This window comes from Rhinichthys klamathensis, unplaced genomic scaffold (assembly GCF_029890125.1).
Source record: "Rhinichthys klamathensis goyatoka isolate OS25496 unplaced genomic scaffold, OSU_Roscu_1.1 h1tg000009l_1, whole genome shotgun sequence".
Taxonomy (NCBI): domain Eukaryota; kingdom Metazoa; phylum Chordata; class Actinopteri; order Cypriniformes; family Leuciscidae; genus Rhinichthys; species Rhinichthys klamathensis.
This window is the reverse complement of record NW_026606562.1, coordinates 1,076,206-1,148,294: the sequence shown is the minus strand read 5'-3', so window position 1 is coordinate 1,148,294 and position 72,089 is coordinate 1,076,206.

Genomic DNA, 72,089 nt, shown 5'->3' with positions numbered 1-72,089 from the left:
CCAAAGTTGGGAATAGCGCCACCTACGGGTCATGAGATATGACAAATTGCTATTTTGGCCAATAACTTTTCAACAGTTTGTCAGAAATTCATAATTGTGGTATCTATGGATTCCTTGCGTCATGCCGAATCCGTGGATATCGATTTTGCCATGATGGGATGTACCACGTGTCCGCCATTTTGAATTTTGTCATAAATTGCAATATCTTTTAAACTATTTGACATATCAGCACACAATTTGGTAGGGATGACCGACACCATGTCCTAAAGCGACATGAGAAGTTTGATCACAGCGCCACCTAGTGTTCCAGATATATCATTGTTTTTTGAAAAAACGCTTATAACATTTGAAAATATTGTTCAAATTTTGAGTTCTTTATGACATTATGTTCCTTGGTTTATGCCGATTTAGACGATATCTCATTTGTCATTTTCCAACAATGTGACTGGCCGCCATATTGGAGCGAATGTAAAACAGTTTTTTCGCTACTCCTCCTTCAAAATTTGTCCAAAATTGTCCAAAATTTGCTCAAATGATCTTCGGACCGAGCCGCATAAAAGTACTGTTCCCGATTTTTTTGCTATACTGTAATAAAAAAGTTATGATGTCACAAATTTAACAAGGTCAACCCAAAATTGGCTAAGAGGCTGTAACTTGTGAACAATTTGTCACAAAATCATAAAATTGGTGTCTATCGATTCCTTGCATCATGTCGAATCCGACGATATCTATTTTGCCAGGATTGGATGTACCACGTTATAAGCTAAATTAGCATTAAGCTAGCTTAGCATGCTTATCTGGTTAACATGTCATGGAACTTTTTGTGAACTCATTCTCACACTGAAACCTCTACTCAGCAGGCTGGTGAACGTGCATGAGTGATTAGCTCAACGTGTTACACCACGGATCCCGATGTTCAGCGTCGTGGGTTCGCCACTCAGTGTGACATGTGCCCAGACCGCATGAGGTACTGTGGCAGGAAAAGATGCAGAAGTTGCATCTGTTCCAGGCATTGTGCATAAGAATGATCTCATCTGAAGCTGCCACACACAACATGCAGTGCTTTTACGTCCAATTCATTGTTGTTCTTCTTCCAGAAGGGTAGTCAATGGCAGCCCTATGAACCACAAGTTAGAAAATTGGCACACTTGTAGTGATGGTAATGAGTAGTAATCTGACCAATTTTGGATGATTTAATCTAAACTTTTTAAATACAAAATGTTCTCCATTTACTTCAAAATTCTTAATTTTGACTTGATTCTCTCTTGAAAATATTGAATTTCGGCAGCTGTGTGGATGCATGTCTGGCAAGTGGCTCAACGAGATGAGTGACAGGCATCTAACCCATAGATAGTGGGTTCGAGTCCCGTGTGGGACAACTTTAAAATTGTGTATTATGAAATTAATTGATTATGAAACACTTGTAGTGAGTAGTCCAACGTGTGATCAGATGATCTTTGGACCGAGCTGCACAGAAATGATGAACAGGTTTTTGATAGTAGCCCCCATACCAAAGATCTTCCTCTCTGCAGTTGATCTAGCCTGTGTTTGTTGCCTTATCTTAGTTAGCTTAGCATACTAATTGGTTAGCATGCTAGCCAGATGCCATTCTTTCTAATGTGGCTCTTCAGTTATCAGGCTAAACCATAAGGCTTTAAGTGGTGGACAAGTTGCTTCTGTTCCAGGTGAAGGAGCTAGTAGAATAGAACACACAGATAATTTATTTAAAAATTCTTCATTTTGAGTTGCTTCTCACTTGAACTATGGATCTTCTGCATCTTGGCCAAAACACAACTTCCAAGTGGTGCAATGAGATGAGTGACAGATATCTGACCCAGAGATAGTGGGTTCAAGCCCCATGTGGGACAACTTTAATTTAAAAAAAAAATGTGTTAAGTTGTCATTTCAATTCCTTTATTATCCAGATAAGCATTGTTGTAATCTTTCTTTTGGGATTAGAAATGTGTTTTTGTTCATTCTATGTTGATTCTTACCTGAAGTCTTAAATATCCAGAAAGGTTTGTGAACAAATGAGCAGTCATTGACTTTCAACTATTCTAATTGCATTGTAAGCAGTTACATAAATTGGTTGTTTTCTTCCTATGTATAGTCGTATCCTCTTTTTTTTTTTGCCTCCATGTGTTAATTCTCAACTTCATATATGTGTTTGTGCATTGTGTGTAAAGTAGTGAACTGGAGAGCAGAAGGGTATGATAAGATGTTTGTGGTGGTCTAGGTAAACCTCTATTTTTTTAAATTGTGCTGCCTTTTTTACATTTCAAGTTAAATACATAAAGCTTCAAACAGAACACAAATGCCTATTCAATTGATCAACCACTGGCAACATTTTATTGCAAAGTATATAGTAAAGAATACTTTCAATTCCATACAAGAAATGGTTTGACCAACTCCACAATATTAACTGATCTGACATTAAACATTTGAATGTGTACATATGCATATCTTTTAATTATTTTAAGTCCCATAAACATTAGACTTACTTAGTGACTTGAATATCAGTTTTTCCTTCTCGTCATGTGGACAATAAATAAAAGTAATTTTATCATAATAGTAAACCATAAAATCACATTAAAATACATGAACATTTTTGTATTATCTAACATTAAGAATTGTTTTAAAAAATAAATTGTAATTGTAAATAGAAGTTAATTAGTTACTACATGAATGTTAAATTACAAATAGTTACTATTCTAACAGTACATTATTTGGATCAACATCAATTAGTTGAGGTATATTGCCAAAAAGACTAGTAAAAGCTAACCTAAAGAATTTACATAATGTATACAATTATTTATTCTCAAATAAGCAACAAAATATCATTACACATCAAACAATACACTATCATTATACACAGAGCTGCACTCCAGGTTTATTGCTGCTCCTGATGCTTTGAATATTTTCCCAAAACAATCAGAGTAAAGCTTAATTAAGTTCAAGAGGCTTCATTTCTCCATCCCTAAAAGGCATTATACAAGTAAATTTACCTTTCAATTATTTCCAGCAGACTTTCAGATCCATTTCTTGCCTCCACTAAACCAAGCTTCCCAATTCTAAAATGATTAACTCAGCAATTTGATGAATGTATTACTAATTCCTGCAATCACCCTAATTGAATCGTTTGTTAATTGCATACCAAGCATTGTCAATTTCTGTTCTAGTAGGCCTAATCTACTATAAATCACACCACTTGCAAACCTCTTTTTTCATGCAACAGCAAAAATGAACAAATATTTAAATAGACCAGAGACCAGTGAATCTGACAACTGCATTTATGTTTACATTCATGCAGTTTCCAGAGTGCAACTGTCTAGAACAAACTCAAAGTTTTTTAATGCAACTTTGCAAACAGGTCGCAGTGAATATCACCAAGCTGTCATCTTTGCGCACGAAAAACATCAAACTTGGACAACATTAGCATTAAATCGGACAGCGGTTAAACTGTCAAACATAACAAAAAAGCCAAGTAAGTGGTAGTCTAGCTATTTAATCCTGTTTTCTATCTGATAAACTTTCAGTAATCGTATTCCTTTCAAATTCATTGTACAAACAAGCCCATATCAATTCTCACTTTTTTCATTCTTTAGGCCTCAATAATTCTGAATATTTCATTCAGTGTGATCGGAGTACTGCTGTGGAAGTCGCAACATCTACATTTCCCCACAAACCACCAAAAGAGATAGAAAAACTCACTGTAGAAGAAGCAAAAACTCTGGGATCACGACAATTGGTAAGCTGTTTTTTTTTCAACCTTCTCACTGTGTAAATAGCCTACAGGGTTGTTTACTTGTTGTAGTAATGCTCTGGAGAGTAGTACAATCACATATATTAGCCCTCTGTAGATTGTGCAAAATCGTTTTTATGGGGAGAAAAACATTTTAAAGTAGCCTGACGTTCAAAAAAATGCTAAAATGTGAAAGATTTTTCAGATGCACAGGCAAAGATTACTCTGCTTCTCAGTTATCTTTGCTAGATGCTTTACAAACATGATTAATGCGTTTCAAATTGGTTAATGTGTGGAAAAGTTTGGCTATTTCCTCTTCTTATGACCACAACAGCAGTTGTATACATTTCCCTTGTAATCATGTTTATTGATGTATATTTTTGATTGTACATGTACGATTTTCTTTAAATTTTCAGATCACTAAAATATCTGCAACAGTATGCAAGCTAAACAACGCAACTACTGTAAAGGCCTGGGGTACAGACTGTGAGATCCAAGAATGTTCCTTGCAAGATCCATCTGGAGAAATTCAACTTACTCTTTGGGAAAACCAAGTTTCAAAACTGCAACTAGGTAACTCCTACACCTTTACCAATCTTAAAACTAGACTGTACAACAGCCTTAAGAGCCTCACAACAACCATGGAACCTATTGCACAGGACCAAGTTTTCCCACCTGGTCAAGGCCCTAAAATCAGTAAAGAACCCTCTCTACCTAATACAGTGGTGAAACAAAAGCCAATAGGGGTGCAAATAAACATTAAAAAACAATGTCCAAAATGCCACAAATCACAAGAACAATTCAACATCAAACAGCAATTTCACCGTTGCCCGACTTGCAAAATTCTACGGAACACAAAAAGCTATATAACAAAATGCAATGGAATAATTGAGATAAATCAAGACAGTCAAATAACTTCTCTTACGGTTTCGAACTCAACTTTGTCAAAATTCATAGCACCAGAACTTGAACTGTCAACTTGTGATTCACAAGATATAGAAGAACTCTTTCTATCCTCCGATGAACTGACTTTAACATATAATAACTGTTTGGAAGTCACCAATATTGAAAACGCTTCATCCGCTCATCCCAGTGATGAGGATTTATTTGAAGTGAATATCGATGAAATCAACCCTGTCCTCTGTGTCACAGAGACACAAAGCACTCCAGAACCCAAGTCTCCAGTTAAAAGACCATCTGAGCCAACAACGCCTCCTATTACACCAGCTAAAAAACCTTTGACTAAGAAGAGTGCTGTAAAAATAATACAAAAATGACTTTGTATTGAAATGCACAACTAAGATGGTTGTGTGTGTGTGTGTATATATATTGAAATGATGGTATTGGTGTTTTTTTTTTTTGTTTTTTTTTTAATGAATGGCAAATATTGATTTAAGTCATGTTTTCTATTGAAATTAGGTTAATTTTGTCCATTATGTTCTGAAATGCTACTGATTGATTTTTATTTCATTTTTATGGCAAAGCTTTGTTAAATGTTGTTTAATGTGTTTTTTTTTTATTAAAACAAATGTGTGTCAATTCTTGGAATATGTGACCTTTATTGCATGGGCTTATCTTGCATTTGGAAAGTTGCGTGCATTCTTCTAGCCATTCTTAACTAGGCACTAAGTTTAGTTTCACAAACCATACTGGGAAAAGCAAGTAGTGTAACCATAAGTGTCATTGTGAATAACTAAAGAAACGGTTGGTATTCTGTTCTGTAAAGATTTAAATATGCAACAATGGTGCTTTAAAATCACTTCAAAGGCCCCCTCTAATTTGCTTACTTTATCCAATGTGCTAAATGGTATTTAAACTAAAAATAATCGTTATTTTTAATTCACATTTTTATCACCTCTCACAATATTGTTTCTAGGCAGCATAAAAAAAAAAACTTAATTGTACAAGACATTATCAAAGATGACTGTCAAAGTAATGTACTTGTAGCAAAAATATAGGTTACAGTTGCATATGGCAGTTAACCCATGTAATTCCAATTTCTTTTCCCTGAGATAACATGTATGAATACATAAGGATATTAAACAATCTTTAACAATTACGTCAAAAATATATATCAAAATCCATACAAAAAACTTGATTATTCGTCAGGTCACAATTGTGACCATTAGTAGAACAAAGGGAGGCTAGGTATATGGTGTTAATGGATTTATAAACTGACAAACTTCTACAGTTTAAAGACCAGGTTCAATAATTGTTTTAAGCTTTAGTTAATAGTGTTGTATTACATCAAAGACACACCATGCAAAATTTCCATTTGTCAAACAGTGACCCCTAGAGTCGCTGTGGAGTACTTGTATTTTTTCTGAATATTAACTTAATGACCTAATATCTAATATGCCCATGACAATTTAGAAACTGAAAATAGAACATAAAAATATGTATTAGATCTAATATAACAAAATTACAAGATTATAAAATGCATTGCGTGAATTCTTGTTTAAAGAGAAGTGTTTAATCTACAATTAAACTAGGAATGTTTGACAGAATAGTGAATATTATCAGGAAACCTGCTCCAGACTTTAGGACCCACATGCAAAAACAAAACATTCTCTCCTTTAGTGCAGTTCAATATCCTAAGTAGTACCAAAAGTCCAGAATTGTAAGATTCTTACAAGAACCTGTTAATCTTAATGTTGTAAAATAATATTTTATTGATCTATATACTGCATCTTGGACTAACTTTATTTGTTAAAGGTGCAGGACAACCACCTAACAGTGAATCACAATAATATCAACTAAACTCATTAAACGTAACATGCTGTCCATTTAAATACTAAATCTTCATTTTGAGTTGATTCTCATTTGAACTATGGAACTTCTACATCTATGGAAACACATGACTTCCCAGGGGCTCAATGAGTGACAGGCATATGACCCAGAGATTGTGGGTTCAAGTCCTTTGTCTTACAACTTTATAAAGTTGTGTCATTTCAATTTCTTTATCATACTGAAAAGCATTGTACTATTCTTTCTTCCTATTAAATACAACGTGTGTTTCATTTATATGCAAAGTCTTTATTTTGAGTTCATTCTCTTTTTTACTACTGAACCTCGGCAGCTGGATGATCTCATTTCTTTTGTGAGGTAAGAAGTTAATGAGTAAGAACACTTTGGTTATTAAAGTTTCTTTTAAAGTTTTGAAAGCAAAGTATTTTTAAGTACCTTTTGAACCCATGGAACCATTGAAGGCTTGGCCCCGTAAGGCTGCTTGCAGCTTTAATTAGGGGCCAAGCACCGAAGGTGCAGAGGCACCTATTGTATCTGTTAGTTTTCTTATTATTATTCTTCTTCTTCTTCTTCCGCAAATGGAAGTCTATGGCAGCCCTATGAACCGTACATAGGAAAATGATGAAATTTGGCACACTTGTAGTGATGCTAATGAATAGTAATTGGACCAATTTTTGACCCTCTAGGACCAACTCTATAGCGCCACCATCAGTTCAAAAATTCAACATTGAAATGGTTATAACTTTTGAACCCTTTGATCTAGAGACATGAAACTTAGTACACCTGATTCCACTCATCATGCTGATCACAACCAATACCTTACATTAAGACCCCGCCCATTACAGTAGTGGCCATTTTGAAATGTACAGTATTCAGTTATTTCGCTACTCCTCCTTCAAATTTTCTCCAATTTTCTCCAAACATGCACTCAAATGATCTTCAGACTGAGCCGCATAAAAGTACTGTTCCCGATTTTTTTGTTATACTGGAAAAAAAAAGTTATAATGTCGCAAACTTAACGAGGTCCACCCAAAATTGGTTAAGAGGCTGTATCTCGGCCAAAGTTTGATCAATCGAAACGAAAATTGGTACACTTCATCGGAAGTATGTTCTGAGGTCCCATGCCAAAGTTGGGAACAGCGCCACCTACGGGTCATGAGATATGACAAATTGCTATTTTGGCCAATAACTTTTGAACAGTTTGTCAGAAAATCATAATTGTGGTATCTATGGATTCCTTGCATCACGCCGAATCCGTGGATATCGATTTTGCCATGATGGGATGTACCACGTGTCCGCCATTTTGAATTTTGTCATAAATTGCAATATCTTTTAAACTATTTGACATATCAGCACACAATTTGGTAGGGATGGCCGACACCATGTCCTAAAGCGACATGAGAAGTTTGATCACAGCGCCACCTAGTGTTCCAGATATATCATTGTTTTTTGAAAAAACGCTTATAACATTTGAAACTATTGTTCAAATTTTGAGTTCTTTATGACATTATGTTCCTTGGTTTATGCCGATTTAGACGATATCTCATTTGTCATTTTCCAACAATGTGACTGGCCGCCATATTGGAGCGAATGTAAAACAGTTTTTTCGCTACTCCTCCTTCAAAATTTGTCCAAAATTGTCCAAAATTTGCTCAAATGATCTTCGGACCGAGCCGCATAAAAGTACTGTTCCCGATTTTTTTGCTATACTGTAATAAAAAAGTTATGATGTCACAAATTTAACAAGGTCAACCCAAAATTGGCTAAGAGGCTGTAACTTGTGAACAGTTTGTCACAAAATCATAAAATTGGTGTCTATCGATTCCTTGCATCATGTCGAATCCGATGATATCTATTTTGCCAGGATTGGATGTACCACATCATAAGCTAAATTAGCATTAAGCTAGCTTAGCATGCTAATCTGGTTAACATGTCACTCATTCTCACACTGAACCCTCTCCTCTGCTGTTTTGAAATTCACGTCCTCTGAGTGGCGCAATCAGCTAAACCATGCATCTCGAATCCCGAACCATTCTGGTCGTGGGTTCGAGTCCCATTTGGGACGACTTTAAAATTGTGTATAAAGTTGTCATTTCAATTCCTTCCGGTTCTGCTCTGCTGTTGGTGCTTAAATGCTAGCTGTGCTTCATTTACATGTATATTCAATTTGTGCTGTTTTTGTTCTTGCGGCTCTGCACTGCTATTGGTGCTTAAATGCTTGATGCGCTGCTGTACTTGCAGTACTTGCTGTACTTGCTGTGCTTGCTGTACTTGCTGTACTTGTTGTACTTGCTGTACTTGCTGTACTTGCTGTGCTTGCTGTACTTGCTGTGCTTGCTGTACTTGCAGCTTGCTGTACTTGCAGTTTGCAGTACTTGTTCTGCTTGAGGTGCCAAGCCTTTCAACTTTGCTGTACTTGTTCTAATTGCGGTGCCAAGCCTTTGAACTTTGCTGTACTTGTTCTAATTGCGGTGCCAAGCCTTTGAACTTTGCTGTAATTGTTCTAATTGCGGTGCCTTGCAGGGCTTGGCCCCGTGTTGCTGCTTGCAGCTATATTAGCAATTGTTATTGTCAGAATAACAATTTTCTTCTTCTTCCGCAAATGGAAGTCTATGGCAGCCCTATTAACCGTAAATAGGAAAATGATGAAATTTGGCACACTTGTAGTGATGCTAATGAATAGTAATTGGACCAATTTTTGACCCTCTAGGACCAACTCTATAGCGCCACCAGCAGTTCAAAAATTTAACATTGAAATGGTTATAACTTTTGAACCCTTTGATCTAGAGACATGAAACTTAGTACACCTGATTCCACTCATCATGCTGATCACAACCAATACCTTACATTAAGACCCCGCCCATTACAGTAGTGGCCATTTTGAAATGTACAGTATTCAGTTATTTCGCTACTCCTCCTTCAAATTTTGTCCAATTTTCTCCAACCATGTGCTCAAATGATCTTCGGACTGAGCCGCATAAAAGTACTGTTCCCGATTTTTTTGTTATACTGGAAAAAAAAAGTTGTACTGTCGCAAACTTAACGAGGTCCACCCAAAATTGGCTAAGAGGCTGTATCTCGGCCAAAGTTTGATCAATCGATACGAAAATTGGTACGCTTAATCGGAAGCATGATCTGAGGGACCCTGCCAAAGTCGGGAACAGCGCCACCTACGGTTCATGAGATATGGAAAATTGCTATTTTGGCCAATAACTTTTGAACACTTTGTCAGAAAATCATAATTGTGGTATCTATGGATTCCTTGCATCATGCCGAATCCGTGGATATCGATTTTGCCATGATGGGATGTACCCCGTGTCCGCCATTTTGAATTTTGTCATAATTTGCAATATCTTTTAAACTATTTGAAATTTCTTCACCAAAATTGGTATGGATCACCATTAGCATGGCCCGGAGGTACCTGAGAAGTTTGATCACAGCGCCACCTAGTGTTCCAGAGATATCATTGTTTTTTGAAAAAACGCTTATAACTTTTGCTAACATTGCTTGAAATATGATTTCTTTATGTCAATATATTCCTTGGCTTATGCCGATTTCAACGATATCTCATATGCTATTTTCCAACAATGTGACTGGCCGCCATATTGGACCGAATGTAAAACAGTTTTTTCGCTACTCCTCCTTCAAAATTTGTCCAAAATTGTCCAAAATTTGATCAAATGATCTTCGGACCGAGCCGCACAGAAGTACTGTTCCCGATTTTTTTGCTATACTGGAAAAAAAAAAGTTATGATGTCGCAAATTTAACAGGGTCGACCCAACATTGGTTCAGAGGCTGTAACTTGTGAACAGTTTGTCACAAAATCATAAAATTGGTGTCTATCGATTCCTTGCATCATGTCAAATCCGATGATATCTATTTTGCCAGGATTGGATGTACCACGTCATAAGCATGCTAATCTGGTTAACATGTCATGGAACTTTTTTGTGAACTCATTCTCACACTGAACCCTCTCCTCTGCTGTTTTGAAACTCATGTCCTCTGAGTGGCGCAATCAGCTAAACCATGCATCTCGAATCCCGAACCATTCTGGTCGTGGGTTCGAGTCCCATGTGGGTCGACTTTAAAATTCTGTATAAAGTTGTCATTTAAATTCCTTCCGTCTCTGCTCTGCTGTTGGTGCTTAAATGCTCGCTGTGCTTCATTTACATGTATATTCAATTTGTGCTGTTTTTGTTCTTGCGGCTCTGCACTGCTATTGGTGCTTAAATGCTTGATGCGCTGCTGTACTTGCAGTACTTGCTGTACTTGCTGTGCTTGCTGTACTTGCTGTACTTGCTGTACTTGCTGTAATTGCTGTGCTTGCTTTACTTGCTGTACTTGTTGTACTTGCTGTACTTGCTGTGCTTGCTGTACTTGCTGTGCTTGCTGTACTTGCAGCTTGCTGTACTTGCAGTTTGCAGTACTTGTTCTGCTTGCAGTGCCAAGCCTTTGAACTTTGCTGTACTTGTTCTAATTGCGGTGCCAAGCCTTTGAACTTTGCTGTAATTGCGGTGCCATGCAGGGCTTGGCCCCGTGTTGCTGCTTGCAGCTATATTTAGGGGCCAAGCACCGAAGGTGCAGAGGCACCTATTGTATCTGTTGGTTTTCTTATTATTATTCTTCTTCTTCTTCTTCCGCAAATGGAAGTCTATGGCAGCCCTATGAACCGTACATAGGAAAATGATGAAATTTGGCACACTTGTAGTGATGCTAGTGAATAGTAATTGGACCAATTTTTGACCCTCTAGGACCAACTCTATAGCGCCACCACCAGTTCAAAAATTCAACATTGAAATGGTTATAACTTTTGAACCCTTTGATCTAGAGACATGAAACTTAGTACACCTGATTCCACTCATCATGCTGATCACAACCAATACCTTACATTAAGACCCCGCCCATTACAGTAGTGGCCATTTTGAAATGTACAGTATTCAGTTTTTTCGCTACTCCTCCTTCAAATTTTGTCCAATTTTCTCCAAACATGCACTCAAATGATCTTCAGACTGAGCCGCATAAAAGTACTGTTCCCGATTTTTTTGTTATACTGGAAAAAAAAAGTTATAATGTCGCAAACTTAACGAGGTCCACCCAAAATAGGCTAAGAGGCTGTATCTCGGCCAAAGTTTGATCAATCAAAACGAAAATTGGTACACTTCATCAGAAGCATGTGTTGAGGTTCCAATGCAAAGTTGGGAATAGCGCCACCTATGGGTCATGAGATATGAACAATTGCTATTTTGACCAATAACTTTTGAACAGTTTGTCAGAAAATCATAATTGTGGTATCTATGGATTCCTTGCATCATGCCGAATCCGTGGATATCGATTTTGCCATGATGGGATGTACCACGTGTCCGCCATTTTGAATTTTGTCATAAATTGCAATATCTTTTAAACTATTTGACATATCAGCACACAATTTGGTAGGGATGACCGACACCATGTCCTAAAGCGACATGAGAAGTTTGATCACAGCGCCACCTAGTGTTCCAGATATATCATTGTTTTTTGAAAAAACGCTTATAACATTTGAAAATATTGTTCAAATTTTGAGTTCTTTATGACAGTATGTTCCTTGGTTTATGCCGATTTAGACGATATCTCATTTGTCATTTTCCAACAATGTGACTGGCCGCCATATTGGAGCGAATGTAAAACAGTTTTTTCGCTACTCCTCCTTCAAAATTTGTCCAAAATTGTCCAAAATTTGCTCAAATGATCTTCGGACCGAGCCGCATAAAAGTACTGTTCCCGATTTTTTTGCTATACTGTAATAAAAAAGTTATGATGTCACAAATTTAACAAGGTCAACCCAAAATTGGCTAAGAGGCTGTAACTTGTGAACAGTTTATCACAAAATCATAAAATTGGTGTCTACCGATTCCTTGCATCATGTCGAATCCGATGATATCTATTTTGCCAGGATTGGATGTACCACGTCATAAGCTAAATTAGCAATAAGCTAGCTTAGCATGCTAATCTGGTTAACATGTCATGGAACTTTTTTGTGAACTCATTCTCACACTGAACCCTCTCCTCTGCTGGTTTGAAATTCACGTCCTCTGAGTGGCGCAATCGGCTAAACCATGCTTCTCGAATCCCAAACCATTGTGGTTGTGGGTTCGAGTCCCATGTGAGACGACTTTAAAATTGTGTATAAAGTTGTCATTTCAATTCCTTCCGGCTCTGCTCTGCTGTTGGTGCTTAAATGCTCGCTGTGCTTCATTTACATGTATATTCAATTTGTTCTCTTTTTGTTCTTGCGGCTCTGCACTGCTATTGGTGCTTAAATGCTTGATGCGCTGCTGTACTTGCAGTACTTGCTGTGCTTGCTGTGCTTGCAGTACTTGCTGTACTTGCTGTGTTTGCAGTACTTGCTGTACTTGCTGTGTTTGCTGTACTTGCAGTACTTGCTGTACTTGCAGCTTGCTGTACTTGCAGTTTGCAGTACTTGTTCTGCTAAGCCTTTGAACTTTGCTGTACTTGTTCTAATTGCGGTGCCTTGCAGGGCTTGGCCCCGTGTTGCTGCTTGCAGCTATATTTAGGGGCCAAGCACCGAAGGTGCAGAGGCACCTATTGTATCTGTTGGTTTTCTTATTATTATTATTATTATTATTCTTCTTCTTCTTCTTCCGCAAATGGAAGTCTATGGCAGCCCTATGAACCGTACATAGGAAAATGATGAAATTTGGCACACTTGTAGTGATGCTAATGAATAGTAATTGGACCAATTTTTGACCCTCTAGGACCAACTCTATAGCGCCACCACCAGTTCAAAAATTCAACATTGAAATGGTTATAACTTTTGAACCCTTTGATCTAGAGACATGAAACTTAGTACACCTGATTCCACTCATCATGCTGATCACAACCAATACCTTACATTAAGACCCCGCCCATTACAGTAGTGGCCATTTTGAAATGTACAGTATTCAGTTATTTCGCTACTCCTCCTTCAAATTTTGTCCAATTTTCTCCAAACATGCACTCAAATGATCTTCAGACTGAGCCGCATAAAAGTACTGTTCCCGATTTTTTTGTTATACTGGAAAAAAAAAGTTATAATGTCGCAAACTTAACGAGGTCCACCCAAAATTGGCTAAGAGGCTGTATCTCGGCCAAAGTTTGATCAATCGAAACGAAAATTGGTACACTTCATCGGAAGCATGTTCTGAGGTCTCATGCCAAAGTTGGGAATAGCGCCACCTACGGGTCATGAGATATGACAAATTGCTATTTTGGCCAATAACTTTTGAACAGTTTGTCAGAAAATCATAATTGTGGTATCTATGGATTCCTTGCATCATGCCGAATCCGTGGATATCGATTTTGCCATGATGGGATGTACCACGTGTCCGCCATTTTGAATTTTGTCATAAATTGCAATATCTTTTAAACTATTTGACATATCAGCACACAATTTGGTAGGGATGACCGACACCATGTCCTAAAGCGACATGAGAAGTTTGATCACAGCGCCACCTAGTGTTCCAGATATATCATTGTTTTTTGAAAAAACGCTTATAACATTTGAAAATATTGTTCAAATTTTGAGTTCTTTATGACATTATGTTCCTTGGTTTATGCCGATTTAGACGATATCTCATTTGTCATTTTCCAACAATGTGACTGGCCGCCATATTGGAGCGAATGTAAAACAGTTTTTTCGCTACTCCTCCTTCAAAATTTGTCCAAAATTGTCCAAAATTTGCTCAAATGATCTTCGGACCGAGCCGCATAAAAGTACTGTTCCCGATTTTTTTGCTATACTGTAATAAAAAAGTTATGATGTCACAAATGTAACAAGGTCAACCCAAAATTGGCTAAGAGGCTGTAACTTGTGAACAGTTTGTCACAAAATCATAAAATTGGTGTCTATCGATTCCTTGCATCATGTCGAATCCGATGATATCTATTTTGCCAGGATTGGATGTACCACGTCATAAGCTAAATTAGCATTAAGCTAGCTTAGCATGCTAATCTGGTTAACATGTCACTCATTCTCACACTGAACCCTCTCCTCTGCCGTTTTGAAATTCACGTCCTCTGAGTGGCGCAATCAGCTAAACCATGCATCTCGAATCCCGAACCATTCTGGTCGTGGGTTCGAGTCCCATGTGGGACGACTTTAAAATTGTTTATAAAGTTGTCATTTCAATTCCTTCCGGCTCTGCTCTGCTGTTGGTGCTTAAATGCTAGCTGTGCTTCATTTACATGTATATTCAATTTGTGCTGTTTTTGTTCTTGCGGCTCTGCAGTGCTATTGGTGCTTAAATGCTTGATGCGCTGCTGTACTTGCAGTACTTGCTGTGCTTGCAGTACTTGCTGTACTTGCTGTGTTTGCAGTACTTGCTGTACTTGCTGTGTTTGCTGTACTTGCAGTACTTGCTGTACTTGCAGCTTGCTGTACTTGCAGTTTGCAGTACTTGTTCTGCTTGCGGTGCCAAGCCTTTGAACTTTGCTGTACTTGTTCTAAATTGCGGTGCCAAGCCTTTGAACTTTGCTGTACTTGTTCTAATTGTGGTGCCAAGCCTTTTAACTTTGCTTTAATTGTTCTAATTGCGGTGCCAAGCCTTTGAACTTTGCTGTAATTGTTCTAATTGCGGTGCCTTGCAGGGCTTGGCCCCGTGTTGCTGCTTGCAGCTATATTAGCAATTGTTATTGTCAGAATAATAGTTTTCTTCTTCTTCCGCAAATGGAAGTCTATGGCAGCCCTATGAACCGTACATAGGAAAATGATGAAATTTGGCACACTTGTAGTGATGCTAATGAATAGTAATTGGACCAATTTTTGACCCTCTAGGACCAACTCTATAGCGCCACCACCAGTTCAAAAATTCAACATTGAAATGGTTATAACTTTTGAACCCTTTGATCTAGAGACATGAAACTTAGTACACCTGATTCCACTCATCATGCTGATCACAACCAATACCTTACATTAAGACCCCGCCCATTACAGTAGTGGCCATTTTGAAATGTACAGTATTCAGTTTTTTCGCTACTCCTCCTTCAAATTTTGTCCAATTTTCTCCAAACATGCACTCAAATGATCTTCAGACTAAGCCGCATAAAAGTACTGTTCCCGATTTTTTTGTTATACTGGAAAAAAAAAAGTTATAATGTCGCAAACTTAACGAGGTCCACCCAAAATTGGCTAAGAGGCTGTATCTCGGCCAAAGTTTGATCAATCGAAACGAAAATTGGTACACTTCATCGGAAGCATGTTCTGAGGTCCCATGCCAAAGTTGGGAATAGCGCCACCTACGGGTCATGAGATATTACAAATTGCCATTTTGGCCAATAACTTTTCAACAGTTTGTCAGAAATTCATAATTGTGGTATCTATGGATTCCTTGCGTCATGCCGAATCCGTGGATATCAATTTTGCCATGATGGGATGTACCACGTGTCCGCCATTTTGAATTTTGTCATAAATTGCTATATCTTTTAAACTATTTGACATATCAGCACACAATTTGGTAGGGATGACCGACACCATGTCCTAAAGCGACATGAGAAGTTTGATCACAGTGCCACCTAGTGTTCCAGATATATCATTGTTTTTTGAAAAAACGCTTATAACATTTGAAAATATTGTTCAAATTTTGAGTTCTTTATGACATTATGTTCCTTGGTTTATGCCGATTTAGACGATATCTCATTTGTCATTTTCCAACAATGTGACTGGCCGCCATATTGGAGCGAATGTAAAACAGTTTTTTCGCTACTCCTCCTTCAAAATTTGTCCAAAATTGTCCAAAATTTGCTCAAATGATCTTCGGACCGAGCCGCATAAAAGTACTGTTCCCGATTTTTTTGCTATACTGTAATAAAAAAGTTATGATGTCACAAATTTAACAAGGTCAACCCAAAATTGGCTAAGAGGCTGTAACTTGTGAACAGTTTGTCACAAAATCATAAAATTGGTGTCTATCGATTCCTTGCATCATGTCGAATCCGATGATATCTATTTTGCCAGGATTGGATGTACCACGTCATAAGCATGCTAATCTGGTTAACATGTCATGGAACTTTTTTGTGAACTCATTCTCACACTGAACCCTCTCCTCTGCTGTTTTGAAATTCATGTCCTCTGAGTGGCGCAATCAGCTAAACCATGCATCTCGAATCCCGAATCATTCTGGTTGTGGGTTCGAGTCCCATGTGGGACGACTTTAAAATTGTGTATAAAGTTGTCATTTCAATTCCTTCCGGCTCTGCTCTGCTGTTGGTGCTTAAATGCTCGCTGAGCTTCATTTACATGTATATTCAATTTGTGCTGTTTTTGTTCTTGCGGCTCTGCACTGCTATTGGTGCTTAAATGCTTGATGCGCTGCTGTACTTGCAGTACTTGCTGTACTTGCTGTGCTTGCTGTACTTGCTGTACTTGTTGTACTTGCTGTACTTGCTGTGCTTGCTGTAGTTGCAGCTTGCTGTACTTGCAGTTTGCAGTACTTGTTCTGCTTGCGGTGCCAAGCCTTTGAACTTTGCTGTACTTGTTCTAATTGCGGTGCCAAGCCTTTGAACTTTGCTGTAATTGTTCTAATTGCGGTGCCTTGCAGGGCTTGGCCCCGTGTTGCTGCTTGCAGCTATATTTAGGGGCCAAGCACCGAAGGTGCAGAGGCACCTATTGTATCTGTTGGTTTTCTTATTATTAGGGGCCAAGCACCGAAGGTGCAGAGGCACCTATTGTATCTGTTGGTTTTCTTATTATTATTATTCCGTGAATGGGAGTCTATGGCAGCCCTATGAACAGTAAGTAGGAAAATGATGAAATTTGGCACACTTGTAGTGATGCTAATGAATAGTAATTGGACCAATTTTTGACCCTCTAGGACCAACTCTATAGCGCCACCACCAGTTCATAAATTCAACATTGAAATGGTTATAACTTTTAAACCCTTTGATCTAGAGACATCAAACTTGGTACACCTGATTCCACTCATCATGCTGATCACAACCAATACCTTACATTAAGACCCCGCCCATTACAGTAGTGGCCATTTTGAAATGTACAGTATTCCGTTTTTTCGCTACTCCTCCATCAAATTTTGTCCAATTTTCTCCAAACATGGGCTCAAATGATCGTCAGACTGAGCCGCATAAAAGTACTGTTCCCGATTTTTTTTACTCATCTTTGTTCAAAAGTTATGGTGTCGCAAACTTAACGAGGTCCACCCAAAATTGGCTAAGAGGCTTTATCTCGGCCAAAGTTTGATCAATTGAAATGAAAATTGGTACACTTCATCAGAAGCATGTTCTGAGGTCCCAGGCCAAAGTTGGGAATGGCGCCACCTACGGGTCATGAGATATGACAAATTGCTATTTTGGCCAATAACTTTTGAACAGTTTGTCAGAAATTCATAATTGTGGTATCTATGGATTCCTTGCATCATGCCGAATCCGTGGATATCGATTTTGCCATGATGGGATGTACCACGTGTCCGCCATTTTGAATTTTGTCATAATTTGCAATATCTTTTAAACTATTTGAAATTTCCTCACCACATTTGGTATGGATCATCATTAGCATGCCCCGAAGGTACATTAGAAGTTTGATCACAGCGCCACCTAGTGTTCCAGAGATGTCATTGTTTTTTTTAAAAACGCTTATAACTTTTGCTATCATTGCTTGAAATTTGATTTCTTTATGTCAATATATTCCTTGGCTTATGCCGATTTCAACGATATCTCATATGCTATTTTCCAACAATGTGACTGGCCGCCATATTGGAGCGAATGTAAAACAGTTTTTTCGCTACTCCTCCTTCAAAATTTGTCCAAAATTGTCCAAAATTTGCTCAAATGATCTTCGGACCGAGCCGCACAGAAGTACTGTTCCCGATTTTTTTGCTATACTGGAAAAAAAAAAGTTATGATGTCGCAAATTTAACAAGGTCGACCCAACATTGGTTCAGAGGCTGTAACTTGTGAACAGTTTGTCACAAAATCATAAAATTGGTGTCTATCGATTCCTTGCATCATGTCAAATCCGACGATATCTATTTTGCCAGGATTGGATGTACCACGTTATAAGCTAAATTAGCATTAAGCTAGCTTAGCATGCTTATCTGGTTAACATGTCATGGAACTTTTTGTGAACTCATTCTCACACTGAAACCTCTACTCAGCAGGCTGGTGAACGTGCATGAGTGATTAGCTCAACGTGTTACACCACGGATCCCGATGTTCAGCGTCGTGGGTTCGCCACTCAGTGTGACATGTGCCCAGACCGCATGAGGTACTGTGGCAGGAAAAGATGCAGAAGTTGCATCTGTTCCAGGCATTGTGCATAAGAATGATCTCATCTGAAGCTGCCACACACAACATGCAGTGCTTTTACGTCCAATTCATTGTTGTTCTTCTTCCAGAAGGGTAGTCAATGGCAGCCCTATGAACCACAAGTTAGAAAATTGGCACACTTGTAGTGATGGTAATGAGTAGTAATCTGACCAATTTTGGATGATTTAATCTAAACTTTTTAAATACAAAATGTTCTCCATTTACTTCAAAATTCTTAATTTTGACTTGATTCTCTCTTGAAAATATTGAATTTCGGCAGCTGTGTGGATGCATGTCTGGCAAGTGGCTCAACGAGATGAGTGACAGGCATCTAACCCATAGATAGTGGGTTCGAGTCCCGTGTGGGACAACTTTAAAATTGTGTATTATGAAATTAATTGATTATGAAACACTTGTAGTGAGTAGTCCAACGTGTGATCAGATGATCTTTGGACCGAGCTGCACAGAAATGATGAACAGGTTTTTGATAGTAGCCCCCATACCAAAGATCTTCCTCTCTGCAGTTGATCTAGCCTGTGTTTGTTGCCTTATCTTAGTTAGCTTAGCATACTAATTGGTTAGCATGCTAGCCAGATGCCATTCTTTCTAATGTGGCTCTTCAGTTATCAGGCTAAACCATAAGGCTTTAAGTGGTGGACAAGTTGCTTCTGTTCCAGGTGAAGGAGCTAGTAGAATAGAACACACAGATAATTTATTTAAAAATTCTTCATTTTGAGTTGCTTCTCACTTGAACTATGGATCTTCTGCATCTTGGCCAAAACACAACTTCCAAGTGGTGCAATGAGATGAGTGACAGATATCTGACCCAGAGATAGTGGGTTCAAGCCCCATGTGGGACAACTTTAATTAAAAAAAAAAATGTGTTAAGTTGTCATTTCAATTCCTTTATTATCCAGATAAGCATTGTTGTAATCTTTCTTTTGGGATTAGAAATGTGTTTTTGTTCATTCTATGTTGATTCTTACCTGAAGTCTTAAATATCCAGAAAGGTTTGTGAACAAATGAGCAGTCATTGACTTTCAACTATTCTAATTGCATTGTAAGCAGTTACATAAATTGGTTGTTTTCTTCCTATGTATAGTCGTATCCTCTTTTTTTTTTTTGCCTCCATGTGTTAATTCTCAACTTCATATATGTGTTTGTGCATTGTGTGTAAAGTAGTGAACTGGAGAGCAGAAGGGTATGATAAGATGTTTGTGGTGGTCTAGGTAAACCTCTATTTTTTTAAATTGTGCTGCCTTTTTTACATTTCAAGTTAAATACATAAAGCTTCAAACAGAACACAAATGCCTATTCAATTGATCAACCACTGGCAACATTTTATTGCAAAGTATATAGTAAAGAATACTTTCAATTCCATACAAGAAATGGTTTGACCAACTCCACAATATTAACTGATCTGACATTAAACATTTGAATGTGTACATATGCATATCTTTTAATTATTTTAAGTCCCATAAACATTAGACTTACTTAGTGACTTGAATATCAGTTTTTCCTTCTCGTCATGTGGACAATAAATAAAAGTAATTTTATCATAATAGTAAACCATAAAATCACATTAAAATACATGAACATTTTTGTATTATCTAACATTAAGAATTGTTTTAAAAAATAAATTGTAATTGTAAATAGAAGTTAATTAGTTACTACATGAATGTTAAATTACAAATAGTTACTATTCTAACAGTACATTATTTGGATCAACATCAATTAGTTGAGGTATATTGCCAAAAAGACTAGTAAAAGCTAACCTAAAGAATTTACATAATGTATACAATTATTTATTCTCAAATAAGCAACAAAATATCATTACACATCAAACAATACACTATCATTATACACAGAGCTGCACTCCAGGTTTATTGCTGCTCCTGATGCTTTGAATATTTTCCCAAAACAATCAGAGTAAAGCTTAATTAAGTTCAAGAGGCTTCATTTCTCCATCCCTAAAAGGCATTATACAAGTAAATTTACCTTTCAATTATTTCCAGCAGACTTTCAGATCCATTTCTTGCCTCCACTAAACCAAGCTTCCCAATTCTAAAATGATTAACTCAGCAATTTGATGAATGTATTACTAATTCCTGCAATCACCCTAATTGAATCGTTTGTTAATTGCATACCAAGCATTGTCAATTTCTGTTCTAGTAGGCCTAATCTACTATAAATCACACCACTTGCAAACCTCTTTTTTCATGCAACAGCAAAAATGAACAAATATTTAAATAGACCAGAGACCAGTGAATCTGACAACTGCATTTATGTTTACATTCATGCAGTTTCCAGAGTGCAACTGTCTAGAACAAACTCAAAGTTTTTTAATGCAACTTTGCAAACAGGTCGCAGTGAATATCACCAAGCTGTCATCTTTGCGCACGAAAAACATCAAACTTGGACAACATTAGCATTAAATCGGACAGCGGTTAAACTGTCAAACATAACAAAAAAGCCAAGTAAGTGGTAGTCTAGCTATTTAATCCTGTTTTCTATCTGATAAACTTTCAGTAATCGTATTCCTTTCAAATTCATTGTACAAACAAGCCCATATCAATTCTCACTTTTTTCATTCTTTAGGCCTCAATAATTCTGAATATTTCATTCAGTGTGATCGGAGTACTGCTGTGGAAGTCGCAACATCTACATTTCCCCACAAACCACCAAAAGAGATAGAAAAACTCACTGTAGAAGAAGCAAAAACTCTGGGATCACGACAATTGGTAAGCTGTTTTTTTTTCAACCTTCTCACTGTGTAAATAGCCTACAGGGTTGTTTACTTGTTGTAGTAATGCTCTAGAGAGTAGTACAATCACATATATTAGCCCTCTGTAGATTGTGCAAAATCGTTTTTATGGGGAGAAAAACATTTTAAAGTAGCCTGACGTTCAAAAAAATGCTAAAATGTGAAAGATTTTTCAGATGCACAGGCAAAGATTACTCTGCTTCTCAGTTATCTTTGCTAGATGCTTTACAAACATGATTAATGCGTTTCAAATTGGTTAATGTGTGGAAAAGTTTGGCTATTTCCTCTTCTTATGACCACAACAGCAGTTGTATACATTTCCCTTGTAATCATGTTTATTGATGTATATTTTTGATTGTACATGTACGATTTTCTTTAAATTTTCAGATCACTAAAATATCTGCAACAGTATGCAAGCTAAACAACGCAACTACTGTAAAGGCCTGGGGTACAGACTGTGAGATCCAAGAATGTTCCTTGCAAGATCCATCTGGAGAAATTCAACTTACTCTTTGGGAAAACCAAGTTTCAAAACTGCAACTAGGTAACTCCTACACCTTTACCAATCTTAAAACTAGACTGTACAACAGCCTTAAGAGCCTCACAACAACCCTGAAAACAACCATGGAACCTATTGCACAGGACCAAGTTTTCCCACCTGGTCAAGGCCCTAAAATCAGTAAAGAACCCTCTCTACCTAATACAGTGGTGAAACAAAAGCCAATAGGGGTGCAAATAAACATTAAAAAACAATGTCCAAAATGCCACAAATCACAAGAACAATTCAACATCAAACAGCAATTTCACCGTTGCCCGACTTGCAAAATTCTACGGAACACAAAAAGCTATATAACAAAATGCAATGGAATAATTGAGATAAATCAAGACAGTCAAATAACTTCTCTTACGGTTTCGAACTCAACTTTGTCAAAATTCATAGCACCAGAACTTGAACTGTCAACTTGTGATTCACAAGATATAGAAGAACTCTTTCTATCCTCCGATGAACTGACTTTAACATATAATAACTGTTTGGAAGTCACCAATATTGAAAACGCTTCATCCGCTCATCCCAGTGATGAGGATTTATTTGAAGTGAATATCGATGAAATCAACCCTGTCCTCTGTGTCACAGAGACACAAAGCACTCCAGAACCCAAGTCTCCAGTTAAAAGACCATCTGAGCCAACAACGCCTCCTATTACACCAGCTAAAAAACCTTTGACTAAGAAGAGTGCTGTAAAAATAATACAAAAATGACTTTGTATTGAAATGCACAACTAAGATGGTTGTGTGTGTGTGTGTATATATATTGAAATGATGGTATTGGTGTTTTTTTTTTTTTGTTTTTTTTTTAATGAATGGCAAATATTGATTTAAGTCATGTTTTCTATTGAAATTAGGTTAATTTTGTCCATTATGTTCTGAAATGCTACTGATTGATTTTTATTTCATTTTTATGGCAAAGCTTTGTTAAATGTTGTTTAATGTGTTTTTTTTTTTATTAAAACAAATGTGTGTCAATTCTTGGAATATGTGACCTTTATTGCATGGGCTTATCTTGCATTTGGAAAGTTGCGTGCATTCTTCTAGCCATTCTTAACTAGGCACTAAGTTTAGTTTCACAAACCATACTGGGAAAAGCAAGTAGTGTAACCATAAGTGTCATTGTGAATAACTAAAGAAACGGTTGGTATTCTGTTCTGTAAAGATTTAAATATGCAACAATGGTGCTTTAAAATCACTTCAAAGGCCCCCTCTAATTTGCTTACTTTATCCAATGTGCTAAATGGTATTTAAACTAAAAATAATCGTTATTTTTAATTCACATTTTTATCACCTCTCACAATATTGTTTCTAGGCAGCATAAAAAAAAAAACTTAATTGTACAAGACATTATCAAAGATGACTGTCAAAGTAATGTACTTGTAGCAAAAATATAGGTTACAGTTGCATATGGCAGTTAACCCATGTAATTCCAATTTCTTTTCCCTGAGATAACATGTATGAATACATAAGGATATTAAACAATCTTTAACAATTACGTCAAAAATATATATCAAAATCCATACAAAAAACTTGATTATTCGTCAGGTCACAATTGTGACCATTAGTAGAACAAAGGGAGGCTAGGTATATGGTGTTAATGGATTTATAAACTGACAAACTTCTACAGTTTAAAGACCAGGTTCAATAATTGTTTTAAGCTTTAGTTAATAGTGTTGTATTACATCAAAGACACACCATGCAAAATTTCCATTTGTCAAACAGTGACCCCTAGAGTCGCTGTGGAGTACTTGTATTTTTTCTGAATATTAACTTAATGACCTAATATCTAATATGCCCATGACAATTTAGAAACTGAAAATAGAACATAAAAATATGTATTAGATCTAATATAACAAAATTACAAGATTATAAAATGCATTGCGTGAATTCTTGTTTAAAGAGAAGTGTTTAATCTACAATTAAACTAGGAATGTTTGACAGAATAGTGAATATTATCAGGAAACCTGCTCCAGACTTTAGGACCCACATGCAAAAACAAAACATTCTCTCCTTTAGTGCAGTTCAATATTCTTAGTAGTACCAAAAGTCCAGAATTGTAAGATTCTTACAAGAACCTGTTAATCTTAATGTTGTAAAATAATATTTTATCGATCTATATACTGCATCTTGGACTAACTTTATTTGTTAAAGGTGCAGGACAACCACCTAACAGTGAATCACAATAATATCAACTAAACTCATTAAACGTAACATGCTGTCCATTTAAATACTAAATCTTCATTTTGAGTTGATTCTCATTTGAACTATGGAACTTCTACATCTATGGAAACACATGACTTTCCAGGGGCTCAATGAGTGACAGGCATATGACCCAGAGATTGTGGGTTCAAGTCCTTTGTCTTACAACTTTATAAAGTTGTGTCATTTCAATTTCTTTATCATCCTGAAACGCATTGTACTATTCTTTCTTCCTATTAAATACAACGTGTGTTTCATTTATATGCAAAGTCTTTATTTTGAGTTCATTCTCTTTTTTACTACTGAACCTCGGCAGCTGGATGATCTCATTTCTTTTGTGAGGTAAGAAGTTAATGAGTAAGAATACTTTGGTTATTAAAGTTTCTTTTAAAGTTTTGAAAGCAAAGTATTTTTAAGTACTTTTTGAACCCATGGAACCATTGAAGGCTTGGCCCCGTAAGGCTGCTTGCAGCTTTAATTAGGGGCCAAGCACCGAAGGTGCAGAGGCACCTATTGTATCTGTTAGTTTTCTTATTATTATTCTTCTTCTTCTTCTTCCGCAAATGGAAGTCTATGGCAGCCCTATGAACCGTACATAGGAAAATGATGAAATTTGGCACACTTGTAGTGATGCTAATGAATAGTAATTGGACCAATTTTTGACCCTCTAGGACCAACTCTATAGCGCCACCACCAGTTCAAAATTGTAACATTGAAATGGTTATAACTTTTGAACCCTTTGATCTAGAGACATGAAACTTGGTACACCTGATTCCTCTCATCATGTTGATCACAACCAATACCTTACATTAAGACCCCGCCCATTACAGTAGTGGCCATTTTGAAATGTACAGTATTCAGTTATTTCGCTACTCCTCCTTCAAATTTTCTCCAATTTTCTCCAAACATGCACTCAAATGATCTTCAGACTGAGCCGCATAAAAGTACTGTTCCCGATTTTTTTGTTATACTGGAAAAAAAAAGTTATAATGTCGCAAACTTAACGAGGTCCACCCAAAATTGGTTAAGAGGCTGTATCTCGGCCAAAGTTTGATCAATCGAAACGAAAATTGGTACACTTCATCGGAAGTATGTTCTGAGGTCCCATGCCAAAGTTGGGAACAGCGCCACCTACGGGTCATGAGATATGACAAATTGCTATTTTGGCCAATAACTTTTGAACAGTTTGTCAGAAAATCATAATTGTGGTATCTATGGATTCCTTGCGTCATGCCGAATCCGTGGATATCGATTTTGCCATGATGGGATGTACCACGTGTCCGCCATTTTGAATTTTGTCATAAATTGCAATATCTTTTAAACTATTTGACATATCAGCACACAATTTGGTAGGGATGGCCGACACCATGTCCTAAAGCGACATGAGAAGTTTGATCACAGCGCCACCTAGTGTTCCAGATATATCATTGTTTTTTTGAAAAAACGCTTATAACATTTGAAACTATTGTTCAAATTTTGAGTTCTTTATGACATTATGTTCCTTGGTTTATGCCGATTTAGACGATATCTCATTTGTCATTTTCCAACAATGTGACTGGCCGCCATATTGGAGCGAATGTAAAACAGTTTTTTCGCTACTCCTCCTTCAAAATTTGTCCAAAATTGTCCAAAATTTGCTCAAATGATCTTCGGACCGAGCCGCATAAAAGTACTGTTCCCGATTTTTTTGCTATACTGTAATAAAAAAGTTATGATGTCACAAATTTAACAAGGTCAACCCAAAATTGGCTAAGAGGCTGTAACTTGTGAACAGTTTGTCACAAAATCATAAAATTGGTGTCTATCGATTCCTTGCATCATGTCGAATCCGATGATATCTATTTTGCCAGGATTGGATGTACCACATCATAAGCTAAATTAGCATTAAGCTAGCTTAGCATGCTAATCTGGTTAACATGTCACTCATTCTCACACTGAACCCTCTCCTCTGCTGTTTTGAAATTCACGTCCTCTGAGTGGCGCAATCAGCTAAACCATGCATCTCGAATCCCGAACCATTCTGGTCGTGGGTTCGAGTCCCATTTGGGACGACTTTAAAATTGTGTATAAAGTTGTCATTTCAATTCCTTCCGGTTCTGCTCTGCTGTTGGTGCTTAAATGCTAGCTGTGCTTCATTTACATGTATATTCAATTTGTGCTGTTTTTGTTCTTGCGGCTCTGCACTGCTATTGGTGCTTAAATGCTTGATGCGCTGCTGTACTTGCAGTACTTGCTGTACTTGCTGTGCTTGCTGTACTTGCTGTACTTGTTGTACTTGCTGTACTTGCTGTACTTGCTGTGCTTGCTGTACTTGCTGTGCTTGCTGTACTTGCAGCTTGCTGTACTTGCAGTTTGCAGTACTTGTTCTGCTTGAGGTGCCAAGCCTTTCAACTTTGCTGTACTTGTTCTAATTGCGGTGCCAAGCCTTTGAACTTTGCTGTACTTGTTCTAATTGCGGTGCCAAGCCTTTGAACTTTGCTGTAATTGTTCTAATTGCGGTGCCTTGCAGGGCTTGGCCCCGTGTTGCTGCTTGCAGCTATATTAGCAATTGTTATTGTCAGAATAATAGTTTTCTTCTTCTTCCGCAAATGGAAGTCTATGGCAGCCCTATGAACCGTACATAGGAAAATGATGAAATTTGGCACACTTATAGTGATGGTCATGAAAAGTAATTGAGCCAAATATTGAGTCTCTAGAACCAACTCTATAGCGCCACCACCAGTTCAAAAATTCAACATTGAAATGGTTATAACTTTTGAACCCTTTGATCTAGAGACATGAAACTTAGTACACCTGATTCCACTCATCATGCTGATCACAACCAATACCTTACATTAAGACCCCGCCCATTACAGTAGTGGCCATTTTGAAATGTACAGTATTCAGTTTTTTCGCTACTCCTTCTTCAAATTTTGTCCAATTTTGTCCAAACATGCACTCAAATGATCTTCAGACTGAGCCGCATAAAAGTACTGTTCCCGATTTTTTTGTTATACTGGAAAAAAAAAAGTTATAATGTCGCAAACTTAACGAGGTCCACCCAAAATTGGCTAAGAGGCTGTATCTCGGCCAAAGTTTGATCAATCGAAACGAAAATTGGTACACTTCATCGGAAGCATGTTCTGAGGTCCCATGCCAAAGTTGGGAATAGCGCCACCTACGGGTCATGAGATATGACAAATTGCTATTTTGGCCAATAACTTTTGAACAGTTTGTCAGAAATTCATAATTGTGGTATCTATGGATTCCTTGCATCATGCCGAATCCGTGGATATCGATTTTGCCATGATGGGATGTACCACGTGTCCGCCATTTTCAATTTTGTCATAATTTGCAATATCTTTTAAACTATTTGAAATTTCCTCACCACATTTGGTATGGATCATCATTAGCATGGCCCGAAGGTACATGAGAAATTTGATCACAGCGCCACCTAGTGTTCCAGAGATATCATTGTTTTTTGAAAAAACGCTTATAACTTTTGCTATCATTGCTTGAAATTTGATTTCTTTATGTCAATATATTCCTTGGCTTATGCCGATTTCAACGATATCTCATATGCTATTTTCCAACAATGTGACTGGCCGCCATATTGGAGCGAATGTAAAACAGTTTTTTCGCTACTCCTCCTTCAAAATTTGTCCAAAATTGTCCAAAATTTGCTCAAATGATCTTCGGACCGAGCCGCACAGAAGTACTGTTCCCGATTTTTTTGCTATATTGGGAAAAAAAAGTTATGATGTCGTAAATTTAACAAGTTCGACCCAACATTGGTTCAGAGGCTGTAACTTGTGAACAGTTTGTCACAAAATCATAAAATTGGTGTCTATCGATTCCTTGCATCATGTCGAATCCGATGATATCTACTTTGCCAGGATTGGATGTACCACGTCATAAGCTAAATTAGCATTAAGCTAGCTTAGCATGCTAATCTGGTTAACATGTCATGAAACTTTTTTGTGAACTCATTCTCACACTGAACCCTCTCCTCTGCTGTCTTGAAATTCACGTCCTCTGAGTGGCGCAATCAGCTAAACCATGCATCTCGAATCCCGAACCATTCTGGTCGTGGGTTCGAGTCCCATGTGGGATGACTATAAAGTTGTAATTTCAATTCCTTCCGGCTCGGCTCTGCTGTAGGTGCTTAAATGCTCGCTGTGCTTCATTTACATGTATATTCAATTTGTGCTGTTTTTGTTCTTGCGGCTCTGCACTGCTATTGGTGTTTAAATGCTTGATGCGCTGCTGTACTTGCAGTACTTGCTGTACTTGCTGTGCTTGCTGTACTTGCTGTACTTGTACTTGCTGTACTTGCTGTACTTGCTGTGCTTGCTGTGCTTGCTGTACTTGCAGCTTGCTGTACTTGCAGTTTGCAGTACTTGTTCTGCTTGCGGTGCCAAGCCTTTGAACTTTGCTGTACTTGTTCTAATTGCGGTGCCAAGCCTTTGAACTTTGCTGTAATTGTTCTAATTGCGGTGCCTTGCAGGGCTTGGCCCCGTGTTGCTGCTTGCAGCTATATTTATTATTATTATTATTCTTCTTCTTCTTCTTCCGCAAATGGAAGTCTATGGCAGCCCTATGAACCGTACATAGGAAAATGATGAAATTTGGCACACTTGTAGTGATGCTAATGAATAGTAATTGGACCAATTTTTGACCCTCTAGGACCAACTCTATAGCGCCACCACCAGTTCAAAAATTCAACATTGAAATGGTTATAACTTTTGAACCCTTTGATCTAGAGACATGAAACTTAGTACACCTGATTCCACTCATCATGCTGATCACAACCAATACCTTACATTAAGACCCCGCCCATTACAGTAGTGGCCATTTTGAAATGTACAGTATTCAGTTATTTCGCTACTCCTCCTTCAAATTTTGTCCAATTTTCTCCAAACATGCACTCAAATGATCTTCAGACTGAGCCGCATAAAAGTACTGTTCCCGATTTTTTTGTTATACTGGAAAAAAAAAGTTATAATGTCGCAAACTTAACGAGGTCCACCCAAAATTGGCTAAGAGGCTGTATCTCGGCCAAAGTTTGATCAATCGAAACGAAAATTGGTACACTTCATCGGAAGCATGTTCTGAGGTCTCATGCCAAAGTTGGGAATAGCGCCACCTACGGGTCATGAGATATGACAAATTGATATTTTGGCCAATAACTTTTGAACAGTTTGTCAGAAAATCATAATTGTGGTATCTATGGATTCCTTGCATCATGCCGAATCCGTGGATATCGATTTTGCCATGATGGGATGTACCACGTGTCCGCCATTTTGAATTTTGTCATAAATTGCAATATCTTTTAAACTATTTGACATATCAGCACACAATTTGGTAGGGATGACCGACACCATGTCCTAAAGCGACATGAGAAGTTTGATCACAGCGCCACCTAGTGTTCCAGATATATCATTGTTTTTTGAAAAAACGCTTATAACATTTGAAAATATTGTTCAAATTTTGAGTTCTTTATGACATTATGTTCCTTGGTTTATGCCGATTTAGACGATATCTCATTTGTCATTTTCCAACAATGTGACTGGCCGCCATATTGGAGCGAATGTAAAACAGTTTTTTCGCTACTCCTCCTTCAAAATTTGTCCAAAATTGTCCAAAATTTGCTCAAATGATCTTCGGACCGAGCCGCATAAAAGTACTGTTCCCGATTTTTTTGCTATACTGTAATAAAAAAGTTATGATGTCACAAATGTAACAAGGTCAACCCAAAATTGGCTAAGAGGCTGTAACTTGTGAACAGTTTGTCACAAAATCATAAAATTGGTGTCTATCGATTCCTTGCATCATGTCGAATCCGATGATATCTATTTTGCCAGGATTGGATGTACCACGTCATAAGCTAAATTAGCATTAAGCTAGCTTAGCATGCTAATCTGGTTAACATGTCACTCATTCTCACACTGAACCCTCTCCTCTGCCGTTTTGAAATTCACGTCCTCTGAGTGGCGCAATCAGCTAAACCATGCATCTCGAATCCCGAACCATTCTGGTCGTGGGTTCGAGTCCCATGTGGGACGACTTTAAAATTGTTTATAAAGTTGTCATTTCAATTCCTTCCGGCTCTGCTCTGCTGTTGGTGCTTAAATGCTAGCTGTGCTTCATTTACATGTATATTCAATTTGTGCTGTTTTTGTTCTTGCGGCTCTGCAGTGCTATTGGTGCTTAAATGCTTGATGCGCTGCTGTACTTGCAGTACTTGCTGTGCTTGCAGTACTTGCTGTACTTGCTGTGTTTGCAGTACTTGCTGTACTTGCTGTGTTTGCTGTACTTGCAGTACTTGCTGTACTTGCAGCTTGCTGTACTTGCAGTTTGCAGTACTTGTTCTGCTTGCGGTGCCAAGCCTTTGAACTTTGCTGTACTTGTTCTAAATTGCGGTGCCAAGCCTTTGAACTTTGCTGTACTTGTTCTAATTGTGGTGCCAAGCCTTTTAACTTTGCTTTAATTGTTCTAATTGCGGTGCCAAGCCTTTGAACTTTGCTGTAATTGTTCTAATTGCGGTGCCTTGCAGGGCTTGGCCCCGTGTTGCTGCTTGCAGCTATATTTAGGGGCCAAGCACCGAAGGTGCAGAGGCACCTATTGTATCTGTTAGTTTTCTTCTTATTATTATTATTAGGGGCCAAGCACCGAAGGTGCAGAGGCACCTATTGTATCTGTTGGTTTTCTTATTATTATTATTATTATTATTCTTCTTCTTCTTCTTCCGCAAATGGAAGTCTATGGCAGCCCTATGAACCGTACATAGGAAAATGATGAAATTTGGCACACTTGTAGTGATGCTAATGAATAGTAATTGGACCAATTTTTGACCCTCTAGGCCCAACTCTATAGCGCCACCACCAGTTCAAAAATTCAACATTGAAATGGTTATAACTTTTGAACCCTTTGATCTAGAGACATGAAACTTAGTACACCTGATTCCACTCATCATGCTGATCACAACCAATACCTTACATTAAGACCCCGCCCATTACAGTAGTGGCCATTTTGAAATGTACAGTATTCAGTTATTTCGCTACTCCTCCTTCAAATTTTGTCCAATTTTCTCCAAACATGCACTCAAATGATCTTCAGACTGAGCCGCATAAAAGTACTGTTCCCGATTTTTTTGTTATACTGGAAAAAAAAGTTATAATGTCGCAAACTTAACGAGGTCCACCCAAAATTGGCTAAGAGGCTGTATCTCGGCCAAAGTTTGATCAATCGAAACGAAAATTGGTACACTTCATCGGAAGCATGTTCTGAGGTCTCATGCCAAAGTTGGGAATAGCGCCACCTACGGGTCATGAGATATGACAAATTGCTATTTTGGCCAATAACTTTTGAACAGTTTGTCAGAAAATCATAATTGTGGTATCTATGGATTCCTTGCATCATGCCGAATCCGTGGATATCGATTTTGCCATGATGGGATGTACCACGTGTCCGCCATTTTGAATTTTGTCATAAATTGCAATATCTTTTAAACTATTTGACATATCAGCACACAATTTGGTAGGGATGACCGACACCATGTCCTAAAGCGACATGAGAAGTTTGATCACAGCGCCACCTAGTGTTCCAGATATATCATTGTTTTTTGAAAAAACGCTTATAACATTTGAAAATATTGTTCAAATTTTGAGTTCTTTATGACATTATGTTCCTTGGTTTATGCCGATTTAGACGATATCTCATTTGTCATTTTCCAACAATGTGACTGGCCGCCATATTGGAGCGAATGTAAAACAGTTTTTTCGCTACTCCTCCTTCAAAATTTGTCCAAAATTGTCCAAAATTTGCTCAAATGATCTTCGGACCGAGCCGCATAAAAGTACTGTTCCCGATTTTTTTGCTATACTGTAATAAAAAAGTTATGATGTCACAAATGTAACAAGGTCAACCCAAAATTGGCTAAGAGGCTGTAACTTGTGAACAGTTTGTCACAAAATCATAAAATTCGTGTCTATCGATTCCTTGCATCATGTCGAATCCGATGATATCTATTTTGCCAGGATTGGATGTACCACGTCATAAGCTAAATTAGCATTAAGCTAGCTTAGCATGCTAATCTGGTTAACATGTCACTCATTCTCACACTGAACCCTCTCCTCTGCCGTTTTGAAATTCACGTCCTCTGAGTGGCGCAATCAGCTAAACCATGCATCTCGAATCCCGAACCATTCTGGTCGTGGGTTCGAGTCCCATGTGGGACGACTTTAAAATTGTTTATAAAGTTGTCATTTCAATTCCTTCCGGCTCTGCTCTGCTGTTGGTGCTTAAATGCTAGCTGTGCTTCATTTACATGTATATTCAATTTGTGCTGTTTTTGTTCTTGCGGCTCTGCAGTGCTATTGGTGCTTAAATGCTTGATGCGCTGCTGTACTTGCAGTACTTGCTGTGCTTGCAGTACTTGCTGTACTTGCTGTGTTTGCAGTACTTGCTGTACTTGCTGTGTTTGCTGTACTTGCAGTACTTGCTGTACTTGCAGCTTGCTGTACTTGCAGTTTGCAGTACTTGTTCTGCTTGCGGTGCCAAGCCTTTGAACTTTGCTGTACTTGTTCTAAATTGCGGTGCCAAGCCTTTGAACTTTGCTGTACTTGTTCTAATTGTGGTGCCAAGCCTTTTAACTTTGCTTTAATTGTTCTAATTGCGGTGCCAAGCCTTTGAACTTTGCTGTAATTGTTCTAATTGCGGTGCCTTGCAGGGCTTGGCCCCGTGTTGCTGCTTGCAGCTATATTTATTATTATTCTTCTTCTTCTTCCGCAAATGGAAGTCTATGGCAGCCCTATGAACCGTACATAGGAAAATGATGAAATTTGGCACACTTGTAGTGATGCTAATGAATAGTAATTGGACCAATTTTTGACCCTCTAGGACCAACTCTATAGCGCCACCACCAGTTCAAAAATTCAACATTGAAATGGTTATAACTTTTGAACCCTTTGATCTAGAGACATGAAACTTAGTACACCTGATTCCACTCATCATGCTGATCACAACCAATACCTTACATTAAGACCCCGCCCATTACAGTAGTGGCCATTTTGAAATGTACAGTATTCAGTTATTTCGCTACTCCTCCTTCAAATTTTGTCCAATTTTCTCCAAACATGCACTCAAATGATCTTCAGACTGAGCCGCATAAAAGTACTGTTCCCGATTTTTTTGTTATACTGGAAAAAAAAAGTTATAATGTCGCAAACTTAACAAGGTCCACCCAAAATTGGCTAAGAGGCTGTATCTCGGCCAAAGTTTGATCAATTGAAACAAAAATTGGTACACTTCATCGGAAGCATGTGTTGAGGTTCCAATGCAAAGTTAGGAATAGCGCCACCTATGGGTCATGAGATATGAACAATTGCTATTTTGACCAATAACTTTTGAACAGTTTGTCAGAAAATCATAATTGTGGTATCTATGGATTCCTTGCATCATGCCGAATCCGTGGATATCGATTTTGCCATGATGGGATGTACCACGTGTCCGCCATTTTGAATTTTGTCATAAATTGCAATATCTTTTAAACTATTTGACATATCAGCACACAATTTGGTAGGGATGACAGACACCATGTCCTAAAGCGACATGAGAAGTTTGATCACAGCGCCACCTAGTGTTCCAGATATATCATTGTTTTTTGAAAAAACGCTTATAACATTTGAAAATATTGTTCAAATTTTGAGTTCTTTATGACATTATGTTCCTTGGTTTATGCCGATTTAGACGATATCTCATTTGTCATTTTCCAACAATGTGACTGGCCGCCATATTGGAGCGAATGTAAAACAGTTTTTTCGCTACTCCTCCTTCAAAATTTGTCCAAAATTGTCCAAAATTTGCTCAAATGATCTTCGGACCGAGCCGCATAAAAGTACTGTTCCCGATTTTTTTGCTATACTGTAATAAAAAAGTTATGATGTCACAAATTTAACAAGGTCAACCCAAAATTGGCTAAGAGGCTGTAACTTGTGAACAGTTTGTCACAAAATCATAAAATTCGTGTCTATCGATTCCTTGCATCATGTCGAATCCGATGATATCTATTTTGCCAGGATTGGATGTACCACGTCATAAGCTAAATTAGCAATAAGCTAGCTTAGCATGCTTATGGAACTTTTTTGTGAACTCATTCTCACACTGAACCCTCTCCTCTGCTGTTTTGAAATTCACGTCCTCTGAGTGGCGCAATCGGCTAAACCATGCATCTCGAATCCCGAACCATTGTGGTCGTGGGTTCGAGTCCCATGTGAGACGACTTTAAAATTGTGTATAAAGTTGTCATTTCAATTCCTTCCGGCTCTGCTCTGCTGTTGGTGCTTAAATGCTCGCTGTGCTTCATTTACATGTATATTCAATTTGTTCTCTTTTTGTTCTTGCGGCTCTGCACTGCTATTGGTGCTTAAATGCTTGATGCGCTGCTGTACTTGCAGTACTTGCTGTGCTTGCAGTACTTGCTGTACTTGCTGTGTTTGCAGTACTTGCAGTACTTGCTGTGTTTGCTGTACTTGCAATACTTGCTGTACTTGCAGCTTGCTGTACTTGCAGTTTGCAGTACTTGTTCTGCTAAGCCTTTGAACTTTGCTGTACTTGTTCTAATTGCGGTGCCAAGCCTTTGAACTTTGCTGTAATTGTTCTAATTGCGGTGCCTTGCAGGGCTTGGCCCCGTGTTGCTGCTTGCAGCTATATTTAGGGGCCAAGCACCGAAGGTGCAGAGGCACCTATTGTATCTGTTGGTTTTTAGGGGCCAAGCACCGAAGGTGCAGAGGCACCTATTGTATCTGTTAGTTTTCTTATTATTATTCTTCTTCTTCTTCTTCCGCAAATGGAAGTCTATGGCAGCCCTATGAACCGTACATAGGAAAATGATGAAATTTGGCACACTTGTAGTGATGCTAATGAATAGTAATTGGACCAATTTTTGACCCTCTAGGACCAACTCTATAGCGCCACCACCAGTTCAAAATTGTAACATTGAAATGGTTATAACTTTTGAACCCTTTGATCTAGAGACATGAAACTTGGTACACCTGATTCCTCTCATCATGTTGATCACAACCAATACCTTACATTAAGACCCCGCCCATTACAGTAGTGGCCATTTTGAAATGTACAGTATTCAGTTATTTCGCTACTCCTCCTTCAAATTTTGTCCAATTTTCTCCAAACATGCACTCAAATGATCTTCAGACTGAGCCGCATAAAAGTACTGTTCCCGATTTTTTTGTTATACTGGAAAAAAAAAGTTATAATGTCGCAAACTTAACAAGGTCCACCCAAAATTGGCTAAGAGGCTGTATCTCGGCCAAAGTTTGATCAATCAAAACGAAAATTGGTACACTTCATCGGAAGCATGTTCTGAGGTCCCATGCCAAAGTTGGGAATAGCGCCACCTACGGGTCATGAGATATGACAAATTGCTATTTTGGCCAATAACTTTTCAACAGTTTGTCAGAAATTCATAATTGTGGTATCTATGGATTCCTTGCGTCATGCCGAATCCGTGGATATCGATTTTGCCATGATGGGATGTACCACGTGTCCGCCATTTTGAATTTTGTCATAAATTGCAATATCTTTTAAACTATTTGACATATCAGCACACAATTTGGTAAGGATGACCGACACCATGTCCTAAAGCGACATGAGAAGTTTGATCACAGCGCCACCTAGTGTTCCAGATATATCATTGTTTTTTGAAAAAACGCTTATAACATTTGAAAATATTGTTCAAATTTTGAGTTCTTTATGACATTATGTTCCTTGGTTTATGCCGATTTAGACGATATCTCATTTGTCATTTTCCAACAATGTGACTGGCCGCCATATTGGAGCGAATGTAAAACAGTTTTTTCGCTACTCCTCCTTCAAAATTTGTCCAAAATTGTCCAAAATTTGCTCAAATGATCTTCGGACCGAGCCGCATAAAAGTACTGTTCCCGATTTTTTTGCTATACTGTAATAAAAAAGTTATGATGTCACAAATTTAACAAGGTCAACCCAAAATTGGCTAAGAGGCTGTAACTTGTGAACAGTTTGTCACAAAATCATAAAATTGGTGTCTATCGATTCCTTGCATCATGTCGAATCCGATGATATCTATTTTGCCAGGATTGGATGGACCACGTCATAAGCTAAATTAGCAATAAGCTAGCTTAGCATGCTTATGGAACTTTTTTGTGAACTCATTCTCACACTGAACCCTCTCCTCTGCTGTTTTGAAATTCATGTCTTCTGAGTGGCGCAATCAGCTAAACCATGCATTTCGAATCCCGAACCATTCTGGTCGTGGGTTCGAGTCCCATGTGGGACGACTTTAAAATTCTGTATAAAGTTGTCATTTCAATTCCTTCCGGCTCTGCTCTGCTGTTGGTGCTTAAATGCTCGCTGTGCTTCATTTACATGTATATTCAATTTGTGCTGTTTTTGTTCTTGCGGCTCTGCACTGCTATTGGTGCTTAAATGCTTGATGCGCTGCTGTACTTGCAGTACTTGCTGTACTTGCTGTGCTTGCTGTACTTGCAGTTTGCTGTACTTGCAGTTTGCAGTACTTGTTCTGCTTGCGGTGCCAAGCCTTTCAACTTTGCTGTACTTGTTCTAATTGCGGTGCCAAGCCTTTTAACTTTGCTGTAATTGTTCTAATTGCGGTGCCTTGCAGGGCTTGGCCCCGTGTTGCTGCTTGCAGCTATATTCTTATTATTATTCTTCTTCTTCTTCTTCCGCAAATGGAAGTCTATGGCAGCCCTATGAACCGTACATAGGAAAATGATGAAATTTGGCACACTTGTAGTGATGCTAATGAATAGTAATTGGACCAATTTTTGACCCTCTAGGACCAACTCTATAGCGCCACCACCAGTTCAAAAATTCAACATTGAAATGGTTATAACTTTTGAACCCTTTGATCTAGAGACATGAAACTTAGTACACCTGATTCCACTCATCATGCTGATCACAACCAATACCTTACATTAAGACCCCGCCCATTACAGTAGTGGCCATTTTGAAATGTACAGTATTCAGTTATTTCGCTACTCCTCCTTCAAATTTTGTCCAATTTTCTCCAAACATGCACTCAAATGATCTTCAGACTGAGCCGCATAAAAGTACTGTTCCCGATTTTTTTGTTATACTGGAAAAAAAAAGTTATAATGTCGCAAACTTAACGAGGTCCACCCAAAATTGGCTAAGAGGCTGTATCTCGGCCAAAGTTTGATCAATCGAAACGAAAATTGGTACACTTCATCGGAAGCATGTTCTGAGGTCTCATGCCAAAGTTGGGAATAGCGCCACCTACGGGTCATGAGATATGACAAATTGCTATTTTGGCCAATAACTTTTGAACAGTTTGTCAGAAAATCATAATTGTGGTATCTATGGATTCCTTGCATCATGCCGAATCCGTGGATATCGATTTTGCCATGATGGGATGTACCACGTGTCCGCCATTTTGAATTTTGTCATAAATTGCAATATCTTTTAAACTATTTGACATATCAGCACACAATTTGGTAGGGATGACCGACACCATGTCCTAAAGCGACATGAGAAGTTTGATCACAGCGCCACCTAGTGTTCCAGATATATCATTGTTTTTTGAAAAAACGCTTATAACATTTGAAAATATTGTTCAAATTTTGAGTTCTTTATGACATTATGTTCCTTGGTTTATGCCGATTTAGACGATATCTCATTTGTCATTTTCCAACAATGTGACTGGCCGCCATATTGGAGCGAATGTAAAACAGTTTTTTCGCTACTCCTCCTTCAAAATTTGTCCAAAATTGTCCAAAATTTGCTCAAATGATCTTCGGACCGAGCCGCATAAAAGTACTGTTCCCGATTTTTTTGCTATACTGTAATAAAAAAGTTATGATGTCACAAATGTAACAAGGTCAACCCAAAATTGGCTAAGAGGCTGTAACTTGTGAACAGTTTGTCACAAAATCATAAAATTGGTGTCTATCGATTCCTTGCATCATGTCGAATCCGATGATATCTATTTTGCCAGGATTGGATGTACCACGTCATAAGCTAAATTAGCATTAAGCTAGCTTAGCATGCTAATCTGGTTAACATGTCACTCATTCTCACACTGAACCCTCTCCTCTGCCGTTTTGAAATTCACGTCCTCTGAGTGGCGCAATCAGCTAAACCATGCATCTCGAATCCCGAACCATTCTGGTCGTGGGTTCGAGTCCCATGTGGGACGACTTTAAAATTGTTTATAAAGTTGTCATTTCAATTCCTTCCGGCTCTGCTCTGCTGTTGGTGCTTAAATGCTAGCTGTGCTTCATTTACATGTATATTCAATTTGTGCTGTTTTTGTTCTTGCGGCTCTGCAGTGCTATTGGTGCTTAAATGCTTGATGCGCTGCTGTACTTGCAGTACTTGCTGTGCTTGCAGTACTTGCTGTACTTGCTGTGTTTGCAGTACTTGCTGTACTTGCTGTGTTTGCTGTACTTGCAGTACTTGCTGTACTTGCAGCTTGCTGTACTTGCAGTTTGCAGTACTTGTTCTGCTTGCGGTGCCAAGCCTTTGAACTTTGCTGTACTTGTTCTAAATTGCGGTGCCAAGCCTTTGAACTTTGCTGTACTTGTTCTAATTGTGGTGCCAAGCCTTTTAACTTTGCTTTAATTGTTCTAATTGCGGTGCCAAGCCTTTGAACTTTGCTGTAATTGTTCTAATTGCGGTGCCTTGCAGGGCTTGGCCCCGTGTTGCTGCTTGCAGCTATATTTAGGGGCCAAGCACCGAAGGTGCAGAGGCACCTATTGTATCTGTTGGTTTTCTTATTATTATTAGGGGCCAAGCACCGAAGGTGCAGAGGCACCTATTGTATCTGTTAGTTTTCTTATTAGGGGCCAAGCACCGAAGGTGCAGAGGCACCTATTGTATCTGTTAGTTTTCTTATTATTAGGGGCCAAGCACCGAAGGTGCAGAGGCACCTATTGTATCTGTTAGTTTTCTTATTATTATTAGGGGCCAAGCACCGAAGGTGCAGAGGCACCTATTGTATCTGTTAGTTTTCTTATTATTATTCTTCTTCTTCTTCTTCCGCAAATGGAAGTCTATGGCAGCCCTATGAACCGTACATAGGAAAATGATGAAATTTGGCACACTTGTAGTGATGCTAATGAATAGTAATTGGACCAATTTTTGACCCTCTAGGACCAACTCTATAGCGCCACCACCAGTTCAAAATTGTAACATTGAAATGGTTATAACTTTTGAACCCTTTGATCTAGAGACATGAAACTTGGTACACCTGATTCCTCTCATCATGTTGATCACAACCAATACCTTACATTAAGACCCCGCCCATTACAGTAGTGGCCATTTTGAAATGTACAGTATTCAGTTATTTCGCTACTCCTCCTTCAAATTTTGTCCAATTTTCTCCAAACATGCACTCAAATGATCTTCAGACTGAGCCGCATAAAAGTACTGTTCCCGATTTTTTTGTTATACTGGAAAAAAAAAGTTATAATGTCGCAAACTTAACAAGGTCCACCCAAAATTGGCTAAGAGGCTGTATCTCGGCCAAAGTTTGATCAATCAAAACGAAAATTGGTACACTTCATCGGAAGCATGTTCTGAGGTCCCATGCCAAAGTTGGGAATAGCGCCACCTACGGGTCATGAGATATGACAAATTGCTATTTTGGCCAATAACTTTTCAACAGTTTGTCAGAAATTCATAATTGTGGTATCTATGGATTCCTTGCGTCATGCCGAATCCGTGGATATCGATTTTGCCATGATGGGATGTACCACGTGTCCGCCATTTTGAATTTTGTCATAAATTGCAATATCTTTTAAACTATTTGACATATCAGCACACAATTTGGTAAGGATGACCGACACCATGTCCTAAAGCGACATGAGAAGTTTGATCACAGCGCCACCTAGTGTTCCAGATATATCATTGTTTTTTGAAAAAACGCTTATAACATTTGAAAATATTGTTCAAATTTTGAGTTCTTTATGACATTATGTTCCTTGGTTTATGCCGATTTAGACGATATCTCATTTGTCATTTTCCAACAATGTGACTGGCCGCCATATTGGAGCGAATGTAAAACAGTTTTTTCGCTACTCCTCCTTCAAAATTTGTCCAAAATTGTCCAAAATTTGCTCAAATGATCTTCGGACCGAGCCGCATAAAAGTACTGTTCCCGATTTTTTTGCTATACTGTAATAAAAAAGTTATGATGTCACAAATTTAACAAGGTCAACCCAAAATTGGCTAAGAGGCTGTAACTTGTGAACAGTTTGTCACAAAATCATAAAATTGGTGTCTATCGATTCCTTGCATCATGTCGAATCCGATGATATCTATTTTGCCAGGATTGGATGGACCACGTCATAAGCTAAATTAGCAATAAGCTAGCTTAGCATGCTTATGGAACTTTTTTGTGAACTCATTCTCACACTGAACCCTCTCCTCTGCTGTTTTGAAATTCATGTCTTCTGAGTGGCGCAATCAGCTAAACCATGCATTTCGAATCCCGAACCATTCTGGTCGTGGGTTCGAGTCCCATGTGGGACGACTTTAAAATTCTGTATAAAGTTGTCATTTCAATTCCTTCCGGCTCTGCTCTGCTGTTGGTGCTTAAATGCTCGCTGTGCTTCATTTACATGTATATTCAATTTGTGCTGTTTTTGTTCTTGCGGCTCTGCACTGCTATTGGTGCTTAAATGCTTGATGCGCTGCTGTACTTGCAGTACTTGCTGTACTTGCTGTGCTTGCTGTACTTGCAGTTTGCTGTACTTGCAGTTTGCAGTACTTGTTCTGCTTGCGGTGCCAAGCCTTTCAACTTTGCTGTACTTGTTCTAATTGCGGTGCCAAGCCTTTTAACTTTGCTGTAATTGTTCTAATTGCGGTGCCTTGCAGGGCTTGGCCCCGTGTTGCTGCTTGCAGCTATATTTATTCTTCTTCTTCTTCTTCCGCAAATGGAAGTCTATGGCAGCCCTATGAACCGTACATAGGAAAATGATGAAATTTGGCACACTTGTAGTGATGCTAATGAATAGTAATTGGACCAATTTTTGACCCTCTAGGACCAACTCTATAGCGCCACCACCAGTTCAAAAATTCAACATTGAAATGGTTATAACTTTTGAACCCTTTGATCTAGAGACATGAAACTTAGTACACCTGATTCCACTTATCATGCTGATCACAACCAATACCTTACATTAAGACCCCGCCCATTACAGTAGTGGCCATTTTGAAATGTACAGTATTCAGTTTTTTCGCTACTCCTCCTTCAAATTTTGTCCAATTTTCTCCAAACATGCACTCAAATGATCTTCAGACTGAGCCGCATAAAAGTACTGTTCCCGATTTTTTTGTTATACTGGAAAAAAAAAGTTATAATGTCGCAAACTTAACGAGGTCCACCCAAAATTGGCTAAGAGGCTGTATCTCGGCCAAAGTTTGATCAATCGATACGAAAATTGGTACGCTTAATCGGAAGCATGATCTGAGGGACCCTGCCAAAGTCGGGAACAGCGCCACCTACGGTTCATGAGATAGGGAAAATTGCTATTTTGGCCAATAACTTTTGAACAGTTTGTCAGAAATTCATAATTGTGGTATCTATGGATTCCTTGCATCATGCCGAATCCGTGGATATCGATTTTGCCATGATGGGATGTACCCCGTGTCCGCCATTTTGAATTTTGTCATAAATTGCAATATCTTTTAAACTATTTGACATATCAGCACACAATTTGGTAGGGATGACCGACACCATGTCCTAAAGCGACATGAGAAGTTTGATCACAGCGCCACCTAGTGTTCCAGATATATCATTGTTTTTTGAAAAAACGCTTATAACATTTGAAAATATTGTTCAAATTTTGAGTTCTTTATGACATTATGTTCCTTGGTTTATGCCGATTTAGACGATATCTCATTTGTCATTTTCCAACAATGTGACTGGCCGCCATATTGGAGCGAATGTAAAACAGTTTTTTCGCTACTCCTCCTTCAAAATTTGTCCAAAATTGTCCAAAATTTGCTCAAATGATCTTCGGACCGAGCCGCATAAAAGTACTGTTCCCGATTTTTTTGCTATACTGTAATAAAAAAGTTATGATGTCACAAATTTAACAAGGTCAACCCAAAATTGGCTAAGAGGCTGTAACTTGTGAACAGTTTGTCACAAAATCATAAAATTGGTGTCTATCGATTCCTTGCATCATGTCGAATCCGATGATATCTATTTTGCCAGGATTGGATGTACCACGTCATAAGCTAAATTAGCAATAAGCTAGCTTAGCATGCTAATCTGGTTAACATGTCATGGAACTTTTTTGTGAACTCATTCTCACACTGAACCCTCTCCTCTGCTGTTTTGAAATTCACGTCCTCTGAGTGGTGCAATCGGCTAAACCATGCATCTCTAATCCCGAACCATTGTGGTCGTGGGTTCGAGTCCCATGTGAGACGACTTTAAAATTGTGTATAAAGTTGTCATTTCAATTCCTTCCGGCTCTGCTCTGCTGTTGGTGCTTAAATGCTCGCTGTGCTTCATTTACATGTATATTCAATTTGTTCTCTTTTTGTTCTTGCGGCTCTGCACTGCTATTGGTGCTTAAATGCTTGATGCGCTGCTGTACTTGCAGTACTTGCTGTGCTTGCTGTGCTTGCAGTACTTGCTGTACTTGCTGTGTTTGCAGTACTTGCTGTACTTGCTGTGTTTGCTGTACTTGCAGTACTTGCTGTACTTGCAGCTTGCTGTACTTGCAGTTTGCAGTACTTGTTCTGCTAAGCCTTTGAACTTTGCTGTAATTGTTCTAATTGCGGTGCCTTGCAGGGCTTGGCCCCGTGTTGCTGCTTGCAGCTATATTAGCAATTGTTATTGTCAGAATAATAGTTTTCTTCTTCTTCCGCAAATGGAAGTCTATGGCAGCCCTATGAACCGTACATAGGAAAATGATGAAATTTGGCACACTTATAGTGATGGTCATGAAAAGTAATTGAGCCAAATATTGTGTCTCTAGAACCAACTCTATAGCGCCACCACCAGTTCAAAAATTCAACATTGAAATGGTTATAACTTTTGAACCCTTTGATCTAGAGACATGAAACTTGGTACACCTGATTCCTCTCATCATGCTGATCACAACCAATACCTTACATTAAGACCCCGCCCATTACAGTAGTGGCCATTTTGAAATGTACAGTATTCAGTTATTTCGCTACTCCTCCTTCAAATTTTGTCCAATTTTCTCCAAACATGCACTCAAATGATCTTCAGACTGAGCCGCATAAAAGTACTGTTCCCGATTTTTTTGTTATACTGGAAAAAAAAAGTTATAATGTCGCAAACTTAACGAGGTCCACCCAAAATTGGCTAAGAGGCTGTATCTCGGCCAAAGTTTGATCAATCGAAACGAAAATTGGTACACTTCATCGGAAGCATGTTCTGAGGTCCCATGCCAAAGTTGGGAACAGCGCCACCTACGGGTCATGAGATATGACAAATTGCTATTTTGGCCAATAACTTTTGAACAGTTTGTCAGAAAATCATAATTGTGGTATCTATGGATTCCTTGCATCATGCCGAATCCGTGGATATCGATTTTGCCATGATGGGATGTACCACGTGTCCGCCATTTTGAATTTTGTCATAATTTGCAATATCTTTTAAACTATTTGAAATTTCCTCACCACATTTGGTATGGATCATCATTAGCATGGCCCGAAGGTACATGAGAAGTTTGATCACAGCGCCACCTAGTGTTCCAGAGATATCATTGTTTTTTGAAAAAACGCTTATAACTTTTGCTAACATTGCTTGAAATATGATTTCTCTATGCCAATATATTCCTTGGCTTATGCCGATTTCAACGATATCTCATATGCCATTTTCCAACAATGTGACTGTCCGCCATATTGGAGCGAATGTAAAACAGTTTTTTCGCTACTCTTCCTTCAAAATTTGTCCAAAATTGTCCAAAATTTGCTCAAATGATCTTCGGACCGAGCCGCACAGAAGTACTGTTCCCGATTTTTTTGCTATATTGGGAAAAAAAAGTTATGATGTCGTAAATTTAACAAGTTCGACCCAACATTGGTTCAGAGGCTGTAACTTGTGAACAGTTTGTCACAAAATCATAAAATTGGTGTCTATCGATTCCTTGCATCATGTCGAATCCGATGATATCTATTTTGCCAGGATTGGATGTACCACGTCATAAGCTAAATTAGCATTAAGCTAGCTTAGCATGCTAATCTGGTTAACATGTCATGGAACTTTTTTGTGAACTCATTCTCACACTAAACCCTCTCCTCTGCTGTCTTGAAATTCACGTTCTCTGAGTGGCGCAATCAGCTAAACCATGCATCTCGAATCCCGAAGCATTCTGGTCGTGGGTTCGAGTCCCATGTGGGATGACTATAAAGTTGTCATTTCAATTCCTTCCGGCTCTGCTCTGCTGTTGGTGCTTAAATGCTCGCTGTGCTTCATTTACATGTATATTCAATTTGTGCTGTTTTTGTTCTTGCGGCTCTGCACTGCTATTGGTGCTTAAATGCTTGATGCGCTGCTGTACTTGCAGTACTTGCTGTACTTGCTGTGCTTGCTGTACTTGCTGTACTTGTACTTGCTGTACTTGCTGTACTTGCTGTGCTTGCTGTACTTGCTGTACTTGCAGCTTGCTGTACTTGCAGTTTGCAGTACTTGTTCTGCTTGCGGTGCCAAGCCTTTGAACTTTGCTGTACTTGTTCTAATTGCGGTGCCAAGCCTTTGAACTTTGCTGTAATTGTTCTAATTGCGGTGCCTTGCAGGGCTTGGCCCCGTGTTGCTGCTTGCAGCTATATTAGCAATTGTTATTGTCAGAATAATAGTTTTCTTCTTCTTCCGCAAATGGAAGTCTATGGCAGCCCTATGAACCGTACATAGGAAAATGATGAAATTTGGCACACTTGTAGTGATGCTAATGAATAGTAATTGGACCAATTTTTGACCCTCTAGGACCAACTCTATAGCGCCACCACCAGTTCAAAAATGTAACATTGAAATGGTTATAACTTTTGAACCCTTTGATCTAGAGACATGAAACTTGGTACACCTGATTCCTCTCATCATGCTGATCACAACCAATACCTTACATTAAGACCCCGCCCATTACAGTAGTGGCCATTTTGAAATGTACAGTATTCAGTTATTTCGCTACTCCTCCTTCAAATTTTGTGCAATTTTCTCCAAACATGCACTCAAATGATCTTCAGACTGAGCCGCATAAAAGTACTGTTCCCGATTTTTTTGTTATACTGGAAAAAAAAAAGTTATAATGTCGCAAACTTAACGAGGTCCACCCAAAATTGGCTAAGAGGCTGTATCTCGGCCAAAGTTTGATCAATCGAAACGAAAATTGGTACACTTCATCGGAAGCATGTTCTGAGGTCCCATGCCAAAGTTGGGAACAGCGCCACCTACAGGTCATGAGATATGACAAATTGCTATTTTGGCCAATAACTTTTGAACAGTTTGTCAGAAAATCATAATTGTTGTATCTATGGATTCGTTGCATCATGCCGAATCCGTGGATATCGATTTTGCCATGATGGGATGTACCACGTGTCCGCCATTTTGAATTTTGTCATAAATTGCAATATCTTTTAAACTATTTGACATATCAGCACACAATTTGGTAGGGATGACCGACACCATGTCCTAAAGCGACATGAGAAGTTTGATCACAGCGCCACCTAGTGTTCCAGATATATCATTGTTTTTTGAAAAAACGCTTATAACATTTGAAATTATTGTTCAAATTTTGAGTTCTTTATGACATTATGTTCCTTGGTTTATGCCGATTTAGACGATATCTCATTTGTCATTTTCCAACAATGTGACTGGCCGCCATATTGGAGCGAATGTAAAACAGTTTTTTCGCTACTCCTCCTTCAAAATTTGTCCAAAATTGTCCAAAATTTGCTCAAATGATCTTCGGACCGAGCCGCATAAAAGTACTGTTCCCGATTTTTTTGCTATACTGTAATAAAAAAGTTATGATGTCACAAATTTAACAAGGTCAACCCAAAATTGGCTAAGAGGCTGTAACTTGTGAACAGTTTGTCACAAAATCATAAAATTGGTGTCTATCGATTCCTTGCATCATGTCGAATCCGATGATATCTATTTTGCCAGGATTGGATGTACCACGTCATAAGCTAAATTAGCAATAAGCTAGCTTAGCATGCTAATCTGGTTAACATGTCATGGAACTTTTTTGTGAACTCATTCTCACACTGAACCCTCTCCTCTGCTGTTTTGAAATTCACGTCCTCTGAGTGGCGCAATCGGCTAAACCATGCATCTCGAATCCCGAACCATTCTGGTCGTGGGTTCGAGTCCCATGTGGGACGACTTTAAAATTTGTGTATAAAGTTGTCATTTCAATTCCTTCCGGCTCTGCTGTTGGTGCTTAAATGCTCGCTGTGCTTCATTTACATGTATATTCAATTTGTGCTGTTTTTGTTCTTGCGGCTCTGCACTGCTATTGGTGCTTAAATGCTTGATGCGCTGCTGTACTTGCAGTACTTGCTGTGCTTGCTGTACTTGCTGTACTTGTTGTACTTGCTGTACTTGCTGTGCTTGCTGTACTTGCTGTGCTTGCTGTACTTGCAGCTTGCTGTACTTGCAGTTTGCAGTACTTGTTCTGCTTGCGGTGCCAAGCCTTTGAACTTTGCTGTACTTGTTCTAATTGCGGTGCCAAGCCTTTGAACTTTGCTGTAATTGTTCTAATTGCGGTGCCTTGCAGGGCTTGGCCCCGTGTTGCTGCTTGCAGCTATATTTATTATTATTATTATTCTTCTTCTTCTTCTTCCGCAAATGGAAGTCTATGGCAGCCCTATGAACCGTACATAGGAAAATGATGAAATTTGGCACACTTGTAGTGATGCTAATGAATAGTAATTGGACCAATTTTTGACCCTCTAGGACCAACTCTATAGCGCCACCATCAGTTCAAAAATTCAACATTGAAATGGTTATAACTTTTGAACCCTTTGATCTAGAGACATGAAACTTAGTACACCTGATTCCACTCATCATGCTGATCACAACCAATACCTTACATTAAGACCCCGCCCATTACAGTAGTGGCCATTTTGAAATGTACAGTATTCAGTTATTTCGCTACTCCTCCTTCAAATTTTCTCCAATTTTCTCCAAACATGCACTCAAATGATCTTCAGACTGAGCCGCATAAAAGTACTGTTCCCGATTTTTTTGTTATACTGGAAAAAAAAAGTTATAATGTCGCAAACTTAACGAGGTCCACCCAAAATTGGTTAAGAGGCTGTATCTCGGCCAAAGTTTGATCAATCGAAACGAAAATTGGTACACTTCATCGGAAGTATGTTCTGAGGTCCCATGCCAAAGTTGGGAACAGCGCCACCTACGGGTCATGAGATATGACAAATTGCTATTTTGGCCAATAACTTTTGAACAGTTTGTCAGAAAATCATAATTGTGGTATCTATGGATTCCTTGCATCACGCCGAATCCGTGGATATCGATTTTGCCATGATGGGATGTACCACGTGTCCGCCATTTTGAATTTTGTCATAAATTGCAATATCTTTTAAACTATTTGACATATCAGCACACAATTTGGTAGGGATGGCCGACACCATGTCCTAAAGCGACATGAGAAGTTTGATCACAGCGCCACCTAGTGTTCCAGATATATCATTGTTTTTTGAAAAAACGCTTATAACATTTGAAACTATTGTTCAAATTTTGAGTTCTTTATGACATTATGTTCCTTGGTTTATGCCGATTTAGACGATATCTCATTTGTCATTTTCCAACAATGTGACTGGCCGCCATATTGGAGCGAATGTAAAACAGTTTTTTCGCTACTCCTCCTTCAAAATTTGTCCAAAATTGTCCAAAATTTGCTCAAATGATCTTCGGACCGAGCCGCATAAAAGTACTGTTCCCGATTTTTTTGCTATACTGTAATAAAAAAGTTATGATGTCACAAATTTAACAAGGTCAACCCAAAATTGGCTAAGAGGCTGTAACTTGTGAACAGTTTGTCACAAAATCATAAAATTGGTGTCTATCGATTCCTTGCATCATGTCGAATCCGATGATATCTATTTTGCCAGGATTGGATGTACCACGTCATAAGCTAAATTAGCAATAAGCTAGCTTAGCATGCTTATGGAACTTTTTTGTGAACTCATTCTCACACTGAACCCTCTCCTCTGCTGCATTGAAATTTATGTCCTCTGAGTGGCGCAATCAGCTAAACCATGCATCTCGAATCCCGAACCATTCTGGTCGTGCGTTCGAGTCCCATGTGGGATGACTTTAAAATTGTGTATAAAGTTGTCATTTCAATTCCTTCCGGCTCTGTTCTGCTGTTGGTGCTTAAATGCTCGCTGTGCTTCATTTACATGTATATTCAATTTGTGCTGTTTTTGTTCTTGCGGCTCTGCACTGCTATTGGTGCTTAAATCCTTGATGCGCTGCTGTACTTGCAGTACTTGCAGTACTTGCTGTGCTTGCTGTACTTGCTGTGCTTGCTGTACTTGCTGTACTTGTTGTACTTGCTGTACTTGCTGTACTTGCAGCTTGCTGTACTTGCAGTTTGCAGTACTTGTTCTGCTTGCGGTGCCAAGCCTTTCAACTTTGCTGTACTTGTTCTAATTGCGGTGCCAAGCCTTTTAACTTTGCTGTAATTGTTCTAATTGCGGTGCCAAGCCTTTGAACTTTGCTGTAATTGTTCTAATTGCGGTGCCTTGCAGGGCTTGGCCCCGTGTTGCTGCTTGCAGCTATATTTATTATTATTATTATTCTTCTTCTTCCGCAAATGGAAGTCTATGGCAGCCCTATGAACCGTACATAGGAAAATGATGAAATTTGGCACACTTGTAGTGATGCTAATGAATAGTAATTGGACCAATTTTTGACCCTCTAGGACCAACTCTATAGCGCCACCACCAGTTCAAAAATTCAACATTGAAATGGTTATAACTTTTGAACCCTTTGATCTAGAGACATGAAACTTAGTACACCTGATTCCACTCATCATGCTGATCACAACCAATACCTTACATTAAGACCCCGCCCATTACAGTAGTGGCCATTTTGAAATGTACAGTATTCAGTTATTTCGCTACTCCTCCTTCAAATTTTGTCCAATTTTCTCCAAACATGCACTCAAATGATCTTCAGACTGAGCCGCATAAAAGTACTGTTCCCGATTTTTTTGTTATACTGGAAAAAAAAAGTTATAATGTCGCAAACTTAACAAGGTCCACCCAAAATTGGCTAAGAGGCTGTATCTCGGCCAAAGTTTGATCAATCGAAACGAAAATTGGTACACTTCATCGGAAGCATGTTCTGAGGTCCCATGCCAAAGTTGGGAATAGCGCCACCTACGGGTCATGAGATATGACAAATTGCTATTTTGGCCAATTACTTTTGAACAGTTTGTCAGAAATTCATAATTGTGGTATCTATGGATTCCTTGCATCATGCCGAATCCGTGGATATCAATTTTGCCATGATGGGATGTACCCCGTGTCCGCCATTTTGAATTTTGTCATAATTTGCAATATCTTTTAAACTATTTGAAATTTCCTCACCACATTTGGTATGGATCATCATTAGCATGGCCCGAAGGTACATGAGAAGTTTGATCACAGCGCCACCTAGTGTTCCAGAGATATCATTGTTTTTTGAAAAAACGCTTATAACTTTTGCTATCATTGCTTGAAATTTGATTTATTTATGTCAATATATTCCTTGGCTTATGCCGATTTCAACGATATCTCATATGCTATTTTCCAACAATGTGACTGGCCGCCATATTGGAGCGAATGTAAAACAGTTTTTTCGCTACTCCTCCTTCAAAATTTGTCCAAAATTGTCCAAAATTTTCTCAAATGATCTTCGGACCGAGCCACACAGAAGTACTGTTCCCGATTTTTTTGCTATACTGGAAAAAAAAAAGTTATGATGTCGCAAATGTAACAAGTTCGACCCAACATTGGTTCAGAGGCTGTAACTTGTGAACAGTTTGTCACAAAATCATAAAATTGGTGTCTATCGATTCCTTGCATGATGTCGAATCCGATGATATCTATTTTGCCAGGATTGGATGTACCACGTCATAAGCTAAATTAGCATTAAGCTAGCTTAGCATGCTAATCTGGTTAACATGTCATGGAACTTTTTTGTGAACTCATTCTCACACTGAACCCTCTCCTCTGCTGTCTTGAAATTCACGTCCTCTGAGTGGCGCAATCAGCTAAACCATGCATCTCGAATCCCGAACCATTCTGGTCGTGGGTTCGAGTCCCATATGGGATGACTATAAAGTTGTGTCATTTCAATTTCTTTATCATACTGAAAAGCATTGTACTATTCTTTCTTCCTATTAAATACAACGTGTGTTTCATTTATATGCAAAGTCTTTATTTTGAGTCCATTCTCTTTTTTACTACTGAACCTCGGCAGCTGGATGATCTCATTTCTTTTGTGAGGTAAGAAGTTAATGAGTAAGAACACTTTGGTTATTAAAGTTTCTTTTAAAGTTTTGAAAGCAAAGTATTTTTAAGTACCTTTTGAACCCATGGAACCATTGAAGGCTTGGCCCCGTAAGGCTGCTTGCAGCTTTAATTATTAGGGGCCAAGCACCGAAGGTGCAGAGGCACCTATTGTATCTGTTAGTTTTCTTATTATTAGGGGCCAAGCACCGAAGGTGCAGAGGCACCTATTGTATCTGTTAGTTTTCTTATTATTATTATTATTCCGTGAATGGGAGTCTATGGCAGCCCTATGAACCGTAAGTAGGAAAATGATGAAATTTGGCACACTTGTAGTGATGCTAATGAATAGTAATTGGACCAATTTTTGACCCTCTAGGACCAACTCTATAGCGCCACCACCAGTTCAAAAATTCAACATTGAAATGGTTATAACTTTTGAACCCTTTGATCTAGAGACATGAAACTTAGTACACCTGATTCCACTCATCATGCTGATCACAACCAATACCTTACATTAAGACCCCACCCATTACAGTAGTGGCCATTTTGAAATGTACAGTATTCAGTTATTTCGCTACTCCTCCTTCAAATTTTGTTCAATTTTCTCCAAACATGCACTCAAATGATCTTCAGACTGAGCCGCATAAAAGTACTGTTCCCGATTTTTTTGTTATACTGGAAAAAAAAAAGTTATAATGTCGCAAACTTAACGAGGTCCACCCAAAATTGGCTAAGAGGCTGTATCTCGGCCAAAGTTTGATCAATCGAAACGAAAATTGGTACACTTCATCGGAAGCATGTTCTGAGGTCCCATGCCAAAGTTGGGAATAGCGCCACCTACGGGTCATGAGATATGACAAATTGCTATTTTGGCCAATAACTTTTGAACAGTTTGTCAGAAATTCATAATTGTGGTATCTATGGATTCCTTGCGTCATGCCGAATCCGTGGATATCGATTTTGCCATGATGGGATGTACCACGTGTCCGCCATTTTGAATTTTGTCATAAATTGCAATATCTTTTAAACTATTTGACATATCAGCACACAATTTGGTAGGGATGACCGACACCATGTCCTAAAGCGACATGAGAAGTTTGATCACAGCGCCACCTAGTGTTCCAGATATATCATTGTTTTTTGAAAAAACGCTTATAACATTTGAAAATATTGTTCAAATTTTGAGTTCTTTATGACATTATGTTCCTTGGTTTATGCCGATTTAGACGATATCTCATTTGTCATTTTCCAACAATGTGACTGGCCGCCATATTGGAGCGAATGTAAAACAGTTTTTTCGCTACTCCTCCTTCAAAATTTGTCCAAAATTGTCCAAAATTTGCTCAAATGATCTTCGGACCGAGCCGCACAGAAGTACTGTTCCCGATTTTTTTGCTATACTGTAATAAAAAAAGTTATGATGTCGCAAATTTAACAAGGTCGACCCAACATTGGTTCAGAGGCTGTAACTTGTGAACAGTTTGTCAAAAAATCATAAAATTGGTGTCTATCGATTCCTTGCATCATGTCAAATCCGACGATATCTATTTTGCCAGGATTGGATGTACCACGTTATAAGCTAAATTAGCATTAAGCTAGCTTAGCATGCTTATCTGGTTAACATGTCATGGAACTTTTTGTGAACTCATTCTCACACTGAAACCTCTACTCAGCAGGCTGGTGAACGTGCATGAGTGATTAGCTCAACGTGTTACACCACGGATCCCGATGTTCAGCGTCGTGGGTTCGCCACTCAGTGTGACATGTGCCCAGACCGCATGAGGTACTGTGGCAGGAAAAGATGCAGAAGTTGCATCTGTTCCAGGCATTGTGCATAAGAATGATCTCATCTGAAGCTGCCACACACAACATGCAGTGCTTTTACGTCCAATTCATTGTTGTTCTTCTTCCAGAAGGGTAGTCAATGGCAGCCCTATGAACCACAAGTTAGAAAATTGGCACACTTGTAGTGATGGTAATGAGTAGTAATCTGACCAATTTTGGATGATTTAATCTAAACTTTTTAAATACAAAATGTTCTCCATTTACTTCAAAATTCTTAATTTTGACTTGATTCTCTCTTAAAAATATTGAATTTCGGCAGCTGTGTGGATGCATGTCTGGCAAGTGGCTCAACGAGATGAGTGACAGGCATCTAACCCATAGATAGTGGGTTCGAGTCCCGTGTGGGACAACTTTAAAATTGTGTATTATGAAATTAATTGATTATGAAACACTTGTAGTGAGTAGTCCAACGTGTGATCAGATGATCTTTGGACCGAGCTGCACAGAAATGATGAACAGGTTTTTGATAGTAGCCCCCATACCAAAGATCTTCCTCTCTGCAGTTGACCTAGCCTGTGTTTGTTGCCTTATCTTAGTTAGCTTAGCATACTAATTGGTTAGCATGCTAGCCAGATGCCATTCTTTCTAATGTGGCTCTTCAGTTATCAGGCTAAACCATAAGGCTTTAAGTGGTGGACAAGTTGCTTCTGTTCCAGGTGAAGGAGCTAGTAGAATAGAACACACAGATAATTTATTTAAAAATTCTTCATTTTGAGTTGCTTCTCACTTGAACTATGGATCTTCTGCATCTTGGCCAAAACACAACTTCCAAGTGGTGCAATGAGATGAGTGACAGAAATCTGACCCAGAGATAGTGGGTTCAAGCCCCATGTGGGACAACTTTAATTTAAAAAAAAAATGTGTTAAGTTGTCATTTCAATTCCTTTATTATCCAGATAAGCATTGTTGTAATCTTTCTTTTGGGATTAGAAATGTGTTTTTGTTCATTCTATGTTGATTCTTACCTGAAGTCTTAAATATCCAGAAAGGTTTGTGAACAAATGAGCAGTCATTGACTTTCAACTATTCTAATTGCATTGTAAGCAGTTACATAAATTGGTTGTTTTCTTCCTATGTATAGTCGTATCCTCTTTTTTTTTTTTGCCTCCATGTGTTAATTCTCAACTTCATATATGTGTTTGTGCATTGTGTGTAAAGTAGTGAACTGGAGAGCAGAAGGGTATGATAAGATGTTTGTGGTGGTCTAGGTAAACCTCTATTTTTTTAAATTGTGCTGCCTTTTTTACATTTCAAGTTAAATACATAAAGCTTCAAACAGAACACAAATGCCTATTCAATTGATCAACCACTGGCAACATTTTATTGCAAAGTATATAGTAAAGAATACTTTCAATTCCATACAAGAAATGGTTTGACCAACTCCACAATATTAACTGATCTGACATTAAACATTTGAATGTGTACATATGCATATCTTTTAATTATTTTAAGTCCCATAAACATTAGACTTACTTAGTGACTTGAATATCAGTTTTTCCTTCTCGTCATGTGGACAATAAATAAAAGTAATTTTATCATAATAGTAAACCATAAAATCACATTAAAATACATGAACATTTTTGTATTATCTAACATTAAGAATTGTTTTAAAAAATAAATTGTAATTGTAAATAGAAGTTAATTAGTTACTACATGAATGTTAAATTACAAATAGTTACTATTCTAACAGTACATTATTTGGATCAACATCAATTAGTTGAGGTATATTGCCAAAAAGACTAGTAAAAGCTAACCTAAAGAATTTACATAATGTATACAATTATTTATTCTCAAATAAGCAACAAAATATCATTACACATCAAACAATACACTATCATTATACACAAAGCTGCACTCCAGGTTTATTGCTGCTCCTGATGCTTTGAATATTTTCCCAAAACAATCAGAGTAAAGCTTAATTAAGTTCAAGAGGCTTCATTTCTCCATCCCTAAAAGGCATTATACAAGTAAATTTACCTTTCAATTATTTCCAGCAGACTTTCAGATCCATTTCTTGCCTCCACTAAACCAAGCTTCCCAATTCTAAAATGATTAACTCAGCAATTTGATGAATGTATTACTAATTCCTGCAATCACCCTAATTGAATCGTTTGTTAATTGCATACCAAGCATTGTCAATTTCTGTTCTAGTAGGCCTAATCTACTATAAATCACACCACTTGCAAACCTCTTTTTTCATGCAACAGCAAAAATGAACAAATATTTAAATGGACCAGAGACCAGTGAATCTGACAACTGCATTTATGTTTACATTCATGCAGTTTCCAGAGTGCAACTGTCTAGAACAAACTCAAAGTTTTTTAATGCAACTTTGCAAACAGGTCGCAGTGAATATCACCAAGCTGTCATCTTTGCGCACGAAAAACATCAAACTTGGACAACATTAGCATTAAATCGGACAGCGGTTAAACTGTCAAACATAACAAAAAAGCCAAGTAAGTGGTAGTCTAGCTATTTAATCCTGTTTTCTATCTGATAAACTTTCAGTAATCGTATTCCTTTCAAATTCATTGTACAAACAAGCCCATATCAATTCTCACTTTTTTCATTCTTTAGGCCTCAATAATTCTGAATATTTCATTCAGTGTGATCGGAGTACTGCTGTGGAAGTCGCAACATCTACATTTCCCCACAAACCACCAAAAGAGATAGAAAAACTCACTGTAGAAGAAGCAAAAACTCTGGGATCACGACAATTGGTAAGCTGTTTTTTTTTCAACCTTCTCACTGTGTAAATAGCCTACAGGGTTGTTTACTTGTTGTAGTAATGCTCTGGAGAGTAGTACAATCACATATATTAGCCCTCTGTAGATTGTGCAAAATCGTTTTTATGGGGAGAAAAACATTTTAAAGTAGCCTGACGTTAAAAAAAATGCTAAAATGTGAAAGATTTTTCAGATGCACAGGCAAAGATTACTCTGCTTCTCAGTTATCTTTGCTAGATGCTTTACAAACATGATTAATGCGTTTCAAATTGGTTAATGTGTGGAAAAGTTTGGCTATTTCCTCTTCTTATGACCACAACAGCAGTTGTATACATTTCCCTTGTAATCATGTTTATTGATGTATATTTTTGATTGTACATGTACGATTTTCTTTAAATTTTCAGATCACTAAAATATCTGCAACAGTATGCAAGCTAAACAACGCAACTACTGTAAAGGCCTGGGGTACAGACTGTGAGATCCAAGAATGTTCCTTGCAAGATCCATCTGGAGAAATTCAACTTACTCTTTGGGAAAACCAAGTTTCAAAACTGCAACTAGGTAACTCCTACACCTTTACCAATCTTAAAACTAGACTGTACAACAGCCTTAAGAGCCTCACAACAACCCTGAAAACAACCATGGAACCTATTGCACAGGACCAAGTTTTCCCACCTGGTCAAGGCCCTAAAATCAGTAAAGAACCCTCTCTACCTAATACAGTGGTGAAACAAAAGCCAATAGGGGTGCAAATAAACATTAAAAAACAATGTCCAAAATGCCACAAATCACAAGAACAATTCAACATCAAACAGCAATTTCACCGTTGCCCGACTTGCAAAATTCTACGGAACACAAAAAGCTATATAACAAAATGCAATGGAATAATTGAGATAAATCAAGACAGTCAAATAACTTCTCTTACGGTTTCGAACTCAACTTTGTCAAAATTCATAGCACCAGAACTTGAACTGTCAACTTGTGATTCACAAGATATAGAAGAACTCTTTCTATCCTCCGATGAACTGACTTTAACATATAATAACTGTTTGGAAGTCACCAATATTGAAAACGCTTCATCCGCTCATCCCAGTGATGAGGATTTATTTGAAGTGAATATCGATGAAATCAACCCTGTCCTCTGTGTCACAGAGACACAAAGCACTCCAGAACCCAAGTCTCCAGTTAAAAGACCATCTGAGCCAACAACGCCTCCTATTACACCAGCTAAAAAACCTTTGACTAAGAAGAGTGCTGTAAAAATAATACAAAAATGACTTTGTATTGAAATGCACAACTAAGATGGTTGTGTGTGTGTGTGTGTATATATATTGAAATGATGGTATTGGTGTTTTTTTTTTTTTTAATGAATGGCAAATATTGATTTAAGTCATGTTTTCTATTGAAATTAGGTTAATTTTGTCCATTATGTTCTGAAATGCTACTGATTGATTTTTATTTCATTTTTATGGCAAAGCTTTGTTAAATGTTGCTTAATGTATTTTTTTTTTTTATTAAAACAAATGTGTGTCAATTCTTGGAATATGTGACCTTTATTGCATGGGCTTATCTTACATTTGGAAAGTTGCGTGCATTCTTCTAGCCATTCTTAACTAGGCACTAAGTTTAGTTTCACAAACCATACTGGGAAAAGCAAGTAGTGTAACCATAAGTGTCATTGTGAATAACTAAAGAAACGGTTGGTATTCTGTTCTGTAAAGATTTAAATATGCAACAATGGTGCTTTAAAATCACTTCAAAGGCCCCCTCTAATTTGCTTACTTTATCCAATGTGCTAAATGGTATTTAAACTAAAAATAATCGTTATTTTTAATTCACATTTTTATCACCTCTCACAATATTGTTTCTAGGCAGCATAAAAAAAAAAACTTAATTGTACAAGACATTATCAAAGATGACTGTCAAAGTAATGTACTTGTAGCAAAAATATAGGTTACAGTTGCATATGGCAGTTAACCCATGTAATTCCAATTTCTTTTCCCTGAGATAACATGTATGAATACATAAGGATATTAAACAATCTTTATCAATTACGTCAAAAATATATATCAAAATCCATACAAAAAACTTGATTATTCGTCAGGTCACAATTGTGACCATTAGTAGAACAAAGGGAGGCTAGGTATATGGTGTTAATGGATTTATAAACTGACAAACTTCTACAGTTTAAAGACCAGGTTCAATAATTGTTTTAAGCTTTAGTTAATAGTGTTGTATTACATCAAAGACACACCATGCAAAATTTCCATTTGTCAAACAGTGACCCCTAGAGTCGCTGTGGAGTACTTGTATTTTTTCTGAATATTAACTTAATGACCTAATATCTAATATGCCCATGACAATTTAGAAACTGAAAATAGAACATAAAAATATGTATTAGATCTAATATAACAAAATTACAAGATTATAAAATGCATTGCGTGAATTCTTGTTTAAAGAGAAGTGTTTAATCTACAATTAAACTAGGAATGTTTGACAGAATAGTGAATATTATCAGGAAACCTGCTCCAGACTTTAGGACCCACATGCAAAAACAAAACATTCTCTCCTTTAGTGCAGTTCAATATCCTAAGTAGTACCAAAAGTCCAGAATTGTAAGATTCTTACAAGAACCTGTTAATCTTAATGTTGTAAAATAATATTTTATTGATCTATATACTGCATCTTGGACTAACTTTATTTGTTAAAGGTGCAGGACAACCACCTAACAGTGAATCACAATAATATCAACTAAACTCATTAAACGTAACATGCTGTCCATTTAAATACTAAATCTTCATTTTGAGTTATTTCTCATTTGAACTATGGAACTTCTACATCTATGGAAACACATGACTTCCCAGGGGCTCAATGAGTGACAGGCATATGACCCAGAGATTGTGGGTTCAAGTCCTTTGTCTTACAACTTTATAAAGTTGTGTCATTTCAATTTCTTTATCATACTGAAAAGCATTGTACTATTCTTTCTTCCTATTAAATACAACGTGTGTTTCATTTATATGCAAAGTCTTTATTTTGAGTCCATTCTCTTTTTTACTACTGAACCTCGGCAGCTGGATGATCTCATTTCTTTTATGAGGTAAGAAGTTAATAAGTAAGAATACTTTGGTTATTAAAGTTTCTTTTAAAGTTTGGAAAGCAAAGTATTTTTAAGTACTTTTTGAACCCATGGAACCATTGAAGGCTTGGCCCCGTAAGGCTGCTTGCAGCTTTAATTATTATTATTATTATTATTATTCTTCTTCCGCAAATGGAAGTCTATGGCAGCCCTATGAACCGTACATAGGAAAATGATGAAATTTGGCAGACTTGTAGTGATGCTAATGAATAGTAATTGGACCAATTTTTGACCCTCTAGGACCAACTCTATAGCGCCACCACCAGTTCAAAAATTCAACATTGAAATGGTTATAACTTTTGAACCCTTTGATCTAGAGACATGAAACTTAGTACACCTGATTCCACTCATCATGCTGATCACAACCAATACCTTACATTAAGACCCCGCCCATTACAGTAGTGGCCATTTTGAAATGTACAGTATTCAGTTATTTCGCTACTCCTCCTTCAAATTTTGTCCAATTTTCTCCAAACATGCACTCAAATGATCTTCAGACTGAGCCGCATAAAAGTACTGTTCCCGATTTTTTTGTTATACTGGAAAAAAAAAAGTTATAATGTCGCAAACTTAACGAGGTCCACCCAAAATTGGCTAAGAGGCTGTATCTCGGCCAAAGTTTGATCAATCGAAACGAAAATTGGTACACTTCATCGGAAGCATGTTCTGAGGTCCCATGCCAAAGTTGGGAATAGCGCCACCTACGGGTCATGAGATATGACAAATTGCTATTTTGGCCAATAACTTTTGAACAGTTTGTCAGAAATTCATAATTGTGGTATCTATGGATTCCTTGCGTCATGCCGAATCCGTGGATATCGATTTTGCCATGATGGGATGTACCACGTGTCCGCCATTTTGAATTTTGTCATAAATTGCAATATCTTTTAAACTATTTGACATATCAGCACACAATTTGGTAGGGATGACCGACACCATGTCCTAAAGCGACATGAGAAGTTTGATCACAGCGCCACCTAGTGTTCCAGATATATCATTGTTTTTTGAAAAAACGCTTATAACATTTGAAAATATTGTTCAAATTTTGAGTTCTTTATGACATTATGTTCCTTGGTTTATGCCGATTTAGACGATATCTCATTTGTCATTTTCCAACAATGTGACTGGCCGCCATATTGGAGCGAATGTAAAACAGTTTTTTCGCTACTCCTCCTTCAAAATTTGTCCAAAATTGTCCAAAATTTGCTCAAATGATCTTCGGACCGAGCCGCATAAAAGTACTGTTCCCGATTTTTTTGCTATACTGTAATAAAAAAGTTATGATGTCACAAATTTAACAAGGTCAACCCAAAATTGGCTAAGAGGCTGTAACTTGTGAACAGTTTGTCACAAAATCATAAAATTGGTGTCTATCGATTCCTTGCATCATGTCGAATCCGACGATATCTATTTTGCCAGGATTGGATGTACCACGTTATAAGCTAAATTAGCATTAAGCTAGCTTAGCATGCTTATCTAGTTAACATGTCATGGAACTTTTTGTGAACTCATTCTCACACTGAAACCTCTACTCAGCAGGCTGGTGAACGTGCATGAGTGATTAGCTCAACGTGTTACACCACGGATCCCGATGTTCAGCGTCGTGGGTTCGCCACTCAGTGTGACATGTGCCCAGACCGCATGAGGTACTGTGGCAGGAAAAGATGCAGAAGTTGCATCTGTTCCAGGCATTGTGCATAAGAATGATCTCATCTGAAGCTGCCACACACAACATGCAGTGCTTTTACGTCCAATTCATTGTTGTTCTTCTTCCAGAAGGGTAGTCAATGGCAGCCCTATGAACCACAAGTTAGAAAATTGGCACACTTGTAGTGATGGTAATGAGTAGTAATCTGACCAATTTTGGATGATTTAATCTAAACTTTTTAAATACAAAATGTTCTCCATTTACTTCAAAATTCTTAATTTTGACTTGATTCTCTCTTGAAAATATTGAATTTCGGCAGCTGTGTAGATGCATGTCTGGCAAGTGGCTCAACGAGATGAGTGACAGGCATCTAACCCATAGATAGTGGGTTCGAGTCCCGTGTGGGACAACTTTAAAATTGTGTATTATGAAATTAATTGATTATGAAACACTTGTAGTGAGTAGTCCAACGTGTGATCAGATGATCTTTGGACCGAGCTGCACAGAAATGATGAACAGGTTTTTGATAGTAGCCCCCATACCAAAGATCTTCCTCTCTGCAGTTGACCTAGCCTGTGTTTGTTGCCTTATCTTAGTTAGCTTAGCATACTAATTGGTTAGCATGCTAGCCAGATGCCATTCTTTCTAATGTGGCTCTTCAGTTATCAGGCTAAACCATAAGGCTTTAAGTGGTGGACAAGTTGCTTCTGTTCCAGGTGAAGGAGCTAGTAGAATAGAACACACAGATAATTTATTTAAAAATTCTTCATTTTGAGTTGCTTCTCACTTGAACTATGAATCTTCTGCATCTTGGCCAAAACACAACTTCCAAGTGGTGCAATGAGATGAGTGACAGATATCTGACCCAGAGATAGTGGGTTCAAGCCCCATGTGGGACAACTTTAATTTAAAAAAAAAATGTGTTAAGTTGTCATTTCAATTCCTTTATTATCCAGATAAGCATTGTTGTAATCTTTCTTTTGGGATTAGAAATGTGTTTTTGTTCATTCTATGTTGATTCTTACCTGAAGTCTTAAATATCCAGAAAGGTTTGTGAACAAATGAGCAGTCATTGACTTTCAACTATTCTAATTGCATTGTAAGCAGTTACATAAATTGGTTGTTTTCTTCCTATGTATAGTCGTATCCTCTTTTTTTTTTTGCCTCCATGTGTTAATTCTCAACTTCATATATGTGTTTGTGCATTGTGTGTAAAGTAGTGAACTGGAGAGCAGAAGGGTATGATAAGATGTTTGTGGTGGTCTAGGTAAACCTCTATTTTTTTAAATTGTGCTGCCTTTTTTACATTTCAAGTTAAATACATAAAGCTTCAAACAGAACACAAATGCCTATTCAATTGATCAACCACTGGCAACATTTTATTGCAAAGTATATAGTAAAGAATACTTTCAATTCCATACAAGAAATGGTTTGACCAACTCCACAATATTAACTGATCTGACATTAAACATTTGAATGTGTACATATGCATATCTTTTAATTATTTTAAGTCCCATAAACATTAGACTTACTTAGTGACTTGAATATCAGTTTTTCCTTCTCGTCATGTGGACAATAAATAAAAGTAATTTTATCATAATAGTAAACCATAAAATCACATTAAAATACATGAACATTTTTGTATTATCTAACATTAAGAATTGTTTTAAAAAATAAATTGTAATTGTAAATAGAAGTTAATTAGTTACTACATGAATGTTAAATTACAAATAGTTACTATTCTAACAGTACATTATTTGGATCAACATCAATTAGTTGAGGTATATTGCCAAAAAGACTAGTAAAAGCTAACCTAAAGAATTTACATAATGTATACAATTATTTATTCTCAAATAAGCAACAAAATATCATTACACATCAAACAATACACTATCATTATACACAGAGCTGCACTCCAGGTTTATTGCTGCTCCTGATGCTTTGAATATTTTCCCAAAACAATCAGAGTAAAGCTTAATTAAGTTCAAGAGGCTTCATTTCTCCATCCCTAAAAGGCATTATACAAGTAAATTTACCTTTCAATTATTTCCAGCAGACTTTCAGATCCATTTCTTGCCTCCACTAAACCAAGCTTCCCAATTCTAAAATGATTAACTCAGCAATTTGATGAATGTATTACTAATTCCTGCAATCACCCTAATTGAATCGTTTGTTAATTGCATACCAAGCATTGTCAATTTCTGTTCTAGTAGGCCTAATCTACTATAAATCACACCACTTGCAAACCTCTTTTTTCATGCAACAGCAAAAATGAACAAATATTTAAATAGACCAGAGACCAGTGAATCTGACAACTGCATTTATGTTTACATTCATGCAGTTTCCAGAGTGCAACTGTCTAGAACAAACTCAAAGTTTTTTAATGCAACTTTGCAAACAGGTCGCAGTGAATATCACCAAGCTGTCATCTTTGCGCACGAAAAACATCAAACTTGGACAACATTAGCATTAAATCGGACAGCGGTTAAACTGTCAAACATAACAAAAAAGCCAAGTAAGTGGTAGTCTAGCTATTTAATCCTGTTTTCTATCTGATAAACTTTCAGTAATCGTATTCCTTTCAAATTCATTGTACAAACAAGCCCATATCAATTCTCACTTTTTTCATTCTTTAGGCCTCAATAATTCTGAATATTTCATTCAGTGTGATCGGAGTACTGCTGTGGAAGTCGCAACATCTACATTTCCCCACAAACCACCAAAAGAGATAGAAAAACTCACTGTAGAAGAAGCAAAAACTCTGGGATCACGACAATTGGTAAGCTGTTTTTTTTTCAACCTTCTCACTGTGTAAATAGCCTACAGGGTTGTTTACTTGTTGTAGTAATGCTCTGGAGAGTAGTACAATCACATATATTAGCCCTCTGTAGATTGTGCAAAATCGTTTTTATGGGGAGAAAAACATTTTAAAGTAGCCTGACGTTCAAAAAAATGCTAAAATGTGAAAGATTTTTCAGATGCACAGGCAAAGATTACTCTGCTTCTCAGTTATCTTTGCTAGATGCTTTACAAACATGATTAATGCGTTTCAAATTGGTTAATGTGTGGAAAAGTTTGGCTATTTCCTCTTCTTATGACCACAACAGCAGTTGTATACATTTCCCTTGTAATCATGTTTATTGATGTATATTTTTGATTGTACATGTACGATTTTCTTTAAATTTTCAGATCACTAAAATATCTGCAACAGTATGCAAGCTAAACAACGCAACTACTGTAAAGGCCTGGGGTACAGACTGTGAGATCCAAGAATGTTCCTTGCAAGATCCATCTGGAGAAATTCAACTTACTCTTTGGGAAAACCAAGTTTCAAAACTGCAACTAGGTAACTCCTACACCTTTACCAATCTTAAAACTAGACTGTACAACAGCCTTAAGAGCCTCACAACAACCCTGAAAACAACCATGGAACCTATTGCACAGGACCAAGTTTTCCCACCTGGTCAAGGCCCTAAAATCAGTAAAGAACCCTCTCTACCTAATACAGTGGTGAAACAAAAGCCAATAGGGGTGCAAATAAACATTAAAAAACAATGTCCAAAATGCCACAAATCACAAGAACAATTCAACATCAAACAGCAATTTCACCGTTGCCCGACTTGCAAAATTCTACGGAACACAAAAAGCTATATAACAAAATGCAATGGAATAATTGAGATAAATCAAGACAGTCAAATAACTTATCTTACGGTTTCGAACTCAACTTTGTCAAAATTCATAGCACCAGAACTTGAACTGTCAACTTGTGATTCACAAGATATAGAAGAACTCTTTCTATCCTCCGATGAACTGACTTTAACATATAATAACTGTTTGGAAGTCACCAATATTGAAAACGCTTCATCCGCTCATCCCAGTGATGAGGATTTATTTGAAGTGAATATCGATGAAATCAACCCTGTCCTCTGTGTCACAGAGACACAAAGCACTCCAGAACCCAAGTCTCCAGTTAAAAGACCATCTGAGCCAACAACGCCTCCTATTACACCAGCTAAAAAACCTTTGACTAAGAAGAGTGCTGTAAAAATAATACAAAAATGACTTTGTATTGAAATGCACAACTAAGATGGTTGTGTGTGTGTGTGTATATATATTGAAATGATGGTATTGGTGTTTTTTTTTTTTGTTTTTTTTTTTAATGAATGGCAAATATTGATTTAAGTCATGTTTTCTATTGAAATTAGGTTAATTTTGTCCATTATGTTCTGAAATGCTACTGATTGATTTTTATTTCATTTTTATGGCAAAGCTTTGTTAAATGTTGTTTAATGTGTTTTTTTTTTATTAAAACAAATGTGTGTCAATTCTTGGAATATGTGACCTTTATTGCATGGGCTTATCTTGCATTTGGAAAGTTGCGTGCATTCTTCTAGCCATTCTTAACTAGGCACTAAGTTTAGTTTCACAAACCATACTGGGAAAAGCAAGTAGTGTAACCATAAGTGTCATTGTGAATAACTAAAGAAACGGTTGGTATTCTGTTCTGTAAAGATTTAAATATGCAACAATGGTGCTTTAAAATCACTTCAAAGGCCCCCTCTAATTTGCTTACTTTATCCAATGTGCTAAATGGTATTTAAACTAAAAATAATCGTTATTTTTAATTCACATTTTTATCACCTCTCACAATATTGTTTCTAGGCAGCATAAAAAAAAAAACTTAATTGTACAAGACATTATCAAAGATGACTGTCAAAGTAATGTACTTGTAGCAAAAATATAGGTTACAGTTGCATATGGCAGTTAACCCATGTAATTCCAATTTCTTTTCCCTGAGATAACATGTATGAATACATAAGGATATTAAACAATCTTTAACAATTACGTCAAAAATATATATCAAAATCCATACAAAAAACTTGATTATTCGTCAGGTCACAATTGTGACCATTAGTAGAACAAAGGGAGGCTAGGTATATGGTGTTAATGGATTTATAAACTGACAAACTTCTACAGTTTAAAGACCAGGTTCAATAATTGTTTTAAGCTTTAGTTAATAGTGTTGTATTACATCAAAGACACACCATGCAAAATTTCCATTTGTCAAACAGTGACCCCTAGAGTCGCTGTGGAGTACTTGTATTTTTTCTGAATATTAACTTAATGACCTAATATCTAATATGCCCATGACAATTTAGAAACTGAAAATAGAACATAAAAATATGTATTAGATCTAATATAACAAAATTACAAGATTATAAAATGCATTGCGTGAATTCTTGTTTAAAGAGAAGTGTTTAATCTACAATTAAACTAGGAATGTTTGACAGAATAGTGAATATTATCAGGAAACCTGCTCCAGACTTTAGGACCCACATGCAAAAACAAAACATTCTCTCCTTTAGTGCAGTTCAATATTCTTAGTAGTACCAAAAGTCCAGAATTGTAAGATTCTTACAAGAACCTGTTAATCTTAATGTTGTAAAATAATATTTTATCGATCTATATACTGCATCTTGGACTAACTTTATTTGTTAAAGGTGCAGGACAACCACCTAACAGTGAATCACAATAATATCAACTAAACTCATTAAACGTAACATGCTGTCCATTTAAATACTAAATCTTCATTTTGAGTTGATTCTCATTTGAACTATGGAACTTCTACATCTATGGAAACACATGACTTTCCAGGGGCTCAATGAGTGACAGGCATATGACCCAGAGATTGTGGGTTCAAGTCCTTTGTCTTACAACTTTATAAAGTTGTGTCATTTCAATTTCTTTATCATCCTGAAACGCATTGTACTATTCTTTCTTCCTATTAAATACAACGTGTGTTTCATTTATATGCAAAGTCTTTATTTTGAGTTCATTCTCTTTTTTACTACTGAACCTCGGCAGCTGGATGATCTCATTTCTTTTGTGAGGTAAGAAGTTAATGAGTAAGAATACTTTGGTTATTAAAGTTTCTTTTAAAGTTTTGAAAGCAAAGTATTTTTAAGTACTTTTTGAACCCATGGAACCATTGAAGGCTTGGCCCCGTAAGGCTGCTTGCAGCTTTAATTAGGGGCCAAGCACCGAAGGTGCAGAGGCACCTATTGTATCTGTTAGTTTTCTTATTATTATTCTTCTTCTTCTTCTTCCGCAAATGGAAGTCTATGGCAGCCCTATGAACCGTACATAGGAAAATGATGAAATTTGGCACACTTGTAGTGATGCTAATGAATAGTAATTGGACCAATTTTTGACCCTCTAGGACCAACTCTATAGCGCCACCACCAGTTCAAAATTGTAACATTGAAATGGTTATAACTTTTGAACCCTTTGATCTAGAGACATGAAACTTGGTACACCTGATTCCTCTCATCATGTTGATCACAACCAATACCTTACATTAAGACCCCGCCCATTACAGTAGTGGCCATTTTGAAATGTACAGTATTCAGTTATTTCGCTACTCCTCCTTCAAATTTTGTCCAATTTTCTCCAAACATGCACTCAAATGATCTTCAGACTGAGCCGCATAAAAGTACTGTTCCCGATTTTTTTGTTATACTGGAAAAAAAAAGTTATAATGTCGCAAACTTAACAAGGTCCACCCAAAATTGGCTAAGAGGCTGTATCTCGGCCAAAGTTTGATCAATCAAAACGAAAATTGGTACACTTCATCGGAAGCATGTTCTGAGGTCCCATGCCAAAGTTGGGAATAGCGCCACCTACGGGTCATGAGATATGACAAATTGCTATTTTGGCCAATAACTTTTCAACAGTTTGTCAGAAATTCATAATTGTGGTATCTATGGATTCCTTGCGTCATGCCGAATCCGTGGATATCGATTTTGCCATGATGGGATGTACCACGTGTCCGCCATTTTGAATTTTGTCATAAATTGCAATATCTTTTAAACTATTTGACATATCAGCACACAATTTGGTAAGGATGACCGACACCATGTCCTAAAGCGACATGAGAAGTTTGATCACAGCGCCACCTAGTGTTCCAGATATATCATTGTTTTTTGAAAAAACGCTTATAACATTTGAAAATATTGTTCAAATTTTGAGTTCTTTATGACATTATGTTCCTTGGTTTATGCCGATTTAGACGATATCTCATTTGTCATTTTCCAACAATGTGACTGGCCGCCATATTGGAGCGAATGTAAAACAGTTTTTTCGCTACTCCTCCTTCAAAATTTGTCCAAAATTGTCCAAAATTTGCTCAAATGATCTTCGGACCGAGCCGCATAAAAGTACTGTTCCCGATTTTTTTGCTATACTGTAATAAAAAAGTTATGATGTCACAAATTTAACAAGGTCAACCCAAAATTGGCTAAGAGGCTGTAACTTGTGAACAGTTTGTCACAAAATCATAAAATTGGTGTCTATCGATTCCTTGCATCATGTCGAATCCGATGATATCTATTTTGCCAGGATTGGATGGACCACGTCATAAGCTAAATTAGCAATAAGCTAGCTTAGCATGCTTATGGAACTTTTTTGTGAACTCATTCTCACACTGAACCCTCTCCTCTGCTGTTTTGAAATTCATGTCTTCTGAGTGGCGCAATCAGCTAAACCATGCATTTCGAATCCCGAACCATTCTGGTCGTGGGTTCGAGTCCCATGTGGGACGACTTTAAAATTCTGTATAAAGTTGTCATTTCAATTCCTTCCGGCTCTGCTCTGCTGTTGGTGCTTAAATGCTCGCTGTGCTTCATTTACATGTATATTCAATTTGTGCTGTTTTTGTTCTTGCGGCTCTGCACTGCTATTGGTGCTTAAATGCTTGATGCGCTGCTGTACTTGCAGTACTTGCTGTACTTGCTGTGCTTGCTGTACTTGCAGTTTGCTGTACTTGCAGTTTGCAGTACTTGTTCTGCTTGCGGTGCCAAGCCTTTCAACTTTGCTGTACTTGTTCTAATTGCGGTGCCAAGCCTTTTAACTTTGCTGTAATTGTTCTAATTGCGGTGCCTTGCAGGGCTTGGCCCCGTGTTGCTGCTTGCAGCTATATTTATTATTATTATTATTCTTCTTCTTCTTCCGCAAATGGAAGTCTATGGCAGCCCTATGAACCGTACATAGGAAAATGATGAAATTTGGCACACTTGTAGTGATGCTAATGAATAGTAATTGGACCAATTTTTGACCCTCTAGGACCAACTCTATAGCGCCACCACCAGTTCAAAAATTCAACATTGAAATGGTTATAACTTTTGAACCCTTTGATCTAGAGACATGAAACTTAGTACACCTGATTCCACTCATCATGCTGATCACAACCAATACCTTACATTAAGACCCCGCCCATTACAGTAGTGGCCATTTTGAAATGTACAGTATTCAGTTATTTCGCTACTCCTCCTTCAAATTTTGTCCAATTTTCTCCAAACATGCACTCAAATGATCTTCAGACTGAGCCGCATAAAAGTACTGTTCCCGATTTTTTTGTTATACTGGAAAAAAAAAGTTATAATGTCGCAAACTTAACGAGGTCCACCCAAAATTGGCTAAGAGGCTGTATCTCGGCCAAAGTTTGATCAATCGAAACGAAAATTGGTACACTTCATCGGAAGCATGTTCTGAGGTCCCATGCCAAAGTTGGGAATAGCGCCACCTACGGGTCATGAGATATGACAAATTGCTATTTTGGCCAATAACTTTTGAACAGTTTGTCAGAAATTCATAATTGTGGTATCTATGGATTCCTTGCATCATGCCGAATCCGTGGATATCAATTTTGCCATGATGGGATGTACCACGTGTCCGCCATTTTGAATTTTGTCATAATTTGCAATATCTTTTAAACTATTTGAAATTTCCTCACCACATTTGGTATGGATCATCATTAGCATGGCCCGAAGGTACATGAGAAGTTTGATCACAGCGCCACCTAGTGTTCCAGAGATATCATTGTTTTTTGAAAAAACGCTTATAACTTTTGCTATCATTGCTTGAAATTTGATTTCTTTATGTCAATATATTCCTTGGCTTATGCCGATTTCAACGATATCTCATATGCTATTTTCCAACAATGTGACTGGCCCCCATATTGGAGCGAATGTAAAACAGTTTTTTAGCTACTCCTCCTTCAAAATTTGTCCAAAATTGTCCAAAATTTGCTCAAATGATCTTCGGACCGAGCCGCATAAAAGTACTGTTCCCGATTTTTTTGCTATACTGTAATAAAAAAGTTATGATGTCACAAATTTAACAAGGTCAACCCAAAATTGGCTAAGAGGCTGTAACCTGTGAACAGTTTGTCACAAAATCATAAAATTGGTGTCTATCGATTCCTTGCATCATGTCGAATCCGATGATATCTATTTTGCCAGGATTGGATGTACCACGTCATAAGCATGCTAATCTGGTTAACATGTCATGGAACTTTTTTGTGAACTCATTCTCACACTGAACCCTCTCCTCTGCTGTTTTGAAATTCACGTCCTCTGAGTGGCGCAATCAGCTAAACCATGCATCTCGAATCCCGAACCATTCTGGTCGTGGGTTCGAGTCCCATGTGGGACGACTTTAAAATTGTGTATAAAGTTGTCATTTCAATTCCTTCCGGCTCTGCTCTGCTGTTGGTGCTTAAATGCTAGCTGTGCTTCATTTACATGTATATTCAATTTGTGCTGTTTTTGTTCTTGCGGCTCTGCACTGCTATTGGTGCTTAAATGCTTGATGCGCTGCTGTACTTGCAGTACTTGCTGTACTTGCTGTGCTTGCTGTACTTGCTGTACTTGTTGTACTTGCTGTACTTGCTGTGCTTGCTGTACTTGCAGCTTGCTGTACTTGCAGTTTGCAGTACTTGTTCTGCTTGCGGTGCCAAGCCTTTGAACTTTGCTGTACTTGTTCTAATTGCGGTGCCAAGCCTTTGAACTTTGCTGTAATTGTTCTAATTGCGGTGCCTTGCAGGGCTTGGCCCCGTGTTGCTGCTTGCAGCTATATTTATTATTATTATTATTATTCCGTGAATGGGAGTCTATGGCAGCCCTATGAACCGTAAGTAGGAAAATGATGAAATTTGGCACACTTGTAGTGATGCTAATGAATAGTAATTGGACCAATTTTTGACCCTCTAGGACCAACTCTATAGCGCCACCACCAGTTCAAAAATTCAACATTGAAATGGTTATAACTTTTGAACCCTTTGATCTAGAGACATGAAACTTAGTACACCTGATTCCACTCATCATGCTGATCACAACCAATACCTTACATTAAGACCCCGCCCATTACAGTAGTGGCCATTTTGAAATGTACAGTATTCAGTTATTTCGCTACTCCTCCTTCAAATTTTGTCCAATTTTCTCCAAACATGCACTCAAATGATCTTCAGACTGAGCCGCATAAAAGTACTGTTCCCGATTTTTTTGTTATACTGGAAAAAAAAAGTTATAATGTCGCAAACTTAACGAGGTCCACCCAAAATTGGCTAAGAGGCTGTATCTCGGCCAAAGTTTGATCAATCGAAACGAAAATTGGTACACTTCATCGGAAGCATGTTCTGAAGTCCCATGCCAAAGTTGGGAATAGCGCCACCTAGGGGTCATGAGATATGGAAAATTGCTATTTTGGCCAATAACTTTTGAACACTTTGTCAGAAAATCATAATTGTGGTATCTATGGATTCCTTGCATCATGCCGAATCCGTGGATATCGATTTTGCCATGATGGGATGTACCACGTGTCCGCCATTTTGAATTTTGTCATAAATTGCAATATCTTTTAAACTATTTGACATATCAGCACACAATTTGGTAGGGATGACCGACACCATGTCCTAAAGCGACATGAGAAGTTTGATCACAGCGCCACCTAGTGTTCCAGATATATCATTGTTTTTTGAAAAAACGCTTATAACATTTGAAAATATTGTTCAAATTTTGAGTTCTTTATGACATTATGTTCCTTGGTTTATGCCGATTTAGACGACATCTCATTTGTCATTTTCCAACAATGTGACTGGCCGCCATATTGGAGCGAATGTAAAACAGTTTTTTCGCTACTCCTCCTTCAAAATTTGTCCAAAATTGTCCAAAATTTGCTCAAATGATCTTCGGACCGAGCCGCATAAAAGTACTGTTCCCGATTTTTTTGCTATACTGTAATAAAAAAGTTATGATGTCACAAATTTAACAAGGTCAACCCAAAATTGGCTAAGAGGCTGTAACTTGTGAACAGTTTGTCACAAAATCATAAAATTGGTGTCTATCGATTCCTTGCATCATGTCGAATCCGACGATATCTATTTTGCCAGGATTGGATGTACCACGTTATAAGCTAAATTAGCATTAAGCTAGCTTAGCATGCTTATCTGGTTAACATGTCATGGAACTTTTTGTGAACTCATTCTCACACTGAAACCTCTACTCAGCAGGCTGGTGAACGTGCATGAGTGATTAGCTCAACGTGTTACACCACGGATCCCGATGTTCAGCGTCGTGGGTTCGCCACTCAGTGTGACATGTGCCCAGACCGCATGAGGTACTGTGGCAGGAAAAGATGCAGAAGTTGCATCTGTTCCAGGCATTGTGCATAAGAATGATCTCATCTGAAGCTGCCACACACAACATGCAGTGCTTTTACGTCCAATTCATTGTTGTTCTTCTTCCAGAAGGGTAGTCAATGGCAGCCCTATGAACCACAAGTTAGAAAATTGGCACACTTGTAGTGATGGTAATGAGTAGTAATCTGACCAATTTTGGATGATTTAATCTAAACTTTTTAAATACAAAATGTTCTCCATTTACTTCAAAATTCTTAATTTTGACTTGATTCTCTCTTGAAAATATTGAATTTCGGCAGCTGTGTGGATGCATGTCTGGCAAGTGGCTCAACGAGATGAGTGACAGGCATCTAACCCATAGATAGTGGGTTCGAGTCCCGTGTGGGACAACTTTAAAATTGTGTATTATGAAATTAATTGATTATGAAACAC